Source organism: Aythya marila (assembly GCF_965140915.1).
Source record: "Aythya marila genome assembly, chromosome: 29".
NCBI lineage: Eukaryota > Metazoa > Chordata > Aves > Anseriformes > Anatidae > Aythya > Aythya marila.
Window position 1 is genome coordinate 1312352 of NC_139070.1, and position 66400 is coordinate 1378751.

General features: G+C 51.0%; 3 protein-coding genes across 3 annotated transcripts; 2 read left to right on the forward strand and 1 right to left on the reverse strand.

The window, feature by feature from the left end:
- The first annotated feature begins 23399 nt into the window (after positions 1-23399).
- S100A11 (S100 calcium binding protein A11) lies at positions 23400-25559 on the forward strand. Its single transcript, XM_082781098.1, has 3 exons — positions 23400-23661; positions 24792-24941; positions 25193-25559. The coding sequence occupies exons 1-3, from the start codon at positions 23659-23661 to the stop codon at positions 25343-25345; spliced, it is 306 nt and encodes a 101-aa protein (XP_082637224.1). The 5' UTR covers positions 23400-23658; the 3' UTR covers positions 25346-25559.
- A 479-nt stretch (positions 25560-26038) lies between these two features.
- Positions 26039-46521, reverse strand: COPA (COPI coat complex subunit alpha). Its single transcript, XM_082780728.1, has 33 exons — positions 46392-46521; positions 45977-46090; positions 45490-45563; positions 45133-45213; positions 44774-44850; positions 44128-44237; positions 39980-40089; positions 39361-39460; positions 38652-38787; positions 38132-38214; positions 37871-38021; positions 37447-37513; positions 37265-37340; positions 35107-35189; positions 33997-34136; positions 33005-33090; positions 32432-32570; positions 31932-32094; positions 31680-31826; positions 31198-31387; positions 30986-31081; positions 30529-30617; positions 30171-30294; positions 29781-29870; positions 29587-29696; positions 29305-29382; positions 29051-29119; positions 28694-28830; positions 27933-28119; positions 27735-27845; positions 27353-27514; positions 27058-27252; positions 26039-26749 (listed from the first exon to the last, which is right to left on the reverse strand). The coding sequence occupies exons 1-33, from the start codon at positions 46429-46431 to the stop codon at positions 26690-26692; spliced, it is 3675 nt and encodes a 1224-aa protein (XP_082636854.1). The 5' UTR covers positions 46432-46521; the 3' UTR covers positions 26039-26689.
- A 74-nt stretch (positions 46522-46595) lies between these two features.
- NCSTN (nicastrin) lies at positions 46596-60058 on the forward strand (the record flags this gene model as incomplete). The annotated part of the gene is made up of 17 exons (XM_082781153.1): positions 46596-46719; positions 47297-47401; positions 48832-48955; positions 49462-49580; positions 50626-50771; positions 50958-51108; positions 51570-51679; positions 52507-52659; positions 54059-54163; positions 54350-54427; positions 54577-54746; positions 55988-56090; positions 56364-56459; positions 56951-57038; positions 57173-57324; positions 57641-57853; positions 59362-60058. The coding sequence occupies 17 exons, from the start codon at positions 46596-46598 to the stop codon at positions 59482-59484; spliced, it is 2160 nt and encodes a 719-aa protein (XP_082637279.1). The 3' UTR covers positions 59485-60058.
- Between the last annotated feature and the right edge of the window lie 6342 nt (positions 60059-66400).

Sequence of the window (66400 nt, forward strand, 5' to 3'; positions counted from 1 at the left end):
AGAACAGCATCAGAGCTGAAGTTAATGAGAAAGAGACAAATGAAGACAGGGGGATGACAGTGTAATTGGGCGCGAGATGCGGCACCCTGTTGATGGGGTGTCTCCTCTGCGAGGTGTGGGCCGTGACTTTCGACTGTATATAAGGCTGCTGAGAGCGGGGCCGCTCCAGATCGCGCTCCCAAGGCCGGCGCTTCTGCTCCTGCCCAGGTAAGCCTGGACAGACGCTGCTGGACTTTGCCACCACGCTCAAGCAAGAGCTTCTTCCTGGAGCTGAGCTCTTCGAGAGAAAAAATATGGAAAGGGGTTGGGAGTTACGCTGTTCTCTGGTTCATTAGAGACACCCTGCATTCACGGCTCTGCTCCAGAGAAAGCCAAGTGGGATTTATTTTTTTTCTTCTCTCTCTGCACCCCCAGCAGCTTGGCTCCTGCTGTCCCTCATCTCTGACCACTGCTTGCCCATCCTCGCACCCAACCATCTCCACGGCAAGCTTCATTTTTTTCAGGGATTTGCTTCCCTGCAAGTCCCTTCTTGCTCTCTCCTTTCCCTCTGTTCTTATTCTGTTTCATTTTATCTGTGTCCTTCTGGCTCATCCTCCTCTCTGCCTGTCCAGCTGCATTGTTCAGGTGTAATTTACCTGAAAACCAAGCAAACAGACAAAAGCCCCTTTTTGCCTGTGTTTCTCTTGCAGGCTGCCTCAACTTTGTGGGGAGATGGCCCAGCTCCAGGAAAACATCAATGGCATCATCGCTGTTTTCTACAACTATGCCAGAAGGGACGGTGACTGCAGCGCCCTGAGCAAGGGAGAGCTGAGGCAGCTCATCGAGCAGGAGTTTGCAGACGTGATAGTGGTGAGGATCCAGCAAGGCGAGCCATGGGGAGGGGACATGGGGGTTGGTTCTGCCCCAAGACTGCTCAAGTAATCCCACAGAGATGGTGCAAAGGGCTCACGGGCTTTGCTGATGCTGTTTGTCTCCTTGCAGAACCCCCGTGACCCCAACACTGTTGAGAAGGTGCTGCGCTTCTTGGATGAAGACAGCAATGGCAAGGTTGAGTTCAGTGAGTTTCTCAGCCTGATTTTCCGAGTGGCCAAGGCTTGCTACAGGCAGCTCCAGCAGTGTCAGGCACCAGAAGATGGACAGGAGACAACGGTGCAAGAGGAGGCAGGTGGGGTGCCAGAGCCGCGCGTGGCAGGGCCAGCGGCCCCCCAACAGCAGGACCCTGAGCAGCGGGTGAGCAATCAGGTGCAGGAGGGTGCAGCAACCAAGCAGGATCAGGACACCCAACATACCCAGAAGGCTGAGACACCAAAGAAGGACCAGAACACCAACCAGGATACCAAGAAGGGTGAGACACCAAAGAAGGAACAGGACACCAACCAAGATACCAAGAAGGGTGAGACACCAAAGAAGGAACAGGACACCAATCAGGATACCACCAAGAAGGGTGAGACACCAAAGAAAGACCAGAACACCAATCAGGATACCAAGAAGGGTGAGACACCAAAGAAAGACCAGAACACCAATCAGGATACCAAGAAGGGTGAGACACCAAAGAAAGACCAGGATACTCAGGACACCAAGAAGGGTGAGACACCGAAGAAGGAACAGGACACCAATCAGGACACCAAGAAGGGTGAGACACCGAAGAAGGAACAGGACACCAATCAGGACACCAAGAAGGGTGAGACACCAAAGAAAGACCAGAACACCAATCAGGATACCAAGAAGGGTGAGACACCGAAGAAGGGCCAGGACACCAACCAGGATACCAAGAAGGGTGAGACGCCAAAGAAGGGCCAGGACACCCATCAGGACGACAAGACTAAGGCACCAGAAAGGGATCCAAAGAGTGGTGAGACCCCAGAGCCAGACAGAAATACTCATAAAGCTGCAAAACAGAACCCAATAAGCCACCAGGCCCAAGAGACAAAGGCATCAAAGCTGGGTCCAAACCCCAATCACAGCCCAGAGAGAAAGCCAGCAGAGCAGAACCTGAGCTGTTCCTCTGAAACACCAGGGAAAGACACAAACAAGACCCAGGTCTGCAAGACCTCTTGGCAGGATCCCAACCCAGGTGAGACCCAGAAACTGCTGCCCCCAGGGTGGGGTGGGAACTCCCAGCCGGATCCCAAGCCCTGGGGAACACACGACAACCAGGCTCAACCTCCATTCCCCAAACCCAAGGTGCAGGACAACAGTGGGGATGAGGCTCAGCCTTTTCTGGGACAGCAGCAACAGGGCAGTCACGGCAAAGGACAACACCCTGTGGAGCAGCAGCACTTGCAGCCTCAGTGGCCACCACAGCAGTGAAGGCTGAAACCCTGTGCGATCAAGGCTGTCGCCCCCTGCAAGGTGGGACATTTTGTCCGATGCCACCCTGATTTTATATTCCTATTTGTTATGTCTTGTCCCACTCTTTATTAACCCTGGGCTACACACCCCTGGTTTGTATAGAATTATTTGTGGCTTGAGACCTTCTCTCTTATCCTGTATTAGACTGCCTCTGCCTGTGTAAGCAAAGCAATAAAACTGAAGGCAAAACAGCACGTGTCCCGGTGTTTTGCTGCAAGCGTGCCCTTGGCCCAGCTCTGAGCAGGCTGACATGGTGCAGAGGACCTGGGCGCCTGTCCCTTGCATGCCACACATCCACATTGCCCCAGGGTGGCTGCAGGGAGGCAGCGTGCCTCGGGGACAAGCAGCCTGAAGGAGCTACTGTTCACCTTTGCAATTTAGCTGAGGTGAACTGATCACTTCCCACGGGCAGGGATGTGACATCCTCGCGAGAGATGTCTTCAGAGAGGGTAGGTGTCTGGATTGATACAATGGCATGACCAGCCTCTGAACAGATCCCTTGCAGCATCCATCTGCTCTGGGTGTTGTTTGTGTCTGCTGTGAAAAGAATAAACAGCTGCTTAACACTCCATGGGAGGGATTTGTCCTATTTAACCTCATTTATTAATAATCTTAGAAGCAAGGGGAATGTGGAGTATGGGATGAAGATTAAAAAAAAAAAAAAAAAAAAAAAAAAAAAAAAAACACTTATTATCTAAAGAAGGTTACAAAAGAAGGAGTTGAGAAATACTAAACAACAGAAAAATATTATTCAGGTACATGCAGTCCCAGCAACACCTGGGAGGCCAGAGACAAAAAGCTGACACGCAAACCAAGCACACGTGGAGTGGAGCCAACCTCAAACTCAGGTGGCTTGGGGTACCGGGTCCTGGGCACTCATCCAGACGTGCATGTAGGAATGTGGATAACTCTGCGGGCACAAGCAGTCCGGTGAAGTCAGTGGGGATTATTAGGGGGTTCGGACGTGCTGGACCACCAGGCAGGTCTAGGACTCCGCATCCCGCAGGGAGGGTGATGCTCAGCCTGTTTTTCACCATACTATCTTTCACTTGTGACCTATCAGCCAAATCAGCAGACGATAAATGCACCCGCACCTCCTGCTCTGTGGCCGGTGACAAGCAGCACACAGAGACCTCACGAGGAAATAAAACGTCACTCCTCTGGGACACCCCAGAGTTTCACAATTTGCTGCACGCTGAATCAGAACTGAAAAACCAGCGTTTCAAAATGATCCCTAGAACACACGTTGCAAAAATGATTTGGCCTAAAAGTGCTGATGTCAAAGTTAAATGCATTAGACACAAAATACACCAGTCTGCTCTACCGCTGATAAAACACCTTAGCAAAAACAGGTTCTGACCTACCTTAATGACAGCTGTGGACATTGTCAAAACGAAATGAGACAGTCAAGACTTAAATTTCATCATCTATCCATCAAAACTCCCAATCCGTCTGATTCATTCCTTGAAACATTTTATTTTCCAGAAAACAAGAAAAAAAAACAAAAATATTTTCCTTCCAAAATAGATCTCAGCTGGAGGATTCTCAAATAGCTCTTTGCTATTTCTTAGCACTGGGTGAAGGTCTAAAACCTCCAGACCCAGCCAGCCCCCTGTCCATTTGCCCATCCATCAGCTGCTGCTTTTTGCAGTTTCAATAAAAAACTGACCTCCCAATTCAGCAGGCACTGAGCCCTGTTAGTGACAGGCTAATTATATACTCTATTGTGAATATCACTACTTTTGCCATCAGGAGTGTTGTATTTGAAGTTGGGGTGGACTTTTTTTTTTTTTTTTTTTTTTTTTTAGTTCATTTTAAGGAGGACATTACAGCCCAATGAAAATTATCCCACTGACACAAATACCTGTTTAAGATACCTGCAAGGCTGGGAGGTGTCAGAAGATAAAAGGTCTTTTATATGTCTCGTGGGGAGTCCGGTTCCACCTTGATTAAATGCAACAGAGGTTTGGCCACCCTATAGAAATGTTGACAGGGATGGGTGCAGAACTGGGTAGGAAAAAAGAGCCCACCCTGTTGGGTAACAGTTTTGAAAGACCAACTCGAGTCCCTGCTTTTGAGAGTGTCCTTGGGCAAAGCCAAGCCCTTAGAAACCCGGGGTGCTGGTGCTGCCCTGATGTACCTCTCCCAAAATCTGCCCAATGCCTCCTGACGTCCCCAGCGCCCGCAGGGGATTGCAAACTGTTATAGGACACCGTGCGTACAAGCTCCAGCCACACAGTAATGCTCTAATTTTAATAATAACTCCAATCTACCATAAAATTACAGTTTCCCAAGGGTATCATTATCCCACAGGTGGGGTATAATTTACACAAGTATAATTTAATCTTGAAAAAAAGCTCAAAAATGAAGTATGGTTAGCAACAATCCTCTGTGCGCACTTATATGAGTATCCCCAAGCTGTTACCAGCACTAATTAATTAGGCTCCTACACCCAGTATGATCTTACCTTACAGATGGGCCAGATCAGCAACTCACCCAAGGCTGCGTGACAGGTTCATGCTCCGGAGGCTCTCCGCAATGTCTCCAGCACGCTTGTCAAGGCAGCAGCCCAGCTCCAAAACCAAACGCAGGGGCCCAGGTGGCACGGCTGATGTCTCCCCTATTTGCTCCCTGCACAGGGAGAGTTCAGAATGAATAAAAGAATCTGTTGGTCTCGAATTAATTTACACGTAAAAGATTAAAAAAAAAAAAAAAAACAAGCAAGGATTGTAGAGATAATTACAGGAAAAGCTGCCTAGAGCAACCAGATGAAGCTTCGACATGAATTGACCTCCCAGCGAAAAGGTTTCTGCTTTCATTTTTAATTAAAGATCAAGCAAAGTGAAAATAAGTCATTCACAGAAGACAGTTAATATAAAAAATGTTTTATCACATTTTTTTTCAATGAAAAGTCACTGCTTATTTAATAGGCATTTTCTTGTAAATATATATATATATTGCAAACTTTACCATTTACAAATGTTTCGATTTGTTGGATTTTTTTGTTTGTTTGTTTCACCAAAAACCTGGATAATACAATAAAAAGGCTCCTTAATAAGAAGTTACCAAAAAAAAAAGGGATACTTTTCAGTACGTGCTACAAGGACACCACAAAAGCCTAGATCTCCTGGAGGGTTTGGGGATCTCTCTGCTGTGCACCTGCATTTCAACACGTTCTGAATGGTTAGGTCTTCATCTGTCCTTTCTCTATGAGCAAAGCACATGAAAAAAGGAAGCACAAATCACCTCTGGTGGTGCAGCACCAAGCTGGAGGGCCATGAAGATCCCCTCTGTCCCCAGGGTGCTTACAACAACTCTGCAAACGTCAGCACTTCTATCGATGTCCTCCAACTCCAGTACTGTTTTTATGGGTGTGTGTAATACATATATAAATGCATACCTATAAAAATGGGAATTCGTTAAAAATACACCCTTCCATTAATACATATATATATATGCTTCACAGCTATTCTAGATTGAAAAAAATCTGAAATACAATTACCTGTAAAATAACTTTACAGTCCGGATTAGGTGGAACCAGCTGATGCCTGAATTGCCACATGGCAACTACTATTTCTGGGTTAAAATGATAGGTAAGGGGATGATAAGTTAAATAACCCGTTTGAGGACATGAAGGTGCAGCTGGGCTTGGCCAAAGATGAATCAGGGCAACGTCCACAAGGGGTGGCTCCTTTCTGTTCCTCCGTCGGGGACCCTATAAAAGCACCCGGGTCCTCCGATCACTCCGCACGGCTTCACAGGAATCCCACTTGATCCCGTTGGTGATTTGGGTAAGTCATTCCTTCTGAAATGCATACTTTGCTGGGTGAAAATTAGTTATTTCTATAGGATTCATCTTGGGTGACAATGGCATTCCTGCTTCAATATTTTCCAGGAGCCTTTTGGGTTTATCTGCAATTAAGTGTTATTTTGTGCGATTTGGCCAGCTGCATGCTCTCCTTTGTTGATGTGGCAAGGTGGCTTTCCTCCAAACAGAAAAGAGAGTGGGAGCCAAATTTGGTGCCTTGCTTTGGTCTGCACTTATCTCCCAGTTGGGATGGACAGATTGCCCAAATTTTCAGTTTTCTACGGAAATGCCAAGAAACAGTGTTCCGTACACATAGGTGCGTGCACTCACTCCTACTTTGAGCTCATTATGGCGGCAGCAAGGCAGGCAGGGCACAGCTTCCCCAGCTGTGAGCTGAGATCCCAGCACTGATGTACCCGATAACAGGCTCAGGGATCCTGTGAGAAGGACAGAGGTGGCTTTTGAGGTTTCCAGTCACAAAACTCGATCAGGAGCAGTGCTTTCGGCCCAGCAGATCACAGTAAAATGAAATAAGTTTCTCTGACCTAGGTGATCTGACAGGTCCCTCTTGGCCAAAATCTAGTTGTCAAGGATTTAGTGGTGTAACGAAAGATTCATCAATTGATTTGCATTACTACTGGTCACAGGAGGACTGGCAAAAGGGCTTGTTTTACCTCTCTGTAGCACTCTAACTGCCTCTGCCCTAGCATGGTCCTGTCTCGGGCCATGCCAGCACTGTGTTAGACATCCTCGGACGTGCTCCAGAGTAGCTGCTGTGTCTTTGTGCCAAGCAGAGATAGAAGCATGGAGCCTGGCGACTGAATGCCTGGGTAGAGCCGACGGAGACTGGTTCTTGGGGTGTCTCTTGAGTCACCATCCCCAGTCCCCTCCCTGCGACCCACAAACACGGGCATCTTGCCATCCCATATCAAACATCATTCAAATACGTCAGCAGACAAGCTGGAGGACACTCCCCATCCCACCAAAACCCCTAAGCATTTGAATATCTTCCCAGCGCTCTGGTGAAGCCAAGCTCACCGTGGCAGAGGAGTGGACACAGAGCTCATGGCACCCAGCATCTCGTTAGCTGGCCCCAGCGATTTTTCCCCCGGTTCCCACTCTCAGAGGCAAGCTAAGCTCCCATCCTTAGGTCCGCTACTTTTCTTGCAGGCTTCGTGAATCTGCAGGAAGATGTCTCGCTTCTTAGACAGCGTTTCCATCATCATTAGCACTTTTTGCAAACATGCAAAGGAAGATGGAGACCAGTCCAAACTGAGTCGAAGGAGGATGAAAGAGTTCATCCAGAAGGAGTTTGCAGATGCCATAGCGGTGAGTGCTATGGGGAGGGCTCAAGGCTGAGACTGGATGTCAGGATCACAAAATGTCCTGGAGAGGGGGTAAATCATATGATCAGATCAAATAGGGATGGAGAGGCTTTTACCAAGGGTGAGCAGCAAATGTGTGCTTTTGCACTGTCCACGACAGTTCTTTTTTATCAATTTTGTAAAGAGTAAATGGGAAAAAAATTGAGAATGGACTGTGGGCTGGTGTGGTTACCTTCAAGTGGTGGAAGGAAATGTATCCAGTGGAGGAGTACAGCATCTCCCAAAAAGAGAGCTGGTTAGCTGTGGCCATCAGGAAAAAGGAGAAAAAAGACACAGAGGAGATGCGGAGCTATAAAAGAGAACCTGAGAGATGCAAAGAGAAAAGATGGCCATTATCCCCAGGTTTTCATTTCTCTGACAAGGAGCAGGAAGGCTAAAATCCCTTTTTTGTTTCCCTGTATGTGCTTTCCCTGCAGAACCCACATGACCCTCAGACGATTGACAAGATTCTGCAGTTTCTGGAGTGGGATGGGGATGGCGAAATAGATTTTAATGAGTTCCTGCTTTTGGTATTCAGAGTGGCTAAGGCCTGCTACTGGTACCTGCAGAAGGGACCATGCCTTCTGCAAAAAACAAAGCTGGTAACCAGTGGTAAGACACTGCAAGAGCCTGAAATTAAGAATAGAGGGAGCCATCGGCAGCTGCAGGAAGAGGAACCACAAACCTGTGAGACCAATCGCCATCCCCCCTGCAAACCTGAGCCACAGCAAGAAACCAGGATCCAGGAGCTTGAAACGCTAGAAGAGATGGAGAGTCATCACCAGCAACGCACCACACAGAGCAGAGATGATGCAAAACGAAGCACAAGGACAAGAGAGCTGATCCCTCAGGTACGTGAAAAGAGAAGCCAAGAGCCAAGTGACCAATGTAATAGACAGAGAAGACGTCAGCCACCTGAGCAGGACAGGCTAGAAGATTTACAACACCGCAAGTGCGGCAGCTCGAAGGCACGTCAACCATGGGTGGATGAGAGACAAAACCGAGAGGGGCCACAGACAGAAGAACTGGCAGACGTGAAGAGTCACAGACATCCCTGTGAACCAAAACCACTGCCAGACCAGTGGAGTGGCCACCAGCCACGTGAGCCAGCAATACCAGCATATGATCAAAGAAACCATGAGCCACAAAACCAACAAGCAGTGGCAAATGGAGGAAGAAGAAGCTGGCCACATGAACCAAAAGAAGCAGATAGGAGAAGTCACAGCTGGCCACGTAAGCACGAATTACTCACAGAGGAGAGAAGCCGCTACCACCTACGTGAGCTGGAACAAAAAGAACTTGAACAAAGCAGCCGCCAGCCATGTGAGCCTGAATGCCTGGATTCAGAAAGACCACATCAGTCATATATCGAGGAACCGCTAGAACTGGACAAAAGATACTTTGAGAAATGTGAGCAAAAAGAAACTGATTATGAAGAAAAAAAGGAACAAGAAGATGAGACTGAATACAGAGAAACTCAGAGATGCAGCTATCAAGACCAAAGGACGGAAGAACAACATGATTCAGAAAGAAAGGATCAGCAAAAGACACACCAACGAGCAGACTATGAAAAAGAACGTACTCTGCGACGAGAATATGAACAAGATGGAAGGAGACGCCGTGAAGCCGTGAGGTACGAAAGGACGCGCGAGACCACCGAGGTCTCCGCAGAAGCGGACGTGAAGGTCCACCGCGTGTCCCGGGAACTGCAGCCTCGTGACGAGGGAGAAAGGAGGGAGCGCTCCCGGGAGTGCGAGGAACCAGAGGACGAGACGAGGGCTTGCCGCGCACGAGACAGGGAAGAGCCCGTGCTGCGCGAGAGGAGGCTCGATCGCCAACGGGACCTGGAGGTGGAGGTCCACGAGCGCCGAAGCCGCCTCACTCGAGAGAGGGAAGAGCGAGGCGCCCCCACAGAAGAACGGGAGCCCCGCGATGGTCGTGAGTGTCGCACCCGGGAGCCCGAAGACGATGCCAGGAGACGCCGTGAAGCCGTGAGGTACGAAAGGACGCGCGAGACCACCGAGGTCTCTGCAGAAGTGGACGTGAAGGTCCACCGCGTGTCCTGGGAACTGCAGCCTCGTGACGAGGGAGAAAGGAGGGAGCGCTCCCGGGAGTGCGAGGAACCAGAGGACGAGACGAGGGCTTGCCGCGCACGAGACAGGGAAGAGCCCGTGCTGCGCGAGAGGAGGCTCGATCGCCAACGGGACCTGGAGGTGGAGGTCCACGAGCGCCGAAGCCGCCTCACTCGAGAGAGGGAAGAGCGAGGCGCCCCCACAGAAGAACGGGAGCCCCGCGATGGTCGTGAGTGTCGCACCCGGGAGCCCGAAGACGATGCCAGGAGACGCCGTGAAGCCGTGAGGTACGAAAGGACGCGCGAGACCACCGAGGTCTCCGCAGAAGCGGACGTGAAGGTCCACCGCGTGTCCCGGGAACTGCAGCCTCGTGACGAGGGAGAAAGGAGGGAGCGCTCCCGGGAGTGCGAGGAACCAGAGGACGAGACGAGGGCTTGCCGCGCACGAGACAGGGAAGAGCCCGTGCTGCGCGAGAGGAGGCTCGATCGCCAACGGGACCTGGAGGTGGAGGTCCACGAGCGCCGAAGCCGCCTCACTCGAGAGAGGGAAGAGCGAGGCGCCCCCACAGAAGAACGGGAGCCCCGCGATGGTCGTGAGTGTCGCACCCGGGAGCCCGAAGACGATGCCAGGAGACGCCGTGAAGCCGTGAGGTACGAAAGGACGCGCGAGACCACCGAGGTCTCCGCAGAAGCGGACGTGAAGGTCGACCGCGTGTCCCGGGAACTGCAGCCTCGTGACGAGGGAGAAAGGAGGGAGCGCTCCCGGGAGTGCGAGGAACCAGAGGACGAGATGAGGGCTTGCCGCGCACGAGACAGGGAAGAGCCCGTGCTGCGCGAGAGGAGGCTCGATCGCCAACGGGACCTGGAGGTGGAGGTCCACGAGCGCCGAAGCCGCCTCACTCGAGAGAGGGAACAGCGAGGCGCCCCCACAGAAGAACGGGAGCCCCGCGATGGTCGTGAGTGTCGCACCCGGGAGCCCGAAGACGATGCCAGGAGACGCCGTGAAGCCGTGAGGTACGAAAGGACGCGCGAGACCACCGAGGTCTCCGCAGAAGCGGACGTGAAGGTCCACCGCGTGTCCCGGGAACTGCAGCCTCGTGACGAGGGAGAAAGGAGGGAGCGCTCCCGGGAGTGCGAGGAACCAGAGGACGAGACGAGGGCTTGCCGCGCACGAGACAGGGAAGAGCCCGTGCTGCGCGAGAGGAGGCTCGATCGCCAACGGGACCTGGAGGTGGAGGTCCACGAGCGCCGAAGCCGCCTCACTCGAGAGAGGGAAGAGCGAGGCGCCCCCACAGAAGAACGGGAGCCCCGCGATGGTCGTGAGTGTCGCACCCGGGAGCCCGAAGACGATGCCAGGAGACGCCGTGAAGCCGTGAGGTACGAAAGGACGCGCGAGACCACCGAGGTCTCCGCAGAAGCGGACGTGAAGGTCCACCGCGTGTCCCGGGAACTGCAGCCTCGTGACGAGGGAGAAAGGAGGGAGCGCTCCCGGGAGTGCGAGGAACCAGAGGACGAGACGAGGGCTTGCCGCGCACGAGACAGGGAAGAGCCCGTGCTGCGCGAGAGGAGGCTCGATCGCCAACGGGACCTGGAGGTGGAGGTCCACGAGCGCCGAAGCCGCCTCACTCGAGAGAGGGAAGAGCGAGGCGCCCCCACAGAAGAACGGGAGCCCCGCGATGGTCGTGAGTGTCGCACCCGGGAGCCCGAAGACGATGCCAGGAGACGCCGTGAAGCCGTGAGGTACGAAAGGACGCGCGAGACCACCGAGGTCTCCGCAGAAGCGGACGTGAAGGTCGACCGCGTGTCCCGGGAACTGCAGCCTCGTGACGAGGGAGAAAGGAGGGAGCGCTCCCGGGAGTGCGAGGAACCAGAGGACGAGATGAGGGCTTGCCGCGCACGAGACAGGGAAGAGCCCGTGCTGCGCGAGAGGAGGCTCGATCGCCAACGGGACCTGGAGGTGGAGGTCCACGAGCGCCGAAGCCGCCTCACTCGAGAGAGGGAACAGCGAGGCGCCCCCACAGAAGAACGGGAGCCCCGCGATGGTCGTGAGTGTCGCACCCGGGAGCCCGAAGACGATGCCAGGAGACGCCGTGAAGCCGTGAGGTACGAAAGGACGCGCGAGACCACCGAGGTCTCCGCAGAAGCGGACGTGAAGGTCCACCGCGTGTCCCGGGAACTGCAGCCTCGTGACGAGGGAGAAAGGAGGGAGCGCTCCCGGGAGTGCGAGGAACCAGAGGACGAGACGAGGGCTTGCCGCGCACGAGACAGGGAAGAGCCCGTGCTGCGCGAGAGGAGGCTCGATCGCCAACGGGACCTGGAGGTGGAGGTCCACGAGCGCCGAAGCCGCCTCACTCGAGAGAGGGAAGAGCGAGGCGCCCCCACAGAAGAACGGGAGCCCCGCGATGGTCGTGAGTGTCGCACCCGGGAGCCCGAAGACGATGCCAGGAGACGCCGTGAAGCCGTGAGGTACGAAAGGACGCGCGAGACCACCGAGGTCTCCGCAGAAGCGGACGTGAAGGTCCACCGCGTGTCCCGGGAACTGCAGCCTCGTGACGAGGGAGAAAGGAGGGAGCGCTCCCGGGAGTGCGAGGAACCAGAGGACGAGACGAGGGCTTGCCGCGCACGAGACAGGGAAGAGCCCGTGCTGCGCGAGAGGAGGCTCGATCGCCAACGGGACCTGGAGGTGGAGGTCCACGAGCGCCGAAGCCGCCTCACTCGAGAGAGGGAAGAGCGAGGCGCCCCCACAGAAGAACGGGAGCCCCGCGATGGTCGTGAGTGTCGCACCCGGGAGCCCGAAGACGATGCCAGGAGACGCCGTGAAGCCGTGAGGTACGAAAGGACGCGCGAGACCACCGAGGTCTCCGCAGAAGCGGACGTGAAGGTCCACCGCGTGTCCCGGGAACTGCAGCCTCGTGACGAGGGAGAAAGGAGGGAGCGCTCCCGGGAGTGCGAGGAACCAGAGGACGAGACGAGGGCTTGCCGCGCACGAGACAGGGAAGAGCCCGTGCTGCGCGAGAGGAGGCTCGATCGCCAACGGGACCTGGAGGTGGAGGTCCACGAGCGCCGAAGCCGCCTCACTCGAGAGAGGGAAGAGCGAGGCGCCCCCACAGAAGAACGGGAGCCCCGCGATGGTCGTGAGTGTCGCACCCGGGAGCCCGAAGACGATGCCAGGAGACGCCGTGAAGCCGTGAGGTACGAAAGGACGCGCGAGACCACCGAGGTCTCCGCAGAAGCGGACGTGAAGGTCCACCGCGTGTCCCGGGAACTGCAGCCTCGTGACGAGGGAGAAAGGAGGGAGCGCTCCCGGGAGTGCGAGGAACCAGAGGACGAGACGAGGGCTTGCCGCGCACGAGACAGGGAAGAGCCCGTGCTGCGCGAGAGGAGGCTCGATCGCCAACGGGACCTGGAGGTGGAGGTCCACGAGCGCCGAAGCCGCCTCACTCGAGAGAGGGAAGAGCGAGGCGCCCCCACAGAAGAACGGGAGCCCCGCGATGGTCGTGAGTGTCGCACCCGGGAGCCCGAAGACGATGCCAGGAGACGCCGTGAAGCCGTGAGGTACGAAAGGACGCGCGAGACCACCGAGGTCTCCGCAGAAGCGGACGTGAAGGTCCACCGCGTGTCCCGGGAACTGCAGCCTCGTGACGAGGGAGAAAGGAGGGAGCGCTCCCGGGAGTGCGAGGAACCAGAGGACGAGACGAGGGCTTGCCGCGCACGAGACAGGGAAGAGCCCGTGCTGCGCGAGAGGAGGCTCGATCGCCAACGGGACCTGGAGGTGGAGGTCCACGAGCGCCGAAGCCGCCTCACTCGAGAGAGGGAAGAGCGAGGCGCCCCCACAGAAGAACGGGAGCCCCGCGATGGTCGTGAGTGTCGCACCCGGGAGCCCGAAGACGATGCCAGGAGACGCCGTGAAGCCGTGAGGTACGAAAGGACGCGCGAGACCACCGAGGTCTCCGCAGAAGCGGACGTGAAGGTCCACCGCGTGTCCCGGGAACTGCAGCCTCGTGACGAGGGAGAAAGGAGGGAGCGCTCCCGGGAGTGCGAGGAACCAGAGGACGAGACGAGGGCTTGCCGCGCACGAGACAGGGAAGAGCCCGTGCTGCGCGAGAGGAGGCTCGATCGCCAACGGGACCTGGAGGTGGAGGTCCACGAGCGCCGAAGCCGCCTCACTCGAGAGAGGGAAGAGCGAGGCGCCCCCACAGAAGAACGGGAGCCCCGCGATGGTCGTGAGTGTCGCACCCGGGAGCCCGAAGACGATGCCAGGAGACGCCGTGAAGCCGTGAGGTACGAAAGGACGCGCGAGACCACCGAGGTCTCCGCAGAAGCGGACGTGAAGGTCCACCGCGTGTCCCGGGAACTGCAGCCTCGTGACGAGGGAGAAAGGAGGGAGCGCTCCCGGGAGTGCGAGGAACCAGAGGACGAGACGAGGGCTTGCCGCGCACGAGACAGGGAAGAGCCCGTGCTGCGCGAGAGGAGGCTCGATCGCCAACGGGACCTGGAGGTGGAGGTCCACGAGCGCCGAAGCCGCCTCACTCGAGAGAGGGAAGAGCGAGGCGCCCCCACAGAAGAACGGGAGCCCCGCGATGGTCGTGAGTGTCGCACCCGGGAGCCCGAAGACGATGCCAGGAGACGCCGTGAAGCCGTGAGGTACGAAAGGACGCGCGAGACCACCGAGGTCTCCGCAGAAGCGGACGTGAAGGTCCACCGCGTGTCCCGGGAACTGCAGCCTCGTGACGAGGGAGAAAGGAGGGAGCGCTCCCGGGAGTGCGAGGAACCAGAGGACGAGACGAGGGCTTGCCGCGCACGAGACAGGGAAGAGCCCGTGCTGCGCGAGAGGAGGCTCGATCGCCAACGGGACCTGGAGGTGGAGGTCCACGAGCGCCGAAGCCGCCTCACTCGAGAGAGGGAAGAGCGAGGCGCCCCCACAGAAGAACGGGAGCCCCGCGATGGTCGTGAGTGTCGCACCCGGGAGCCCGAAGACGATGCCAGGAGACGCCGTGAAGCCGTGAGGTACGAAAGGACGCGCGAGACCACCGAGGTCTCCGCAGAAGCGGACGTGAAGGTCCACCGCGTGTCCCGGGAACTGCAGCCTCGTGACGAGGGAGAAAGGAGGGAGCGCTCCCGGGAGTGCGAGGAACCAGAGGACGAGACGAGGGCTTGCCGCGCACGAGACAGGGAAGAGCCCGTGCTGCGCGAGAGGAGGCTCGATCGCCAACGGGACCTGGAGGTGGAGGTCCACGAGCGCCGAAGCCGCCTCACTCGAGAGAGGGAAGAGCGAGGCGCCCCCACAGAAGAACGGGAGCCCCGCGATGGTCGTGAGTGTCGCACCCGGGAGCCCGAAGACGATGCCAGGAGACGCCGTGAAGCCGTGAGGTACGAAAGGACGCGCGAGACCACCGAGGTCTCCGCAGAAGCGGACGTGAAGGTCCACCGCGTGTCCCGGGAACTGCAGCCTCGTGACGAGGGAGAAAGGAGGGAGCGCTCCCGGGAGTGCGAGGAACCAGAGGACGAGACGAGGGCTTGCCGCGCACGAGACAGGGAAGAGCCCGTGCTGCGCGAAAGGAGGCTCGATCGCCAACGGGACCTGGAGGTGGAGGTCCACGAGCGCCGAAGCCGCCTCACTCGAGAGAGGGAAGAGCGAGGCGCCCCCACAGAAGAACGGGAGCCCCGCGATGGTCGTGAGTGTCGCACCCGGGAGCCCGAAGACGATGCCAGGAGACGCCGTGAAGCCGTGAGGTACGAAAGGACGCGCGAGACCACCGAGGTCTCCGCAGAAGCGGACGTGAAGGTCCACCGCGTGTCCCGGGAACTGCAGCCTCGTGACGAGGGAGAAAGGAGGGAGCGCTCCCGGGAGTGCGAGGAACCAGAGGACGAGACGAGGGCTTGCCGCGCACGAGACAGGGAAGAGCCCGTGCTGCGCGAGAGGAGGCTCGATCGCCAACGGGACCTGGAGGTGGAGGTCCACGAGCGCCGAAGCCGCCTCACTCGAGAGAGGGAAGAGCGAGGCGCCCCCACAGAAGAACGGGAGCCCCGCGATGGTCGTGAGTGTCGCACCCGGGAGCCCGAAGACGATGCCAGGAGACGCCGTGAAGCCGTGAGGTACGAAAGGACGCGCGAGACCACCGAGGTCTCCGCAGAAGCGGACGTGAAGGTCCACCGCGTGTCCCGGGAACTGCAGCCTCGTGACGAGGGAGAAAGGAGGGAGCGCTCCCGGGAGTGCGAGGAACCAGAGGACGAGACGAGGGCTTGCCGCGCACGAGACAGGGAAGAGCCCGTGCTGCGCGAGAGGAGGCTCGATCGCCAACGGGACCTGGAGGTGGAGGTCCACGAGCGCCGAAGCCGCCTCACTCGAGAGAGGGAAGAGCGAGGCGCCCCCACAGAAGAACGGGAGCCCCGCGATGGTCGTGAGTGTCGCACCCGGGAGCCCGAAGACGATGCCAGGAGACGCCGTGAAGCCGTGAGGTACGAAAGGACGCGCGAGACCACCGAGGTCTCCGCAGAAGCGGACGTGAAGGTCCACCGCGTGTCCCGGGAACTGCAGCCTCGTGACGAGGGAGAAAGGAGGGAGCGCTCCCGGGAGTGCGAGGAACCAGAGGACGAGACGAGGGCTTGCCGCGCACGAGACAGGGAAGAGCCCGTGCTGCGCGAGAGGAGGCTCGATCGCCAACGGGACCTGGAGGTGGAGGTCCACGAGCGCCGAAGCCGCCTCACTCGAGAGAGGGAAGAGCGAGGCGCCCCCACAGAAGAACGGGAGCCCCGCGATGGTCGTGAGTGTCGCACCCGGGAGCCCGAAGACGATGCCAGGAGACGCCGTGAAGCCGTGAGGTACGAAAGGACGCGCGAGACCACCGAGGTCTCCGCAGAAGCGGACGTGAAGGTCCACCGCGTGTCCCGGGAACTGCAGCCTCGTGACGAGGGAGAAAGGAGGGAGCGCTCCCGGGAGTGCGAGGAACCAGAGGACGAGACGAGGGCTTGCCGCGCACGAGACAGGGAAGAGCCCGTGCTGCGTGAGAGGAGGCTCGATCGCCAACGGGACCTGGAGGTGGAGGTCCACGAGCGCCGAAGCCGCCTCACTCGAGAGAGGGAAGAGCGAGGCGCCCCCACAGAAGAACGGGAGCCCCGCGATGGTCGTGAGTGTCGCACCCGGGAGCCCGAAGACGATGCCAGGAGACGCCGTGAAGCCGTGAGGTACGAAAGGACGCGCGAGACCACCGAGGTCTCCGCAGAAGCGGACGTGAAGGTCCACCGCGTGTCCCGGGAACTGCAGCCTCGTGACGAGGGAGAAAGGAGGGAGCGCTCCCGGGAGTGCGAGGAACCAGAGGACGAGACGAGGGCTTGCCGCGCACGAGACAGGGAAGAGCCCGTGCTGCGCGAGAGGAGGCTCGATCGCCAACGGGACCTGGAGGTGGAGGTCCACGAGCGCCGAAGCCGCCTCACTCGAGAGAGGGAAGAGCGAGGCGCCCCCACAGAAGAACGGGAGCCCCGCGATGGTCGTGAGTGTCGCACCCGGGAGCCCGAAGACGATGCCAGGAGACGCCGTGAAGCCGTGAGGTACGAAAGGACGCGCGAGACCACCGAGGTCTCCGCAGAAGCGGACGTGAAGGTCCACCGCGTGTCCCGGGAACTGCAGCCTCGTGACGAGGGAGAAAGGAGGGAGCGCTCCCGGGAGTGCGAGGAACCAGAGGACGAGACGAGGGCTTGCCGCGCACGAGACAGGGAAGAGCCCGTGCTGCGTGAGAGGAGGCTCGATCGCCAACGGGACCTGGAGGTGGAGGTCCACGAGCGCCGAAGCCGCCTCACTCGAGAGAGGGAAGAGCGAGGCGCCCCCACAGAAGAACGGGAGCCCCGCGATGGTCGTGAGTGTCGCACCCGGGAGCCCGAAGACGATGCCAGGAGACGCCGTGAAGCCGTGAGGTACGAAAGGACACGCGAGACCACCGAGGTCTCCGCAGAAGCGGACGTGAAGGTCCACCGCGTGTCCCGGGAACTGCAGCCTCGTGACGAGGGAGAAAGGAGGGAGCGCTCCCGGGAGTGCGAGGAACCAGAGGACGAGACGAGGGCTTGCCGCGCACGAGACAGGGAAGAGCCCGTGCTGCGCGAGAGGAGGCTCGATCGCCAACGGGACCTGGAGGTGGAGGTCCACGAGCGCCGAAGCCGCCTCACTCGAGAGAGGGAAGAGCGAGGCGCCCCCACAGAAGAACGGGAGCCCCGCGATGGTCGTGAGTGTCGCACCCGGGAGCCCGAAGACGATGCCAGGAGACGCCGTGAAGCCGTGAGGTACGAAAGGACGCGCGAGACCACCGAGGTCTCCGCAGAAGCGGACGTGAAGGTCCACCGCGTGTCCCGGGAACTGCAGCCTCGTGACGAGGGAGAAAGGAGGGAGCGCTCCCGGGAGTGCGAGGAACCAGAGGACGAGATGAGGGCTTGCCGCGCACGAGACAGGGAAGAGCCCGTGCTGCGCGAGAGGAGGCTCGATCGCCAACGGGACCTGGAGGTGGAGGTCCACGAGCGCCGAAGCCGCCTCACTCGAGAGAGGGAAGAGCGAGGCGCCCCCACAGAAGAACGGGAGCCCCGCGATGGTCGTGAGTGTCGCACCCGGGAGCCCGAAGACGATGCCAGGAGACGCCGTGAAGCCGTGAGGTACGAAAGGACGCGCGAGACCACCGAGGTCTCCGCAGAAGCGGACGTGAAGGTCCACCGCGTGTCCCGGGAACTGCAGCCTCGTGACGAGGGAGAAAGGAGGGAGCGCTCCCGGGAGTGCGAGGAACCAGAGGACGAGATGAGGGCTTGCCGCGCACGAGACAGGGAAGAGCCCGTGCTGCGCGAGAGGAGGCTCGATCGCCAACGGGACCTGGAGGTGGAGGTCCACGAGCGCCGAAGCCGCCTCACTCGAGAGAGGGAAGAGCGAGGCGCCCCCACAGAAGAACGGGAGCCCCGCGATGGTCGTGAGTGTCGCACCCGGGAGCCCGAAGACGATGCCAGGAGACGCCGTGAAGCCGTGAGGTACGAAAGGACGCGCGAGACCACCGAGGTCTCCGCAGAAGCGGACGTGAAGGTCCACCGCGTGTCCCGGGAACTGCAGCCTCGTGACGAGGGAGAAAGGAGGGAGCGCTCCCGGGAGTGCGAGGAACCAGAGGACGAGACGAGGGCTTGCCGCGCACGAGACAGGGAAGAGCCCGTGCTGCGCGAGAGGAGGCTTGATCGCCAACGGGACCTGGAGGTGGAGGTCCACGAGCGCCGAAGCCGCCTCACTCGAGAGAGGGAAGAGCGAGGCGCCCCCACAGAAGAACGGGAGCCCCGCGATGGTCGTGAGTGTCGCACCCGGGAGCCCGAAGACGATGCCAGGAGACGCCGTGAAGCCGTGAGGTACGAAAGGACGCGCGAGACCACCGAGGTCTCCGCAGAAGCGGACGTGAAGGTCCACCGCGTGTCCCGGGAACTGCAGCCTCGTGACGAGGGAGAAAGGAGGGAGCGCTCCCGGGAGTGCGAGGAACCAGAGGACGAGACGAGGGCTTGCCGCGCACGAGACAGGGAAGAGCCCGTGCTGCGCGAGAGGAGGCTCGATCGCCAACGGGACCTGGAGGTGGAGGTCCACGAGCGCCGAAGCCGCCTCACTCGAGAGAGGGAAGAGCGAGGCGCCCCCACAGAAGAACGGGAGCCCCGCGATGGTCGTGAGTGTCGCACCCGGGAGCCCGAAGACGATGCCAGGAGACGCCGTGAAGCCGTGAGGTACGAAAGGACGCGCGAGACCACCGAGGTCTCCGCAGAAGCGGACGTGAAGGTCCACCGCGTGTCCCGGGAACTGCAGCCTCGTGACGAGGGAGAAAGGAGGGAGCGCTCCCGGGAGTGCGAGGAACCAGAGGACGAGACGAGGGCTTGCCGCGCACGAGACAGGGAAGAGCCCGTGCTGCGTGAGAGGAGGCTCGATCGCCAACGGGACCTGGAGGTGGAGGTCCACGAGCGCCGAAGCCGCCTCACTCGAGAAAGGGAAGAGCGAGGCGCCCCCACAGAAGAACGGGAGCCCCGTAGAGAGGAGGAAAGGACAAGCCTCTACCAAACAGTTGATGTTGATAGTCGAGACCTATGTCTCCCAGGGGAAATTTCATCTGTTACTGATATGAGGGTCCGTTATATGCCTTCTGACCCTGACATACAGCCAGAGCTTCAGGTGCTCCCTGGTCCCTGTGATCCTCAGACTATTGCATACCTGATCCATGTAATCCAGAACCTGAATGATCCCAATGCTACCACTTATGAGATTGTCTGTCACCAGCCCAACAACCTGGAGCAGCCTGTCTATGTGAGAAAATGCTACGTTTCATCCCAAGCACCAGCTGTGCCATGCAAAGAGAGCAGCGCCCAGAATGCAGAATCCTGTAAGGACAATGGCAAAACACGCGAGGTTGAAGAGCCACAGCGCAAGGATGTGTGTAGGATTAAATCAGGTATGGATGAGCATCAAAAACAGCAGCTGTCAGCTTCCAGCTCCCAGGAAAACTCAGGGGAGCTTGATGAGCCTCGGAAAGGTGATTTGAAAGACAGGTCTGCAGTAGGGGTGAAGGTAGTATCTCAGCAGGCTTCTGCCCCTGAATCGGATGGCGTCAAGAGTGATACTCACCAGGTTGAGCCCAGGGAGGACAGGAGAGACCACCAGTGTCCCAGAATTCCCGATGAGGAAGAAAAGAAGTATCAGTGCCAGGGTGATGGATCAAAAGCCAACAGGGAGAAGGTCCCACAGGAGTCTGAATCCAGCTGCCAGGAGAGCAAAGACAGGGAGACCAAGAGCTGCCTGCCTCTATCACAGGGTCCAGAGCCACAGAAAGCTCATGAGCCAGGCCAGCAAGCTGTAGAAGAGCAATGTCCCGAACCACTCCAAAGGGACGAAGTTGACTGCTGCCAAGAGGATGAAGAGCTTCCCCCACCAGAGAGGAGCTGCCAGCCACAAGAGGAGGAAAGCATCAAGAAGAGCCCACAGCAAGCTAGCCGTGACCAGCCTCAACAGGAAGAGGAATCCCATCCTTGTACCAAGCAGAGCCAGGGCACCCCCGGCCCTGTAGCTTCACATAAGGCAACGAGCCAACCTGCTAGGGATGAGGCCAAGACATCTTAAGGGGTCATCACCTCTGTGGCATTGATGAGGTTTCTCTGAGCCTCTTTGAGGATCACATCTGCTCTCTGCTTTCAGCTTAGGATGTCACCGCGCAGTGGCACAGAAGTGCTCAATACAAAGGGTTAACAGGGGGCTCTGTGAGGTGTCAAGTGGCTTTGGGGGGTTTCCAGCTAACACATCCTCAGCAACCAGGGAAGGCAGAGAGCTATGCCAGGATCTGCAGCTCCTGCCTTCCTGCATCATGTCTATCAACCCCAATGCAGTATTTAGTCACTTTTCCGCTCTAATTGGATTCCTTGGGTCTCTCAGTCCTTTGTGTCCCTGTCATCTCTTTTACCCTGGGGCATGACAGTTCTGCGTCTCAGTGCACTCACATCTCCCTAGCCCCATGGCTGGCTCTCCTGCTTGTTAGCTTCCACTGTGCAATAAAAAAAAAAAATAAAAATCATCCCAGGAGCTTAACCATACTCTTTCTGGGGCCTGAAAAGTATTGAGACTGGGATAAACACCTTTTTAGGCCCTTGGCTTTTGGTTACACCTTTCTGCTCTCCTGGAAACTGAGCAGAATCCCAGTTCCAGCATCATGGAGGCTTTGAAGCATCTGAGTCCTGCTGTGGTTACTGAAGGGTAATGGTGGTGGTGGGTGTGGGGGTCATTCTCTACTTCACAATGATGTATTGCATGAAAAATCACAATAAATAGCTGATGACTGCACTGACTGCTGCCATCCTTCATCCTTCCTTCTAATTTCTACAAGGGCTTCAGCCCACTGGGAGGGTGTCCCAGTTCAGATCACCCATTCCTCCTGATTCTAGGCACTTAATCCAGATAGGGGCTGCTGAAAATTACAACAACCCCCCCTACTATATGTCTTGGAGCCCATATACTTCTAACCTTGTGGTCCTCACTATAGATCTGCATAATTCCAGGGGCTCCCGGTGTACACTATGATCCCAGATCCATGCAGGGATGGGCAGGTAGAAGCCATCCAGGTGCAGTTTCCCACCCTCAGGTATCCACTTGCCTTTTCCCCTGGATTGCCCCACAAGCAGGCCCATTCATGGGTCCTCAGGCAGTAGAGAGGTAGCGGCACAGCATGCAAAATGCTCCAGATCCCACATACAGTGCACTTAGCCATGGATGGAGACATCCTTAACCCCGCCCTGGAGAAAGCCTGATTTAATTCTCTTTCCTTTCTCTCGAGCAAGAGAGAATCAATTCTCTCAGCAGCAGATGGGGCTGCAGTTTTGCAAGAAGAGTGAAAAGCGAGGATAACCCCAGCAGTGGCTGGGACTTGCCCCTAGGTGTAACCAGTGCTCTCTGGCTGGTGCTGGGCTCGCCAGGAGGAACAAGGGCAGCTCAGGTCCACCAGAGCCTGATGCAGCACTCAGGCCTTCACTCTTGGCCAGCCACAGCCATTTTCCTGGCATGGTTTGGACATGGTGCTAGGGGTACTGAGAGGGGTCTGTCCCAGCTGGGGCAGACGGATGCGCTGGCACTGCTCTCTGCCACCCCTCTCTCATGCACGTGACCGGTGACAAACATATGGCAGCACAGATGGTGCATCTGCAAACGGTGCCAGTGCCTTGATCGCAAACACACAGAGCAACAGCAAGAAATAGAAATCTCCACAAATCCCACACCGCAGCCAGGCTGGGGCCAGGCCACAGCCCCTCCGGGATTTGCTTTTGCAAAGGGGGAAATAAAAGCTAGGGGGAGATAAAAGCTGGGCGGAGGAGCGAGCGCTGCCGCAGCGCTCAGGAAGCACAAAGAGGAGGCTGCAAACCGCAGGTGGAAGTGAAGACCAAAGAGCAGAAGCCTTCCTGCCCTCAGCTCCCCGCATCAGAAAATCTTTTTGATTCATTTGCAATGAACTGTTTATGAGATTTAGGGTAGCGGTGGAGAAGATATTTTTCCCCAATACACAGATAAAAATATGGGAAGGGAACTGGGGAAAGAAAGGAAGGAAATGAGATTGAGGATGGTTGCCCCCCAACCTGTCCACTCCACGCCTCCCCCTTCCTCTCCCCAAAGCTTTTGGGTGAAATCGGGGCCAGGGCGGGCGGCTCCGTATCCACACCGAGTGCCAAGGACGTCACCACACTGCGGTTGCAGTGGCAAGGCAAGGCTGACGTGTCTCAGCAGCCTCCCTGTTGCCGCAGGATGAGGAGCGGCAGGGTAGGGCCGGGGGGGCGGACAAGGACACCCCTGGGGCAGAGGCACCCAGCAGGACAGTTTCTGCCCCCGTAGCCCCCAGCTGGGAGTGAGGTGGGCCCAAAACTTTGCCTTTGGGTGTCTCCTGTCCCTCTTCTGCCTCTCCCTGTCTTCAGCCCTCCAGTGGCACAGGGACTGAGGCTGCTTGGGACAAATCCTACCTGCAGCAGGACCCAAAGGGGCTGCCTTCAACCCTAGAGAGCAGCTGCCCCCTTTTTACAACAGGTTGAGCTTGTAACGCGTTATTGGCAAATAAAAACAGGTTATTGGCAAAGCTCTCCTGGTGGTGAGCACAGGAAGGGGCAGGGACACAGGGGGGGCTGCCCTCGGGGGTGCCCAAAGGTCGCTGGAGGAAGAGGAAGGCCCAATGGTAGTGTGGGGAGCAGTGAGGCAGCCGCAGGGCTCAGCCCTGAGAAGACTTGGTTAAGAAAAAAAAAATGCATAGGGACGAGTAGACAAAACTAAGGAGAAAAAAAAAAAAAAAAAAAAAAAAACGGACAAAAGAGAAAATACAAGCACAAAAAAATAAAATGCAGGAGGGAAGAGGATGGAGGAGGGGCCCAAGCTGAGGTGGGGACCGCAGGCACGTCGGGATCTGCCGTTAGAGCCGCCGATTGCCCAACGTGGCCCAGGGGGCTGAGCCGGGGCTGGGCGCTGGCAGGGCGGTGGCGGACGAAGCTCACACCCGTCTCGATTCTACCTCGAACCGTACCGCGGTCCCACTGAGCCCCGAGACTCAGCCATGGTGAGTGAGCACGACCCCGGCCCAGGGGGAGAGGGCGTTGGAGCGTTTCCCTCAGGGAAGAGGCCCCGAGCTGGAAGCGAGACGTGTCTTGGCACTGGGAAGAGGGAACGGGGCCAAGGGCTGAGCTCAGCCTCCTCGGGAAAGGGGGGTTGGAAGGGGGCTCAGAGTGGGAGAGCAAAGGGTCCCCGTGGCTGCAGGGAAACAGCAAGGGGATATTTGCCCCCTATTTCTCTCCTCCCCCCACCCCCCAGTCCCTTCCCTCCCCTCGCCTTCCTCTTTCCAGTGCTGCTGCTGCTGCCCAGCGCTGGGCTCAGGGCTGTGGCTTGGCCTCCACCCAGCTCACAGCACCAGGGTGGGGGGCTCAGGGAGACCAGGAGATGAAAAAATGAGGTTCAGGAAGGAAGCAACTCAGTGCCACTTTAACCAAAAAAGGCTGAATTCAGCCTCAGGCGGGGCAGGATGTGGCAGGGAGTCCCCAGGATGCTGAGGTTAGGGAGGGAAGGGCAGACTCCACCCAGCCCTGCCTGCGAGGTCCCTTTTCCCAAAATTTGGAGCCCTGGGGAGGGGAAAGAGCCCCATGTCCCTGGTGTTCCCTCGCTTTTAGGGCCTGGCTGGCCCTGCTGAAGGCTCATCAGGAGCCACCCCAGCTCCCCCAGCCCAGGCAGCAGTTTGGGGAGCCAACTCCGCTGCTGCTCTGCTCACATTTTTCTCTGGTGACTCAGAGTTTCTCCTCTGGCCAGACAGGGCAGGGGGAGGGAAAGGGAGGTTTATCTTCCAATTAAGCCATGTTGGAGAATGCTGAGTAAACCAGAGGGAGCAGCCCTCCTCCCTCGACTGCTGGTGTCTCCCCAGGGAATTTTCCATGCTCCCAAGGCATCCAGGTGCTTCCCAAACCACTCCCTGCCCCTCCCCTGGGTCCCTCCTCACCGAAGAGCTGTGCAGGTCACCAAGAAAAGGAATACCAAGGAAAAATGCACCTAGACAGATGGGGCGCAGCAGGCTCCCTAAAGGGGACGGCAGGAGGTCTCCCTCAGCCCAGCCTCCCTCTGGAAGCTGTTGCTGCTCTTCTGCGAGCACAGAGCTCGCTGCAAGCACCAGCCTGAACTTTTGCTTTTGCTCCACTCCTGCAGTCCAAGGTGTCCCCCACCGAGACCGAACGCTGCATCGAGTCCCTGCTGGCCGTCTTCCAACGGTACGCAGGACGTGAAGGGGACAACTTAAAGCTCTCCAAGAGGGAGTTCCTGGCTTTCATGAACACTGAGCTGGCATCCTTCACAAAGGTGAGTGAAATCCAGGCCAGGAGTCCTCCAGCCACATGAGCATGGGAGGGGGCAGGGGAAAAGACCTCACTTCTACCAGAAGCCAGAGCACACCTGATTGGAGTTGCCCCAGCTGGATTCTGCTTCCCTCTGCCAAACCCTTGCTGCTAGTGATGAACTCAGCAGCTGCAGGCTTGTACCTGGGTGTGTACAGCAAAGGACACCTTTGCCTCGAGGCAGGCATTGATCCCAATCTCTTTGATTTTTTGCAGAATCAGAGGGACCCAGCTGTCCTGGACAGGATGATGAAGAAACTCGATTTGAACAGTGATGGGCAGCTGGATTTCCAGGAGTTCTTGAACCTCATTGGAGGCATCGCAGTGGCCTGCCATGATGCCCTGCTTGTTCAGGCCCCTAACCATTAGTCCCAGCAACTTTCATCTGCCCCCCAACTACCAACATTCCTTGAACAAAACCCATGCAAAACTGGAAGGAACGCCATTAAGAGTGGGAGGAACCTGCTTTGGCAAGGGAGTTGGACCCGATGATCTTTCAAGGTCCCTTCCAATCCCTACAGTTCTGTGATTCTGTGATTCCCACTCCCCCTTTTTATGAATAAAATAAAGGTTTAAAATCCTAGCTTATGGCATGGTTTTATTTTAGAGGAAGAACTAGACAACTAGGGAGCAACAAGGGAGCAGGAACTCTAGGGTTTCTGCTTCTCCACTGGTGCAAGAATGTATGTTCAACTTGTCACTGTTGGAAACTACAATCTGCCTGATTCTGAAGACCCTCCAGGCTGCTAAGTAACACACGGAAAGCCACAGTAATACCAAACAGTACAACTACACATGGGAAAGTAAGGACAGGAGCCTTACCAGTGAGGACACTTTGAGCATAGGCAACAGCAGTTCCACATTAATAATTAGCAGAAGCAGCCCCTGCTGGCATGATTCATTATTTCAGTACTGTGGCCTCCATTTTCTGGAAACTTCAGAACTCTTCAGATCTGGCAGCTTAACAGCACAAATGAGTGGGAGGTGGGACATGAAAAGAGGAAATGTAATGTGGTATCTACTGTAAATCAGTAAGAACAACTAAGCTGCAGAACAGGAAGATCCAGACAGTCAATTTACTTTATTCGTGTTAGAGGCAGATTATGTTGAGAAATGCTACTAGGACAACAAAACAGTCAACACTAGCACTTGGTTGCCTAGCTGCTCTCCAGTCACTTCTGAGGGCAGCAGGGTTGCCCTGAGCAGGGACAGGCCCTGCCTCGGTACTGGTTCCAGATCGTGCCACCCTCTTTTGAGACCCAGGTTTGACTCCTCCTGCTGCCCAGGTTGCAGCAGGATCTTTGAGTGCTTCTTTTAGGAGCCCAACACTGAAGGACATGAGAGGCAGTCCTTGCCTCTTGAGCAGTTTCTATTGAGCGCACTCTACTATACCAAGGTCTCAGCAAGAACCACACTTTATCCTCGTGAAAAAAAAGCCTGGAATCTATGGTACACAAAACATCACATCAGCTGGATCAGATGTGAAAACAGGATTCCAAGTTAGAAAGAGGATCCCTACTTCAAAGCAGCAGAGAGGCGCGCTACAGCATTCCTGGGTGGGGAAGAGCAGTTAAGACACAGCACAGGCATAGCTACGGTGAGGTGAAGAGATAACTAGAAGCTGGAATGGTGGGAGGTGAAAGTTTCCATGCTGTACTGTCAAACGGGACCATTTCCCTCTGATCCCACACCTCCCTGGGATAGGCACATGCCCTAGCGGAACTGGAGTGGGCTGATCCGCAGCCCAATGACATCCTTGCCGATCTCTGTCACCTGAGGAATAAAAGGGAGATAATTAACGTTCAAAAGTAACAAAACAGCCCGACCCTGTATGTTGCCTTGAGAGCCTAGATGGTTCTGAAGAACACACATTGCCAATCGCTGCAATGTCAGTCCCTGAAGGGGATTTTTAAGCTACACTGTATTTCACAATTCCCAAACTGCTCCACCCCAAATGCCAAGTTCCCTGCCACTGACCCAAAACCCACGCTGACTCAAGTTAGGGAGCACAAGGGGGAAGCTGCTGGAATCCTCTCTAGCAGAAAACATCACAGACTGGGTTGCACCAGAGACTCCCTTACTGTTGTGACACGGCAGATCTGCCCCTGGAACTCAGGGCAGTAGCAGGCTCCACTAAGGGGACACTTCTCCACGGGCTTGCCACGATAGATGGGTCGGTAAGAGGCAGCACAGATGTCAAAGGGGTTGTGCATGTCATAGTTAAGCTGGTAGGTGTCAGTGGGATTCTTCTCACATGCTGACAAGATCTTGCGGGTCTGCAAAAAGCAACCACATCAACCAGAGGTACAGCTAGGAAGCAGTCCAAATAGGATCTGCCACAGCAAATATTTCTGGCAATGCACCTCACAGACATACCTGCTGGGCCACCTCAGGCTTCGGACCCAGCTCTAGTAGCCGACGAGCAAAAGTAGCAGCTGTCTTGAAGTTTTTGAGTTTGAAGAACAGGTTAAGTGCAGTGCGCAGTACCAAGATCATGTGGACAGGCTGCAGGTTGGAGTGGGTGAAATAGGCAGCCATCTGCAGCGGGGACAAGGAGGAAAAGTGAGGATACAATCATTACCAAGGACGTGAGAACCTGGATGCCCTGAAAATGCTCCAAGAAACACACCGACCCCTTCCAGGTAATCACTGCCACATCTGCTTCGAAGGCAGGAAATAGAATTCAGGATTCCTGATGCTTTTTTAAACCCACAGGCTTCTCCCAGGCACCCAGCGAGGAAATTCAGAGTTACTGTACCTCACAGACTCGCTTCTGGTGCTCCAGGGTCTCCTTAGGCAACTTCTTCCGCTCAATCTCCATTGAGAGTCCTACAATATACTCCCGACAAATGGCTATCAGCTGCTGGGCCTTTGAGAGAGAAAGATGGAGTCAAGCATTTGGCCTCCTGCCCCAGGAGCACGCAGACAATATGGACAAAAGAGATCTGCCCCTCACCTCAGCAATCTCCTGCTTGTTGTCCACCACCAGCAAGGGCACACTGAGCAAGATGGAGCGGAACTTCTCCACAGCCTCCTCAAACTTGCCAGCTGTAGTGAGCTGGTAGCACAGCTGCAAGCGCTGGATCAGGTCATTAAGCTTCAGTCCCACAGCAGGGAGAGCATTCTTCAAGCCAGCTTCTTTCCTGGGGGCAGAGAGGGGATGGGAATGCAAGCAGGACTAATACAGGGGCCAGCAAGAACACACCTGCATTACACAGTCAGCTCAGCTGCAAATATCAGCAACATTTTGACCCAGGGCCATGCTGTTTTTCTTGGCCATTAGCTTAGCATAAAAGGCACCTGTGCTTCCATTAGTTGTCACATTCAATGCCCAGCTCTCTTTTCATTAACACACTAGAAAAATCTGGCTCATTCTTCTACAGCAGTTTCCAGCCACCACTAAAAATACACATCTGTGCTTCTCTAGACATCCCAAGGTTTGGACTAGCTTTGTCAGAGGCAGAGCATTAGTGATAGAAAACACAACATCCTGACTGCCTCACTCTGTTTTCACCAAAAAAAAAGAAAATAAAAATAGCTCTTCAACATCTTAACATCTAACCATCAGCAGAAAAACCCCACTAAAGAGGGAACACACTTCCTATTAACATCCAGCAAACAGGAAGGCTTCTCCCTTCAGAACAGAGAGTGAAAGACACAGGGAGGTACATGGCACCAGGAGAACAGCACAGAAGAGGAACTAACCCAGTTGCTTACCAGTTGCGATGTGGGTATCCATACATGGTAGGGAGACATGGCAGGGCTTGGTAGGTCGTACGGCCACGGGCATAGGTCTGCAGGAACAGCTGCTTGTAGGGTCCAAAGTTTGTTACTCCTACCTGGTCATGGAGGAGCTGGAAAGAATACATTGATGTGCTGAGTAAAAGCTGTCCAGGGCCATACAGAAGCTGCAATCATCACTTAGGATCACAGAACCTCTTACTTTACATCCAGAGAAAGCAATGCATAAAATGATTCACAGTAGAACACAAAACAAAGCTTCAGATTGGATCAGAAATAAAAATACTTGGGACAGGGGCATTTTTTCCCCCACGAATTCCAAGTATAACTTACTCTCATGGCTGTCTCAAAGGAGCCTGCCAGAATGTGGTCAACAGGAAGCTGTGAATTGTTACACCACACCTACAAGATGGGAAAAAACATACAAGAGGAGTTGTGCATGTGCACACATTTTTCTGATCTTACCCTCATCACCCCACGTTCCCGTGTTGTGCTCACAGATGAATTTTAGTAAGGTCTAAACCTGAAAAAAGCACCAAAACAGAAAGAAAACAGAAAGCTGAAAAATCAAAGATGTGTGCTGTTACCTGAGCTGGGCTGGTGCCCTTGGTGGGTGGCACGAAGAATCCATCCTCTGCTCCTCCTGCTGGACCAGCAGGAACATCCTGGGGGAAGACACAGAGCAGCAATTAGCGTGCAAGCTTCCAGCACCCAGATCATATCAGAGGTAGCCAAGCCTCTGATGAAGCCCATAATGCTTTTCCCCCCTCCCCAGCCCACCATGACTTGTCATTGCTTTCCTAAGTAACTAAAACTGGGCTAAAAGTGAGAAGTCTCCCAAAAGCATCATCGTCTCAACAGCCCCTTACCAGTTCAGGGGGAAGATCCAAATCTTCTTCAACTTCCCATCCACCTCCTTCTTCCTGCCCTTTACCTAGACCTTCCTCTCCAAAGCCTTCTCCAGCATCCACAAAGCCATCTGCATGGGAAGGGGGAAAAACAGTTAGAGCTCCTACACAGGCACATATTCACTTCTGTAAGAAACACTCTTTAATTTACCCACCTTCATCCAGCTGCAATTCTGCATCTTCTCCCCAGCCTTCAGTGCCAACATTGTCAATATCAATGTCAGCAGCTAAGGCACCCCCTTTGCCTAAAAAAGAAGGACAGGATTATTTGTTTATTCATCTCTGAGTTCGACAGGTGTTAAGAAAATAATTAAGTTAGGCCAGCATTCTCCCCTCCAATTACCAAACCCTATCTTGTGTTAAAAGAACAAAGATTTTTAGAAGATTTGCCAAGGATGGTGTAAATACCAAGCTGCAGTCCAGCCCCTACTAGTAACACACAGCAAATCTGGGGTTTAACAGCAACAGACCAGGAGCCATGGGAACAAACATCTCCTGTTCTGCATATCCCAACTTAATGTGACCTTCTAAGTATAAAACAATACCTTTGCTAGCAATTGTTCCTTCAAAGAACCCCTTGGAAACAGTCAGCAATGGCCAGTTGGTATCCAGAGGCATGACAGGAGCAGGAGGCTGCAGCAGTTTTGCATTGGGATCAATGTCTGGAATCTGAGCAGAAAGGAGCAAAAAAACAGCTAAAGGCCATATAAGGAAAATCCCGTTCTTTGACCTACCCACCTCCATGTAACACAGTCTCAAGGTTTTGTTAAGTAGTGACAGAAAAGGAACACGGTGTCTCCCTCTCAGAAAGGGGCTGTCATGCCAGTCACACTAACACCGTGTCCCACTGCCATCTTCTTCCCAAAACTGTAAGGTTCTTGTTCTGAAGCATTAGTCACTAACCGTTTCCTTTTCAGGATCAAAGGTCTCCTTCAGGTTTTCAGCTTCCTCATCCAGACCATGAGTTGCAGCCGTGAGATAGGCCAGGGACTCTGAAATTAAGTATAACAAACATGAGTGTGTGTTCTTTGTATTATGCAGAAAGAAAACCTCTCATACCAACAAGCATGACCACACTGTCAAAAGGAAAGATTAGCAGCATGCATGTACTAAGGTGTAAAATTACACTTCTAGGGGCATCACTGGATTTAGGACTAGTTTGAGCAAGTGACTGACCACCTGAATATGCTCCAAGGTTGTTTCACATCTCCTGGATTGTATTGTGACTCTTGCATTACTTTCTCTGTCCATCTCTCCGTAAGAGATTATGCTCATCTCTCTTCAGAAATTACCATTCACCCCCAAAACCTCTCCAGCTGCTCCTCAGCCCCGAGAAACACATTAGACTGACATTACTCACTTTGCCCACAGTTCTTCAGGATCCTCACTCTCTCTGCCACATCTCCTAGATACAAGGCATTCTGGTAGTGGCCACTCATATCCTTACGGATCTCAGCTAGACAGAAACAGAAAAAAAAAAGTCACAAAGAAGTCAGAGAAATGTCCTTCTCTGGGATGCTGCTCATTCCCTCTAGGAGCTCAGCACATCTTAATTCATTCTTCTGCACTCACCTATCTTCATCATCTTCCGAAGCTTCTCCAGATTGCCAGTGATAAGATAGAGAAAGGAGAGCCTATCAAAGTTCTTGGTGCGCTGGTAGCACATCTCCACAATCTGATGATTTCCCTGCAGTAATGCCACTTCTCCCAGTTTCTCCCAGCAATTCTTGTCATCCAGAGCCTTGGCTGCTTCCAGAGCAATCTAACAAGACAATTGATGCGGTTACAAGGTCAGATCTGAAAAGAAATGCTCAACACACAAGACTTGAGCTTGATTCTCTGCCCCACCAAAAATACTATGAGGGTTTGCAGAAGCAGTTTTCTCTACAGGCTTCTGTTAATAACGCCCTTGATGAAAAGCTGGAGATTACAAAGTTCGCTGCACTAAATCATGCCTCCACGAGGGCCCGCACACACTTTAGTAGGGCAGCTATCATCCCCAAAGTGACAACCCAAAAGACATGCCCTTCTCCCAACACCATCTGCCACCTCACCTCAATGTTGCCACACTCCAGTGCCAGGCTGAAACGGGTCTTCTCGTCTTTGACAAAGTGCAGGGCCACCTCAGGGTAGCCCTTTTTCTGCAGGTAGGCAATGATGGACTGGCCCACAAGCTTAGCATTCCTCACCATGTGCAGCACCTGCAAAGAAAAGGCCCAGGCAGTGAAGCTGACACCACTCACAAGGAACGTTCTTGAACACTCAGGCCACGGCCAAGAAATAGCGCAGAGTTTCTCATGCCTCACCTCATCATACTTTCTGTTAATCAATGCCAGCTTGAATTTGAACTCTGTGGGATCAATGGTGAGGACCCTGGGGCGGCATTCTCTGTCCAGGCAGTACACGTTGTTCCCCTTCACACGGGTAACATAGATAGGAAGGTCCAGGGTGCGGATGATTCCATGATCCCTATGCCAACACACAGCACATGTTCACACCATGTCTGTATGGCCACATCCCCTACCACAAAGGAGGCTCACTATGCTGTTTTAGCCCTCAAGCCCCAGTCAGACGAATAGAGCAGACACCCAAGCCAGCAATAAAACACCAATGCATAGGGTAAGCAACCAAACATGAGCCAGGAGCATCTATTTAGCTCTAACTGCCCTGGGGACCATCCGTACTGTAAAAGTGGAGTTGCACCAGCACTAACTTTGGCATCTGCCAAACAAACAACAAAATAAAAACCCTGGTAGTCTGCACAAGGGCAGCCAGTTCAAGGACTCTGTTTAACTCTCAGACTTACCCTGTGGTGACAGCATATTTGATGTGGTTGCTGGTGGTATAGATGAAAACACCACTTTCATCCCAGGCACCGCTCTTGACACGGATGTTTTCGTGGATGTTACACAGGGATTCCAGCTTTCTGTTGCAGATCATGATGGCTGGAGACAAAAGCAGAAAGAAGGAGGATCAGGTAACTCTACTCTTAAATATCTGATTCTGACTTAAAGTTTCTCTCTTCCACAGTCCCAGAAATAGGGACCATATTCAGATTTGGACATTGAGAAGATGATAGTAACCACAACAAAATTGTCACCATCTGCCTTTTTTTTTTTTTTTTTTAAAGACAGAATAGCTGATCCTTTTTGAAGAATATAGCAAATCATCTGTTCTATAAGCTTGCAGAAAGGTTTTACTGAAGAGAAAAAGAAGCAGGGCTCGCACTGTGAATCCGTCTGCAGCTGCACCTTCACCACTAGACACAGCACTAAGCAGTTACTCTAGCAGATCATGAACACAGGAACACGCTCCCAGCCAAGGAAGGACCTGGTGTGCACTGGGATCCAGGTGAAACACTGCAGCCGCCCCTGCTTACCATGTTTGGCCAGCAGAGCTACATGGGACATGTCAGCCGACCAGATGACGTATTTCACCTTGGAGATCTTCACCGAGGCCAGAGTCCTGGAAAAGGACAGCACTGACGTTAGAGTTGAACAATATGCCTCCACAGCAAGCTCTATAATCAACTACCAGTTTCCAATACACCGAGCACAATTTGCAGATGCTCTGAATCCTCTTTATGCATTTCTGAAGCTACAAAATCATGCAACAAAATTCAGTGTCTCTCTAGTTCAACAAAACAAAGCTTTCTCCATGCCTGTGCAATAACAAACACATTTGGGGTGACAACTGACTTGAAAAATATGGAGATGATTAAAGATGGCTTTAACAGAACAAAGGAAATAAGGTATTTACAGGTAACGTTTGCTTTAATAAATTTATCCATAACTTTCCCAACAATACTAGAAAGGCAAAGACATAGAGATAAGGAAATGAAACTCCAGACAAATTCTGGGACATAAGCGATCAAGACACACTGCATTGATCTGCTGCTAATCCAGAACCTTCTCAAGCTGACAATGATGGCCAAGAGCACCAGCTACTTGTCTTTCTTTGTGGCTAGCAACACATAACCAGTACCAACGTGCTATAACGTTCCAATTTAAGAGCATTTTGAACAGATATAAAACCTAAGGGACAAGGCATCAGGCAAGCTTAGCTCGACTGAGTATGGGGTTTTTGATTTCTTTCCACTTTTATAGTACCCGATTCTGTAGTCAGAATTTATAAGGATATGGCACACATCTCCCTGTGATCAATGGCACAATGCCTGCAGCATAAACTGCACCTTGGCTATGTTTACACTCTGCTCTCCCTAACAGTTGTTAGCCGTGGTTTGGATCAGTCTGACGCAGCCTGCAGCTGATGCTGAATTCTGGAGTGCATTAATAGCTATTACTTGTCCCTAGAGGGCACACGCCAACAGGATTACAATATTAAAACTTCCCCCAGCAGACTGGATCTTACCGCTTCTGCTGCACGTCAAAGAGGGTGATGGAGTCTGCATCTCTCAGTAACAGGTTCCCTGTGCCAGCATAGAAAATCTCATCACAGTTCGGCACCTGCACCTTCTTCGTGATCTCATTCTTCAAGTTTTTGATTAGGATCTGCCATTTGATGAGAGGAAAACAAAACACAGCAACACAGGCAGTCAGATAGAATATACAAAGAAATTTAGGATTGTTTTAGCTCAGAATTTTTGTATAGCTGAACCTCAAGAGCCCAAATTAAATACAAAGCCTTTCACAAGACAGGATCAGACATTATCCTTCTGGAAAATCCAACAACTTAAGTTTACCAGGGCACAGACACAGGAGTGTGAGCTTTCCCTTTAGCCCCACTGCTGTTGTTGTCAGCTAGCTCATATAATTTTCAAGTGCTCTCTACATTGAGCATATGAACAAAGTAAGTATGAAGGGAAGGAGGGTGGGCGAACACAGGGTAAATAAAGGAGATGAGGAAGTTGAAAAGGGAGAAATGCAAAGAGAGGAAGGGAAGGCAGAGAGGAGTAACAAAACACTTAGAAGAAGCTTTAATATACTAGGCAAAAAAAAATACTGAATCAGATACAAAATAAATAGATAAATATTCTGCATTGGGCAAAGCATAAGACTTATTTCCCTTTCTGCCAAGTAAACTGAAGTGGGAAGAACTTTCCATGACTTACTTTCCCCTTTCTTTCTCCTATTTCACTCCACAAGTGAGATCAAAGACCTTTATAAAAACTAACCTGCTTTTTCAGCATTTTCTCATTACTTGCATGCTATGAAAGCAACCCGGGTGACTTCACAGTCCTGTTCTGGTCAGCTGTCATTTCTGAGCTCACCTGCAGTAGCAAGCTTCCAGCAACTGAGACAGCATTTACCGTAAGTTAAATAATATTTCAGCTCACTACATTTTCATTGTATTATACTTCTTCATGTGTATCTGCAGCTCACTTTCTATTGAGAATGCCTTGCCAGTCTACGTGGATCTCCAATAATTCTGTTAACCCAATCTCCCACTATTCCATTTGCATGTTTCCAAATGACAATATACCCCGTTAAAAAGATGACCCTATTAAGCCTGTCCCCTTACCGAGTGCATTCGATCCAGGACTGCAAAGCGGTTACGAGCTACCCACACAGCTGTTAGCCCGGAGGAACGTTTCCCTTCAGGGGCTAGGGAGAGAAAGACGCAGGCAGTGAATAAAACCTCTGGCAGGCTCTTATGGCAACACATTAGTCAGTCTTGTTTGATCCCATCTTGGCTGTTGTAGCTGCTTCCTACTAATTCATGTTTAACCTGAGGCTATTCGCAAGACTCATTTCCTCCCCCAATGTCCTTTCAGATCGCAGCGTGGCCAGCGCCAGCCCTTCTCTCCAGCCAAGGCACAAGACAAGTGGCTGTCTGTACCGCCAACGCCACTGCTTGGCGCTGAAGCAGGCCATCCTGGGCGACAGCACAGTCTGTCAAGCTAACGAGCAGAGCCTTGCTGGCCAAACAAACCAAGCAGCGAGGGTCCCGGCTTCAATGTAAGCCCCCCTCCCTCTCCCCCCTGCAAACTGACATAACGAGCTGGAGGAGAAAGGCTGCACTCTGAGCAGCACGCAGCTGTTCTCTCAGTTTTAAAATGCTAATACAAACACAGCGCTCTGCGTGTCAGACACACATAAAGAACCACGCCGCAGGATTTTTCAGATGCAGAGAAGGTTTTGAAACAGGAGAAGGGAACAAACAAGCGAGGTGAGTGTTGCTACTGTTTTGGTAAAACAAAATTTCTCCTTCTTTAGTTCCCAATCCCCTTTCTCTCTGGTCCTCCTGGTGCTCAACACAAATGTTTTTGCAGACCCACCCACAAGACTTCGGACTCTTTTAAAAGCACAGTACTGTTTGTGGCAGATCTACAGCCGAACAAATGACTTAAACCTGACTGCCTCAGCTCTCAGTTACTACCCTACACAAGAAAGACTGGTCTAAATTCAATTTCCAGCTCTGCTTAGGGTTTTCTGATGGCAACTTCACCTGTTTTTCTGAATCACCACAAAGCAGTATTTTTACTGGCTTTAGATCTTTAACAGTGGCTGTGCCTCACTCAGAAAACGACTGATATTTTTACCCAAAAGATGATTAAAGGGTGATAAGGAAGTTTAGCTTCCCTTGTAGGTCAGGTAAATAAACTGAAGGGCACAAGGATGAAAAATCCAATGCACGTGTTAAATATCTACATTACAGACCAGGGAAATCATGAGAACTCTGCATACACAGCAGTTTGTTAAAGAAAATATTTATCAGCTAGTAGAATTACGTGCTGTTCTTGAAAACACATTAAAGGTGCTTAGTTTTCATGAGGCCTTGACACCTTCTCCAGAATAGGATAAAACCTCTTCTGGAATAAACCCTTTTCTTTCTAAAAGGGTGACAAGCCAGGTGTCCCCAGACAAGTCAGCTTTGAATGAGTCAGTCAAAATTAATATTTATAATATCCTCGGTAGCATTTCATTTATATAAAGTTACCAAAAAGCTCCCTTTCTCTCTCTCTCCAAATATACCTGCTGACTGTACTCAGCAAAGAAACGTTCCCTTCATTAGATCTGCAGAAATCAATAGATGTGAGAACAAGTGAGCTGGATTCCAGTCTAACACATTCATCACTCCCACTCATTTCGAAATCTTTACTGCCATGACGACAGAGGCAGGAGAAACCAGCTGGAGTTTCAGATCCCAAATGGAATTCACAGTTAGGAGAAAGAATTTTCTTTTCCTAAATCATGTTTTGACTTGTAAATTGCACAAAACTGATCTGGAATTTGCCGAGAGGAAGAATGAGCACTGGCACCCTGGCACTGTCACTTTTACAGCCACTTTTCAGAGTATAAAACCTCTTCGAACAAAACGTATCTGGTTAAAATCCATCTCTGTTGACAAGCCAGGAATGCTGCCTGCTGTGTCGAAAGGGAAAATGGAAAGTTACTAATAACAAAATTATAAAATATATATTTGTAGCAGTAAAAGTTTGGGATGAACATGAATTTTTCAAGTCAGTGTTGTGTGATATAGTAAGCAGGAAGCCTGCCAAATGATGTGTGCTGCAGGGACATTGGGAAACATGAAGAAAAAAAAATCCAATGGGAGGCTTACAAAAATGAAGCTTTTCTTATATATAATACACACACAGTTGGAGAGAGGAGGAGGAGGAGACAGCTATACAACAACAAACACTCAGAGGAATAATGTGAAATAAGAAAGTGCCTACCATCCGGATTTTGGGAATCTGCATCCTTGGGAATGGTGTATAGATCATAAGTACTGTTCTCCAAGTTGCTGGCTCTCTGCACGAAGACGGGAGGAAAATTTTCAAGGTAGGATTTCAGAGAACAGCCATTCACAGCTTCGTGAAATGTTCTTTAGCACATTACATAGCAAAACTTGACTTACTGTGCAGAGAAGGACAGCGTTCTCAGCTGGGTTGTACGACATGTTGAACACAGGGAACTTGGAACCGCTGAAGAAAAGTCATAAATAAAAGAAAGTTACAGTGAAACAAGATCATTTCTAACAGTCATCTTCATGGTTTTGTTTTGTTTTTTGTTTTGTTTTGTTTTTTAATAAACAGAGTGCCAAAAAAAAGCTGTTTTGATGAATTTCCCGAACCACCTGGAAACACTGTAAGAACACCAGCATTTTATAAACAAAAGCTGGCATTTCAGTCTGAATTACTGCAAACTTAAAGCTAGTTACAAAAAAAAAAGTTACATCTATGCAGAATGTGACAATCTGACCTATCTGTAAGCGAGGAACTAACAAGGGATTAAAGATACTAGCAATGCCTTTCATAATACGCTAAGCACTCATCTCTTACCTTCGCAGCTGCATGACAGCAACATCTTTGGAACTGTTAAAATCAAGCTGGCGGAGGAAACGGTCCTTCACATAATACAGCATGTTCCCGTGCACAGCATAAGCAGGCCGCTCACGCTCCAATTTGAATACAATCATGCCACCGTCATGGCCTGGGAAAAGGCATACAAGAATTCAGACCTGAATTGAATCCTGTGGGTTTTCTTATTATGGAGATACCAAGCCCAAGCCCTTCAATGCTTTTTTTTGTTTTGTTTTTTACCTGCAGCAAAGAGGTTGAGGTTGGGATGAGCTGCCAACACCCAAAAGCGATCGTGATCACGGCGAAAGGTCTGAACACCCGTGCTAAACATGCAACATAAGAAATAAGGAATGTAAACAAAATGGAAACTCTGCTGTATGCTCCAGGTCCCCAAATAAAGATCCCAAACTTCAGACTGATCTCTAGCATTCAGCATGAGGAGATCACACAGTTCAAAACACTGTATTCATAACTTTCTGTCAAATAATATAGTCTCATATAAAATATTTGCAGCAGCAACTTCACTAGACAAGTCAGTCTTCTTCCACTTGCCTTCAGACAATTATAAGCCTTGCCCATAACGTGCGTCTCAAAGGGACAGCAAATATGAAAAACATTTATTTCTCAGTAATTATCAAACGCTAGAACTAATGTTTTTAACAAGTTCTGGTATTTAGTTTCTCTAAGAATAACTGTAGGCCTCTCCCATGTGTAAGAGCTTCCACAATAAGGTTGAGGCGGACGCCTGACACGCACTAACCGTTTCGACATATCCCAGACACGGATGCTTTTGTCTTCTGAATTGCTGAGGATCAGTTCCTGTCGGGGGTGGAAGACAGCACACGAGACATTGTTGTAATGTCCTCGGCAAGTGTCAACCTCCCAGGCCTTGGATTCTAACCAGAAGTGGAAAAGAAAGCAGAAAATAATGCTTAAATGGGTTAAGCTATTCCACATGAGAAATGTAGCAAACACCTTAATGAAGTGGGCTCTATCAGGCTATTACTAAACCATTCCCTGCAATTTATTTTTGTGACGTTTAACTGCTAGCACAGTTGTTGGATTTTCCTGAGAAACAGATAAACCAGATTTCCAAAAAGGTGCAAAGAATTTTATATAGCTTAGCTGGACTGAGCTGGCAAAAGGGCATCCATTCCTGGTGAAGTGCTTCTCATTCTAGAATCATCTCCCTTTCTTATTTCATTGACACATAATCAAAAAACTTTTCTGTTCCTACAAACCTCTGCTCAGAAGTGCATGCAAATCAAAAGAAGCTAGAAGTGTGTGCTAGGGAACTGAGCCCTCTTCAGATTGAAAAAGCCAATGCTGTTTGGGATTATTTACCACTGCGTCCTACATACATGCTTGCAAAATGTAAATTACCTTCAGGTTCAGCCTACAAATGTTCAAACAAATTTCAATTCTTTACACCCTTCTTCCCAAGGGTTCCCCCTCGAGAATCCACTTACCATTCATCCGCCAGATCTTCACTTGTCGATCATCAGCTCCTGACACAATAAGCGGCATTGTGGGATGGAAGGCAGCCCAGTTCACCCCACGATCGTGGCCCTACAAGGCAAAAAGAAAACAGTCACTTGAAGCAGGTTACTGACTGAATGTAATGAGCAAAGGAAAAATGAAGTGACAAGACTGCAGACAGGCTTGCCAAGATGCAGCTCTCGCTATTTTCTGCATGCCATGCTGCTCATACCAAATGCTTAGACAGACTTTGCCCACGGTAATGAGCTTTGCAGATACCATCCTTCACCAGCAGAGCAGGCACCACTTCCCAGCTTTAACAAGCCATTACAGAATGCTGCTTCCAGTAACACAAGGCAATAATAATGTCTGCTATTTAATGGAGCTTTTAGCCATACAGAGAGAACGGTACTCGTTAGGTTTCAGTGCAAACATCTCCAGATTTCAATTTACAAAATTCTTGGAGCACATAACTCCGCTGAGCTGAGGCTGGTATTTTAACTCTTTTTCATCTGCTATTTTTCTGGTCTTTTAGAGAGTCATTTGGGTCACAAGGATTTCATTAAACAAACTTGAAAATGTTGTAGAGCACACACACTGACACTGTACCTCAAGAACGTGCTTCACAACTGCATCTGTTGTCCCAAACAAATCCACCCCTGTTATTCCCCTGACATCCGATTCCACAGCTCCAGGGGACAGGTTCTTCTTCCTTAGGCCTTGAAGGACAAAGGGGAAGGAGAAATAGGGTGGAGGAAGCAAAAATTATGTTGATCAAAGCAATGTTCCTTATCCAGAAACAAGTTGAGTGCTATCCCATGTTGTTTATATACATCTTCAGGTGGAAAGTGAGAACTTGAAAGAGTGAAAGAGGGTGAGAAATATCCAGGACTCCCTTCCACTTCCTCCAAAAGCACCAGCTCAGATTAGACATACCAAAAAGGAAAGTCTGCAATGCAGTACACCACTCAAAGGATCACCTCAGCTCACTGGGACACAGACAGTGGCACTTCAGCAAAGGACTGAGGCATTCTGATTTCTCTTCCTCTCATTCCTCCTTCACTGAATTGAGCTTGCAGCTTTCAGGGGACTTTTCAACCATGCCACTCTGCCCAAATCCATAATCCTGAGGTCATCAGTCTGCCTGGGCACAGGATATTTTGGGGAGCTAAAACTATAGCAGAAAAAGCCTGTTCTTGATTCTGAAGAACATTAAGTTTTCCATATTAAAACAGACCTACTTCAAGCCATTCCTCATTAAAATTCAACGTAACACCGTATGGAAAGAAATGAAAAGAGCCTCTCATCTGCCAGTGCACAGTGAAAGACTGTACATAAAATGCTAAAACAAAACTTAGAAAATACCCTTTTAGATTCAAAAGTACTTGGCCTCAAAAAGCTACCATGGAGCTTATAGAGTAAGAAAAATCTGTCTAGGATAAATGCAGAATTGCACTGCTATGGAGACCAACAGAGAGGGAAGTACAAGAAGAGAATAAATGATACAGAAGGCAAAAATTATTTTCTAATTGCAATTCTGATTCCCACACTCCTCATAGATTAGCAGCTCAACCTCTCAACAAACCCTTCTCCGAAGTTAGGCTGATGAAACGACCACAACAAGCAGCACAGCACGAACGCTCAGCACACTGAGCTCAGCACACTGAGGGAGGTGCACACACAGATGGTCCGAGTAACGATGATGAACACGAATGGCTGAGTGGAAACTTCTACAAAGCTGGCACAAACCACCCCAGAAAGGAGGAATAAAACATATATAACCCAGAGAAGGCGAGTGAAGAAACGTAGGATTTTCAGAAGAGAAAATACTTGAGCCTTTGACAAGCCAGTGAAACAGGACTGGAACACAAGTGGAAAATTTCTGGCATAACTGCACAAATCTAAGGAAAGGCAGAACACTCACAGAACACAGCAGCTTCCTGTGTTGCTCTGGGGAGGGAGCAGGGACAGAGAGGGAACTTGTAGCAGAAAGGCAGATATTAGGCACTCTAAGGACAGCTGTTTAGAAGAACAAAAAAAAAAACTGAAGAGCAGACTCGGGTGGACATGCACACAAGCACTCAGAAGAGCAGGTATTACAACAACCAGAGGAAAAGGGGCAACATACTAGTGGTGAATTACACGTTGTAAGTTAGGAGAGAAGGAGAAAGAGACCAGGGAAGCATCAGGACACTCCTGGCACCCAATTTCTGAAACACATGGCTGATGTGTTAGGGACAGCACTGACCTACAGACAGATGGCCCTTTACAAATTCTTTTCTTCTATCATCTTCCTTACAATTCAGGCCTTATACCTGAGGTCAGTAACGCACCCAAGGTGGAAACTAAAGAGGGCTCTTGGGTACTGACTACACCCTTGCTGGGCTTAGGTTCATTCTGGCCCCTCCAATCCACACACATTCAGTGGACAAGCAGAGAAGTGAAGTGGGGGCTGAAGTTGTACCAATGGTTTCGCCAGCCATCACCACAAATGCACGTAAGGTGGCGCTCAAGGAGAGGCACTCCAGGTCTACAGGTGCCACCTGGGGACTTTCAGCAGAGATCCTCCCAGTCCCAGCAGCACCAGCCCAAACCCTGAGGTGATCCTCTAGCACGTCACCCAGATCAACTAAACAGAGTCCTGACAGAACAAGGGAATTTTTTGCCAAGCGACAGACATCAGTTATTTGGCAACCAAGAGGAAGGTTAAACAGGAGTTGGTGCGTGGTGTTAAAGCGCAGACAGAAAGCACTCCGATCAGAGTAAGACCACTAGCATCCTCCTCACTGGTTAATACTTAAAAAGAAACAAGAGAAAGAAAAACAGATTATTTTGTAGATTTTGTAGGTTAATATCAGCCACATGAGCAATGATTTCATTCCACAGCACAGGTGAACAGTACAGTACAAATGTTCATGCATTTTAATATACAAACAAGCTTATTCTGACTGCATTCACACTCTCTCTCAGCAGATTAGCAGGAAATAGACCCTTCCACCTCCACCTTATTTGTTTTACATTGAAGGTCATTTATCAGCAGGTTTCAAACCAAAGAACAGTGAATTTGTGGGAGTTCAGAACTACAAGTCAGTCTTCACCCTGGTCTGGTCTGGGTCATGCTCCTCATCCCTCACACTCTGCCACAGCTGCCATCAAAGCTGAGTTTTGGGAGGAAGAATGTGGAATACGACCTTTAAATTCATTTAACTGGGGGCATCAAAGAGCCAGTACTAAAAACCCCAAAGCCTGATGAAAAATAATCCCACTGATGTCAGCAGAAGCTGCAAGTTATAAGCAGCACTCAGAAATGGAGTTAAAGCTCAACATCACATGATGCTCTCTCTGATTAGGATTATATGGATAACAGGAATCAGACAAAATGTGGAAATAACCATTTCCAGCAGGCTGCTAGAGCCAGAACAGAGTCCTGCTGAGGACAGAAGTCATTTTGGGGAAAAAACTTTTTGGGGGGAGGAAAAAAAAAAAAAAGTACTATTTTCAATCTGTTTAACATCTACCCGTGTCTTTCTCCACACACTAATATTCCTGCAGTGTCGTGTCTGACTGGAGCGACAGCTGAGTCAATAATTCAGCATGTCTCTAAAACCCCTCATCACATATCAACTGAGAGAAAAAAAAAAAAAAAAGCCCTGTACCATCTCCAAACCAATTTGGCAGCTGGAACTCTGCTGAGAGAGAACGTTTGTGGGTGAATGCAGCAGCAACGCTTCCTAGCAGAATAGCTGTTAAACTCCCCGTGCTGGCAGTACAGAGAGGGGGACAGGTTTTAAATAACCAGGATATCCTGTCCCCAGCCCCTACTGTTGACACAGCTGGCCGTGTCTGAGCGTGTACTACAAATAATGCAGCATGCCCAACCAAAACTGCAATGGCGAGAGCGGCAGGGCCATGGTCTGCCTCTAGAATAGTTTAAGCTGTGACACCACCAGTACTGCCTCCCACCAGTCCCTTCTCCACCTATTTTCTTGGCTTTTAGCTTTTCATTTATGGATCCTACGTGATTCCATTGAATCACCTCGTGGCCTTAGGCATAACCTCAGAAACAGCTAAGATATCAGCAAAGGACTTTGGACTTCTGACTTGCAACTCCTGCTCTGATCCCCAGGCCACGCCTTGCTTTATAAAAGACAAGCAGACTGGACGATGAACAAATTCCTAATGTTATCTTCCTGTCATGATCCACAATTAAACCACCAAAAAGATCCCCTGCCCATTGCGCAATGAGTAGAGAGGCCTTTTTATCTTTATCTCTGAACAAATGACTTACTGCTGCCTCCAACAGATTTTGAAAGAGATAAAGGTGACCCAGAAAGTTTTAGAATTTTCCTACAGGTCTTGCACGTTGGCAAAGCTGATCAGCTGACAGCACCGTGTCCATTCTGACAGCAATACTTGTTACCTATGTTGACTATAAAATCCAACTCTTAAAGAGTTTTTTGGGGCTGCACAAACCTAAAGCTGACATCTACTGTTGTAGAAGGCTGCTTCAAGCATAAAGTTGGACTAGATGAGCCCCAGAAGTCCCTTTCAGCCAACAATCTACAGCTTCTTGAAAAATGAGGGGACTAGATCCCTGCCAAACCTCTAACGTTCTTCCTGAGGCTCCCAGAGCTGACAGGCTACTCTTTCTGCTCTCAGATCAGAACCAACTTTTTTCCTGCCTCGTTTGGCTTTCAGCAATTGCAGTTTTGAAGTGGGCTTTGCCACCGGACACCCCCTTGATCTGGGCAGCTCACCAGAAATATCCCAAACGCGCACAGTCTGATCCAAGCTGGCTGACACTACCAGGTCCTCAGAGGGGTGAAACTGGGCACACATCACATAGTGGTTGTGTCCTGTCAGCACACTACAACAAAAAGGACAGAAAACACCATTTAAACATAAGATATATTAGCACACGCTCTGATTTGCACCAACAGCAATGAGCTCAGTCTCAGAAGGGACAAAGAGGAATATGGCTGATAATACTTGGAAGGGAAATTCAAGAAAGGAAGGGAAATTCTCTTCAAGAATTATCACAGCTGCTGAACACAGCTGCTCTCAATAAGAATATTCACGGGCTGGCTTGCTGATAACAATAACTTCATAGGTATCAACACTGCTGCATCTTTTAACTTCAAAAAACGTTCAACCAACCAACACAGGAAATTACAAACGTGCTTAGTAGGATCAATATAAGTGAGCAAAAGTCATAACTGACAGAAATCTTCATTTCTAGTCTGTTTGTGGGTTTTTTTTGTTTGTTTGTTTGTTTTTGTCAGTTCTGGTCTTTCAACTATGCGCATTTTGAAATATCAATATCATCTTCCACTTGAAAACAACAAATGAGGATAGCTCGCACCCAAGCCCTACAGTTATTTTTAAAGCATCCACTGATTTTACCAGACGCAAGTTCTGGACTGCCAGTTCCAAACTCGAATGGTCTGATCATCAGAAGCACTCAAAATCCACGGATATTCCTAAAAAGACAAAGTAGTTTGCATATGAAATGATACACACCCCCACATTCCCTCCATCACGTGTTTTTCAATTGCCACAAAATTACCCTCTTTTATTTTATTTTATTTAAGATCTAGGGAGCAGAATTTTTGCCTCTTACACCTCCTAAAAGGACCACGTCTGTACTTTTTGCTTTAGCAGAGCTTCCTTAGCAAAGATTCCAAGCCAAGGAAGCAAAAGAGATTTCCACTCATGCAGGAGGAACACAGGCACACATCGGGGTGAGTATTAGAGGAGCTTACGTGGTGGAAGAAGGTGGTGCGGATGTAATCCAGGTGTCCCAGCAGAGTGAAAAGGCAGCGGCGCAGTTTGTAATTCCACACCTGAGCAACACAAAAGCAGCACAATGAGGGTACGTGCCCCATCCAGCTGGATTTCTTTGTGCTTTCTCACAATAGGCTAAAGATTTTAGTCTTCTAGGTCACCTACAAGCCTCTCTCTCTTCCAGTTTAAGATATTTCTAATGCAAGCCATAAAAAGTCTTCAACTTGCTGCAATTACCACTCATTCCTCTGAAACATCAGCATCATAATTCCGAAAAAAATCCCTCCCCGGGTAATGCCTTTTAGAGAACAATGGTAAAAGGAGTAAAAGGTTACCTTTATTTTGTAGTCATCGCCTCCAGAAACAAACAGGGGCTGCTGTTTGTGGAAATCAATCCCTCGAACGGGTCCTATGAATAGGAAGAGAAGGTTGGACAAGGCAGGACAACCGACAGCTGGAACAGTCCCTTACATCCTACAAAGAGGAAATTGTGCAGTCCCCATTACATTTTTTACTACAGAGAAATTAAAAGGTTCAAAGCAACAAGAAACCACCTTAGAGAATGGTATCCCACTCCTAAATGCCTTCCTTTTCATCGGCATGCTTACAGAAAAACGTTGCAAAGCACCCAAACCCTTTGCACTTACACCTACAAATTTATTTTTGCACCAGAAACAAACATCGCCCCCCTTTATTTGTGTGAAAGCAGTGCTCACAAAGCACTGAGCTGGCCGCAGGGTATGACACCCACCGCCTGCAGCCCCACAGAGCCGCTCAGCCCTGCTCCTGCCCCGCACACCGCCCCCCTCGCCCCCCACTGACCGTCATGCTCGTCAAACTTGTCGATGAGGGTGCACATCCGATAGTCCCACAGCTGGATGACGCCATTGTGCAGGCTGGTGAGGATCCAGGGCCGCTTCGGGTGGAAGCTGAGCCCTGCCGAGGCACGGAGAGAAGGGATGAAGGGACCAGACAGTGACAGGGCACCCAGCACACCCCCAGGAGCCCCCTCGGGACCGCCCCCAACCCCAGGAGCTCTCCCCCCCCCTCAGGACTCCCCTCAGGACCCCCCTCAGGACCCCCAAGCAGGCCCAGGAGCCCCCCTCAGGAGCCCCCCGGGACTCCCCTCACAACCTCCCCCCCAGGACCCCCCAGAGGATCCCCGGAGCTCCCCGCGCGACCCAGACCCATGACTCCCAGACCCCCTCTGGGTCCCCCGAGCCCCCCCGGCCGCCACCTTTCACCCGGGCCGATTTGGTCTCGAACTTGGTCAGCATCGCGCCCCCTCCACCGGCCGCCTCCTCCGCCCCGACCCCTCCACGTCGGCGTCCCGGAAGCGGCCTCGGCTTCCGCTTCCGCCCCGCCGACCAACGAGACGCAGTCCTCCCGGCGGCATAGAGCGGCTTCCGGCCGCGCCGCAGGAAGCGGAAGAGCCGGGAAGATGGCGGCGGTGGAGGCGGGGAGGGCTCGGAGCAGGCGGGGGATGGCGGCCGCTGCGGGGAGCCCTCGGCTGCCGGCCTGGTGCGGGGCGCTGCGGGGGCTGCTTCTCGCCGTGCTGGCGGCGGGTGAGGCTGCTGGGGAGACGGGGCCGAGCTGGGCTGAGCCGGGTCGGGTGCCCCCCCCCCCGGATCTGGGGTCCCCCCTCCCCCAAAGGGCTTTGGGGTTCCCGCTCCCCCCTCCCAGGTTTTGGGGTCCCCCCCGCGTCTCCATGTCCGGGATCTGGGGTCTCGTCCGTCCTCCTATTCCCTCCCCGGGATATAGGGTCCTATCCGCCTCCATCGTTTCTCCCCCCCCACTGGGGATTTGGGGTTCCCTCTACCCCCTGTCGTGTTCCCCTCCCCCCTAGGATCCGGGGTGACCCCTCGGGTCGTGTCACCCTCCTGCCCCCCCCCAAGGATCTGAGGTCCCTCTCCTTCCCCCTCCCACCCCAAGGATCTGACTCCCTGCCTAGAATCTGGGGTTTAGCCCCTGCCCTGGAATCTGGGGTCCCCCCCCAGGAGATGGGGCCCTGGCAGCCCCCAGCCGTCCCCTCCAAGCTGGGCAGGGCTGCATCTCCCCCCCTTTAGCTGGGGGGAGCACTTGGATGTGTTGGGGTCCCCCGGTTTGCACCTCGCTGACGTTGGGCTTTGTCTTCTTCCCCAGGCTCCTGCCACGGGAACTCTGTGGAGAGGAAGATCTACATCCCCCTCAACAAGACGGCGCCGTGCGTTCGCCTCCTGAACGCCACTCACCAGATCGGCTGCCAGTGTGAGTACAGCCACAGAGCCCCAAAGCTGCTCCCGGGGGGCGGGTGTGCACTGAGGAACAGGGTACAACGCTGCTGAGCTGCCTTGTTCAGCACCATCTGTGTTCCTCACACTGCTTGCTGTCTTTTCCAGTCCTACTCCAGTAATGCTGACCTGGTTCAGCTAAATTGAGGGGTAGAGACCTTAGGAAGTCTGTGTTTCCTCACCCTGGAAAACCCAGGGCTAGGCAGAGCAACATTTTCAGCACATGCAGGTGGTCGTGTGCAGGGTAAAGCCAGTTCACCCCATAGGCTGCTCCTTGCCAAGCCAGCACCCCAGGTAGGAGGCAAAGCTGTGAGCCCTGACAAATTTACAGCCTCCTAGAGAAACAGGCAGGGAGTGAAGTACTGACAAAGTGCCACATGAAGGGCCTGGAGGGTTTGGTTTAGCTGCTTGCACAGTGCTTGTTACCTTTGTCTGGGTTTTGTGCTGTGAAGATGCAGGAGGTAGGGCTGCTTGGCTGCTGAGAACAAGGAGGAAGATGAGGGAGCCCAATTCAAACCGCACTCCTTACAGAAAGGGCAACCTCTGAGTCAGGGATTTGTTAATTTGTGATTGAGTTTTGTTTCCTTAGCGAGCCACTCCCTGCAGCAGAGGCTGTCAGCTGCCACTGCAGGGCAGCACAGCTGCACTCAGTCCGCCTGATAGCACAGGGTGTGGGCTCCCTGGCTCTTCTGCCCTCTGATGTGAGCCTGGTGGTAGTGCAGACACCAGCACCCAATCCTGTCCCAGTGCTGTCCCAGCCGTGGGCAGTGAGTAGCAACAACTGTTTTCCCTAGCTGTGGGGGTTGTTTTTATCAGTAGAGACTTAAGAGAGGGCTTTGTTTTCTTGGGATGGGGTGAAATGACAGGCAGATGGACCTGCCAGGCTGCTAGTCCCCTGTGCTGCCTTCTCTGTCACCTCATGCTCCTCTGGGCCTCAAGTGGAGCTGTCTTTGAGCTCTCCATTTTGGAATATGCAACCTTTGATGATGGTCAGCACAAAGCTGCTTCCGTGACTGTAGTCCTCAACTTGGGTCCTGTCTTCTCTGCACGATTTTCTGTCTCTGGGCCTCCGTTTCCTCCTGGGTCATGCCTGATTTCCTCCGGTCACAGGAGACTTGTAATGCTTAGATAGCTGAAGTTCCTTCAGTGCTTTAGTGGGCTTAAACAAAAGATGCTTTCAAGGCTTGGGTGCTTATTTCTGTTACTTCTTGAACTGTGCTGTTCACTTTTGTTTTTTTTTTCTAAAAACCGTTCTGTCCTATTCCAGCGAAATGGTGCCACTTTACCATATTGCTTCCTCCCAGCCTCTTCTGACAGCTCTCTTAGCCATGCAGCCCTCCTGTTTTGGGGTTGTTGGGGTGTGAAGGGGTCACGGTGAGACACCAAGGGCGCTTTCTCTTTCTGCAGCCTCCATCAGCGGGGACACGGGAGTGATCCACGTGGTTGAGAAGGAGGAGGACCTCAACTGGGTGCTTGCTGATGGCCCGCACCCACCCTACATGATACTGCTGGACGGGAACCTTTTCAACAGGTCAGTCATCAGCACTTATCTTCCCCAGGAGTGCCCAGAAGACCAATTCTGGGACAAGCAATCTAATTTTTCAAGTGAGAGATGGCAAAATCGTCCCTGACTGCACTGCTCTGAAGCACAATGAGGGTGGAACGTGTATGTTTTCGTGGTGTTTTACTGCCTGGAATTATTTATTCATAAATAGATAGTTTGGTTGTGAGAAGAGCTCTTCTGCACTGTGTATTTTCTTACACCACGTTCATTGCTGTAGCTGTGCCTGTAGTTTATTAAACAAAGTGGCTAACGTTTGTCGCATCTCCTGGGCAGAGCAGGAAAGAAGTGGTTGAAATTTTCTGTTTGTCGCCGTCTTATGTGCTTCAGAGAAGATGAGCAGAAGATGAATCAATGCATTGATTATTCTGATCATAAGCATAACCACGTGCTCGTGTAGTATGTCAGCAGTGGCATTTCATGGATTGTAACCCTGCGTTAGCGAATTCACAATTTCATTCCTTTCTCTGTTCCAGGAAGGTGCTGATGCAGCTGAAGGGAACCTCCCGAGTGTCAGGCCTTGCCGTGTCCATTGCCAAACCTAACCCTCCCCAGGGGTTCTCTCCTGGTTTGAAGTGCCCCAATGACGGGTTTGGTAAGGAAATGTGAAGTCTTTTTTCTTGCTGGGAGGAGGAGGAGTTCCTTTACGTTGTAAGGTCAAAGCAGGGATTGTAGAGGCCACGTGAAATTGTAGCTTCACTTTTGTGTCAAAATTGTGCCCAAGATAACATGCTCGATAATTCCTTTTGAAGTAACTGGTCTGATCTGGAACCTCATCAGTTCCAAGCAAGGGCTGGGACTGATGTTTGAGGGAAGACTGTTGGATAAGCTGGCTAAAACAGTGTTAAGTCACTAAGTGTTGAGCCTGGCCAAGGTTTGCTGCAACATCTTTTTCTTTCAGGTGTGAAACTTGTACTTTTTCCACACCTGCTCATTCCATTTCTGTAGATTGCATGGAGCATGTGTTAACCTCTCTCTTAGGGCCAGTTACTTTTTTCAATCCATTCTGCCTCCATGGATTCCCCAGGAGGTTTCAGTTAGGTTTTCATTTCGCTGTTTTTTCATGCAGCGAGTTTACTATCTTTCAATTTCTGGGGAGAAACTACCTTCTGTGGTTTGCACAAAACTTCCTTCTCAGCCGTGAAGGATGCCGTGTAAACTCCTGAGATACGATTGGTGTGCTGGCATTTGTTGTCTCTCTGCCTTCGTGTTGTTTGCACAGTATCTAGGTGTTAAAACAATTGGCACATTATGGATGCCTTAGGGGTACTTCCAGCACATGATGAGTTCAGAAAATGCCGGTTTGTATGGTCCTCCTTTTGAAGTATAATGTTTCTCTGTGTGCCTCCTCCGCTCTCTCAGCATGTGATAAATGCTCTCTGAGTGCTCCTGCCAGCCTCCTGGCATGTGATGGCTTCGAGCATGCACGTTTCTTACTCTCCCTGCGTGGCACAGTGCTCAGTCTCTGCCACTCTGCCGCATGCAGTGACCAGCTCCATCTCTAAGCTTTGTCAGCTGGTTCCCTAGCCCATAATGGTGCTCATTCAGTATTTGCTGCTATTTTCTCAGCAGGCCCTACCTTTCCTGCAGGCTGTTACTCTCTCACAGGCTCAGATTTGCCCATTTCTTTCTGTTTCCAGGTGTCTATTCCAAAGATTATGGCCCTCAATATGCGCACTGCAATACGACTGTGTGGAATCCTCTGGGGAGTGGGATTTCATATGAGGATTTTGACTTCCCTATTTTTCTACTTGAAGATGCCAACGAGACTCAAGTTATTAAGCAGGTACTTAACTTCCTCAACGAGTGGGAGAGGGGAACTGCCACCCAGCTCAGGAAGGGGGGCAGAAGTTGAGGTAACTCAGCTTAGAAGTCAAAATCTACAGTAAAAACTTCTGGTCCAATTTTATAGGCAACTCACCACGCTATTAGAAAAACGCTAAGTTTTGTGGTAATTTTTATTTCTGTCCAGTGTTATCAAGACCATAATGTCCCTCGTGATGGATCTGGCCCTGAGTACCCTCTATGTGCCATGCAGCTTTTTTCCCACATGCATGCTGTCACCAGCACTGTTACATGCATGAGACGCAACTCCATCCAAAACACGTTCAGCATTAACCCAGGTGAGCAGATTCGTCTCTCCTTGTCTTGATAAGTCTGGTGGTAAAAATCCTAGAGAAATACAGTTTTGCAAAAGAGAAAAAATTATAAAGTATCCTCAAAGGCTTGCTTCCTGGCTGAGCCTTTTCAAAATAAACAATTCAAGTGGGAAGGAATTTGGGGGTATGTTTGCCATCAGTTTGGAAAATATGTAGAGATGCTGGCTGAGAAAGACACCTACAACCTGCTACATAGATCATTGAGAATGGCTCTGATATCACTACTGCAATAGGCTGTGTGTACCTGAATCGAAATCCTGGTCCTGGTGAATGTTTTGTTGGTGATTTCACTGGAGCCAAGACTTTCCCACAGCTGGGCTGCTCTTGTGATAGTGCCACTGGTGAGCTTCAGCTGACCAGAGGGATCATTTCTCACTTATCTCTGCTGTAGTCTCAACTCAAGCAATGTTGCTTCTGCTTCCTAGAGACCGTATGTGATCCGCTTCTTGATTACAATGTGTGGAGCACCTTGCAACCTATCAATTCCTCTGGAAAAGTCGATCGTGAGAAGGAAGTTATCATTGTCGCTACACGAGTAGGTATCTCCTTAATATTGCTTTGCAGAGAGGGTGGCTGGAAGGATTCTGGGAAGATATGAGTTTTGGGTCTTATGAGAATATACTCCCCTTACATATTTTAATTTCTTCCCATGTTCCAGACCTTTTAGATCTGACTGGCTATCGTGTTTCTAGGAGCCTTTTAGTTAGTGGGTTTGCATATTGTTTCAATAAAAGGACATGTGGGTTTTGTTTCTGTCTGTATCCCTATGTGAGACTTTTTTCAGCATTTCTTTCGGTGATGGGAAGTCTTTACGGAACCAGACGAGTAGAAATAATTATGGTGTCTGACATGCTTTCCTAAAATACTTCACGTGCTTGAAACATGTTGAAGAGGGAGAGAGAGCATGGTTTGCTTGTCTATATTGATGGGAGAGACTGAATCACATGGAAATTTTGGTGTGTGTCAAGCAGTGAGTCAGTGTCAGAGCTGAGAAAGAAATTTACTTCCCTGTCTAGCAGTCTGTTTTACAGTCACTTTCCACCCTTCAGAGATACAAGTTCAAAACTCCTTTTTGTCACCAGCATGGAGGCACACGCTGCATGTTGGTGCTAACAGTGAAACTGCAGCACACCTGATAGCATTAGTTTTCAGGTCAGGGCTGAAGGGTGTTGGCAGTGCTCTGAGACCTCAGGACTACAGAAATTACTCATTTGGTATCTGAAGTTCCATTAGGCACGGTGCTTTGGTTCTTCCCTTATCAGTAGGGTGAGTGGGATAAGAGGAGTGACAGATTTGCTTTCCTGTTACAGTATTTGTCTGTCTGTTCGCAGAATTCTTAATGCCTGCTGTTCATGCTTGCAGATTGACAGCCATTCCTTCTTCTGGAACATTGCACCCGGGGCAGAGAGTGCCGTCTCCTCTTTTGTGACCCACTTGGCTGCTGCTGAAGCTCTTCATAAAGCGTCAGATGTTCATTTGCTACAAAGAAATGTAATGTTCACCTTCTTCCAAGGGGTAAGAGCAGCAGCATCACTCCACCGTTTGGCTTGTTCCTAGATAGCAAATCAGCCCTTGGCTGCCTGCAAATGAACTTTTTCCTAGTCTTTGTGCAGTCGTTTATCTGCATCCCCACACCATAGTTCTCTCTGCTCCCCCAGTGAGAACAGGATCTTAATTGCACTGGGATAACAACAGCAGATGGGGCTTCCAGTGGGGCAGTTCTGCCCCACGGTTCATTCTGGTCGAATAACTCAAACTTTGCTTTCCCTCCTGTCTCTTCCCAAGGTTCCTCTCTATCTGTCTGTTCTCTGCCTCCCCCATTCAGGATGAATTGCAATGGCTAGGCTTTAAATCCTGAAATGAAGCCCAGAAAAAGCTAGATTAAAAATATATGTGTTGACAGCAGCGAAATGTAGTTCATTTCTGAGAGCCCAGCACTGGAGCTGGCAGCTGTGGAAAAGCAGAACAAGCTTGTGGAGGAGGGACTGATGGCCAACAGCTGATGTTCCCCTGAAGGCATCTACATTGATGGCTTCTTTTGTGCAGCTTTGTGAAACTGGCTCCCACAGCCCCATGCTGTGGCCATGTGATTCCCTTCATTCACCCTCCCCAGCACATACATCCCTAGTCAGAATTTCCCTGGGGAGGCAAACATACAGCACGATGGAATGGACATTCTCTGTCGTGCTCCCAGGATGGAGGAGGAGTGATAAGACTTGGCTGTAAATTAGTCAAGAGGAAAGTCTGGTGGCTGGCTGACTTCACTGTCCTTTTCTGTCACGGAAATTCTCTTCTTCAGGGCATCTATTCATGCCTAAGCAAAGCTCAGCCTCTTGCAATTCTGTTGACAGACTCGTTTCTGTCATCTTGCCTTCAATCCCACTTTTTCCAGAGAAACTGATATCCCTCCTTTCGGGAGAGATTCATGTATTTAATTCCTGGAATGGAGGATTGCCCTCTTCCCTGACCTCCTATTCTGCTCTCCCAAAAACAAAGAGGAAGGCGTGTGCCAGAGTGGAGGGTGGAGTAACGTCCCTCTGCTGTTACTTGCAGTACCTTGCGAGTTGTAGGTACTTGCATAAGCTCACTTTGTCTCTGTGCCCTTCTTGCTTGTGGCATCTAATAGCTGTCCCCTGAGTTTTTGCTGTTTGCCTTCCTTTTTGTCCTTTGCCACATCCCTGCTTCCAATACCTTTGTCCCTGGGTCCAGGCACAATGTAATATTTCCTTTGGTGTGTGCAAGGCTACGCAGACCTTCAGAAATACTTGGTGCAGTAGCTGGCCCTTGAATTCTGTTTTCTTTTTTTTTTTTTTTTTTTTTTTTCCACCTCAGCTTCTCAAATAGTGCTGCTGTTTGTGCCAGGCAGCTATCCATGTGCTCTTCATGTGTGATTTATTTTTTTTTTCTGTTGCAGGAGACCTTTGATTATATTGGCAGTTCACGAATGGTGTATGATATGGAAAAAGACAAGTTTCCTCTCCGTTTGGACAACATACATTCATTTGTGGAGTTGAATCAGGTGAGAGAGAAGTTAGGGGACCTTTTAATTCCTTATTTTTCTGTGATAATTTAGCTGTAGTTTTCCTAGCCAGCCTTCTGCTACTTCTGTTGTTTTTTCCCTCATCTGGACTTCCCTGCTCCAGAAGATTCCGTGATGTCCTAGGATGTGCTTAAGATGGCGTTTTGTTTTGTTTTTCCCTTGCAGGTGGCTCTAAGGAATGGCTCCGTTTTATGGATGCATACAGACCCCGTCTCTTGGATGAATGAATCTGTCCAAACACAGGTGATTGAAAGCAATCTGTAGTTGCTCACCTACCCAAAATGCTGTGGGATCTTTGGCATGCTACAAATGATCAGGATGTTAAACTACCCAGAGAAATTGCACATTCAAAAGAAGAGCGGAACAGTGCTGTTTTCTCTTCTCGTTTCCAGGTTAGAAACCTGCTCGATATTCTGAGTAATAGCAGCGTGGGAGCAAATGTAACTTTGCAGGAAGCTGGATATTCGCAGCCTCTTCCCCCATCTTCCTTCCAGCGCTTCCTTCGGGCCCGGCACATCCCCGGAGTGGTCCTAACTGACCACCAGGCTGCCTTCCAGAACAGGTACTCCTCCGAGGTGGACAGCACAGGCTGGCCCTTGGCCAAAGGCAGCAGAGCCAGCAGAGGGCAGCCCGAGCTCCTGCAACGCCTCTGCCAGGAGCGTGCTGCCGAACATACATGTAGAGCAGCAGTCCGGGGGGAGTGGAGGAGCAAACGTGTGCCATGTAATTGAACAAGCACAACATAATTATTCTGACAACCGAAAGAAATCCAGTTTTGTACAGAAAATGTTCCCCACAGCTGGCTGGGAGCCAGAGGTGAGCAAATGGCAACTGAGCGTGCCTAAGCCTCATCTGTTCTTCCAGAAGCTAGCTGCTTTTTTTTTTTTTTTTTTTAATATAGCTTTCTATTTGTGATGGCAGAAAGCCCCAGGCATTGGAAAAGGGCACTTTGATTCACCCCACATGACCCTAATACAGCATGTTCCTTGGGGATCTCCTGTTCCTCTTCAATTTTGGAAATGGGGATGTGGGGTAGAGGACAGACATCCCCTTTTCACTTTCTCTTCTTGCCTCCCCGCTTCATCCAAACTCTTCAGATTATCTCCTTGCCTTCATCTTCTACCTTTCCTTACTGTTACTGAGAATCTGTGGCATAATAAAGGGGAAGTAGCCTCCCTTTTTTCCCTTTCAGCTCTGTCTGTGCTGCTTTGAAGGTGCAGGAACAGCTGAGGTGAAGGAAAGCACACCTCCTGGGTGCGTGACGATCTTCAGACTGGGGGGATCAGTCCCACATTGTCTAGGAATATCAGATGCGTAGCCCATGCAGTGGGCTTTCAGCCCAATTCCCAGTGCAGCTGTGTGTGGTACAGACACTTGGGTGTAAATCTCTCGTAGAGTTCACTTGGAATTCTTCACTGCCTTCAAGATAAGGCATTAATAAAATCCACTAGCATGATGTGCGTTAAAAGCTCTCTTCCCATGAGACCTTCTGCACGGGCTGTCCTTGCCTCAGTTTCTCTACCCATTTAATAGATTGGGCAGTTGCCCACTGGAAAGCTAATCACAGCTTGTAAATTGCTTGGAGATCCTCAGATGGGAGAAGCTGTGGAAGGGCCAAGTTAATTATAAAGCCTCATTAAATGGTTTAAGGAGCGTGTGGCAGGGCAGTGCTTTGGCAGGGCTATATCTCTGCTCCCAGGAGACTGCTCCCACTGTTTGCTTTAGGCACACTCTGAATTGAATTCCATGCCCTGTGGTTTCTTTCTGCCCCTCCCCAACCTCTGTTTGCCTTCTTCTTTTCAGATACTACCAGAGCATGTACGACACTCCAGAGAACATCCGGATGCAATACCCTGAGGGGCTTAGCCCTGAGGAGACCTTGGAGTATGTCACAGACACAGCCAAGGTTCCTACTCTGCATTTTCTTTAGCTGCTGTATCTGGGATGGGTGGGGCTTTGGGTGGGGACAGATCACAAGGGGGATCACGGGGAGAGGGGGAAAGCTGTTTTCAAAGAAGACAGAAAGAAATGAGAGTACTTCGTACAGTTACAACGGCAAAAGGCACTCAGATGCTAGCACGATGCAAGCATTTCAATGGACGTGTAGGTTCTGGCGTGCTCTTCCTTGTTTTGCTGTGTCTGCCTATCTTGATTAACACCGAGCGCTCTTCCTTTACAGTCCCTGGCAGAAGTTGCCACAGTGGTCGCCCGTGCTCTCTACCGGCTTGCAGGGGGAGCCAACAACACCTCTGCTATTCAAGCAGATCCAAAAACGGTACGAGCAGATGGAATTGAGTCCCTGGCATCTATGATGAGCCCTCACGTACTTCCCTTCTGTCTCTGTTTATATGTGTTTACACAGCATGCTGTCCTGTCTGTTTCCATGAGGGCTTTGCCTCTCCCCCTTTCTCCCATTCCCCACCACGGCTGAATGAAAAACTTTTCACCTTTCTCTAGTTCCTTGCCTCTCAGTCTCAAGTCAGACATTAAGCTCCGTGAGCCTTCTACAAGCAGAGCTCCTTTATCCTTGTTTCACAAAGCAGAAGAGGAAATAGGTGAAATGGCAATCGGTGCCACAGGGATCAGCTAAGGAGTCAACAGATCTGGAATCAAACCCAGCTTTCACAGCTCAGCCCTGTATTATATAAAGTTGTGACTCCTTTCCTGTGCTCTTGGTTCTTGGAGTGGAAATAATTTTGAGAGGTGTAGCTATTAAGATGCTTTGCTCTCTCCTCTTTGTATAAACCAGTTTCCATCTCTTTCCAGGTTACTCGAATGCTGTATGGGTTTCTGATTAAAATGAACAATTCCTGGTTTCAGTCCATCATTAAGCCTGACCTTAAAGGGATTCTTGGTAAGAGCAACACAGGGAAGAACATGGGGATGGGTTTGACCCCGTATGTTACCTGGCAGCTTTCTAAAGCTCCTCAGTAACGCTGTCTGCTTCTGGCAATCTCCCCGTCAATCCCATTTCTCTGACTCTTCCAGGTGATGTTCCCCAGCACTACGTCGCTGTTTCCAGCCCTGTGAACACCACTTACCTTGTGCAGTATGTTCTGGCCAACCTCACGGGCACTGTTGTTAACCTCACCAAGGAAGAGTGTTTGAACCCTGATAAAGCACCAAACACTGAGAAAGAAGTAAGTGCTGTCAGAGTGGGGTGGGACAAGAACACATCTGTTGTCTGGTTTGCTGGTTTTCTGCCTTTGAGGGAAGGTAGTTAGGAATGCTTTCCACTTCCCATAATCACACGTAGGAGAATTCATTCAACTCCTTCAATAAGGAAGCATTTTGAAGCCCAAGGGCAGAGGACTATGTGAAAGGATCCCCTTGCAGTGAGAACCCTCTGTAACACCCTCTATGTCTTTCCAACAAGAGGCAAGATTCCAGAACAAGGGCATAGTCTGGTTATTTGCTAGTGCTCTGCTGGTTCTTACTGCCCTGTTTTCATTGCAGCTGTATGATTATGCCTGGGTGCAGGGTTCTCTGGACCCTAACTCGACAACTCGAGTCCCCTACTGTGTTCGGTCAACTGTTCACCTAACCAAAGCGCTCTCTCCTGCCTTTGAGCTGAGGCAATGGGGATCTACAGAGTATTCCACATGGACAGAGAGTCGGTGGAAGGAGATCCGCGCCCGGATATTTCTGGTAGCCAGCAAGGAGCTAGAGGTGAGTTTGTGCTTGTGTGAAAAAGAAAGAGGGGAAAAAAATGTGACTAGGCCAAATCCAAAGGTCTTCGAACAACATCTGACAGCTGGAGAAACAGTTCAGTTTGTTAGATCGTGTGCCCTTATCGTAGGTGAGCTTCCCAGCTAAGAAGCCAGGCTCTGGGCCTTGCAAATGGGACAACCCAGAGTGTATCACTGGTGATAACCCTGCCACCTCCAGCCAGTTGGGGGGTAATAACCTAGTCACTGAGGCTGAGACAGAACAGAATAATCAAGAATCCCATGAGCAGGCTGAGGTCTGTGAATAAAAGATTCAAGTAATGGGATTCTCAGTCCTCTCCCCATGTACAGGAGGCCAGACCAGTGAATCAGCCTTGCTGCTGTTTGAATCCCCTCTTGCCAGAACAAAAACAACCTTTGTAAAAGCCTTCACAAGTGAGAACTGTGTTGGTTCAGTGTCTCAGATTCAAAGCAGCCTTTAGCTGGGTGTGATGCAGCTGAAGTGCCAGCAAAACACGTGTTAAGTGTGCGGTCCCTTTGGGCCTGGCTGCCCTCTGGTTAGCTGTTAATGATGTTGTGTGCCCTGCCAGGACATCTCCGGAGCGCACAGCCTTCTTGTCATCATTTCCAACAGTAAACCACCCAAAGGCCATGCAAGCCCAGGCAATTGTTGCATCTTTCTGATGGTTATTTGCACTACAAGTAACTTATTTGTGTGGCACTGGACCTTTGTAGCTCTGTCAGGCAAGCATAGCGTCCTGCCTGTGTCTCTTGCCCTGTGTCACAACCTGGTGGGTAGTGGTAACTTTGAGATGCACATTTTGAGCCCAGCCATCCTTGAAGTGCTGATGGAAAATGTGTAGAGGGAGCTGGAGCAGCACAGGAGTGCCTGGCCAGTGGATGGAGGCTCTTCTGTGATAACCAGGGGAAACTGGAAACAGTAATCCTACGTGCAAGAAGGGTTGACAGCAAGGAACCCGATGAGGCCTTAGACTGGTCAGGCACTTAAGCTCTGGGAAACACGATGAGCAGGAGGTAATCTCAGTTATGCAAAGGTTATTGACAGATGTTGATTCTGCCAGGAGCTGTGCTTGTTGAAGGCATTTACAGTTCCTTACTCGGGGATATGACAATTCATTCAGGAGTAGCCAAAGCATCTAAATTTGTCTAAGTTTGCTAAAATTCTTTGCAAACTATGTGGACTACTCCAGTGACTTTGACACGTGATATATTCTCTGTTATCAGTCATAGCTTTCTTGCCTTTTCTCTAAACATTTGTGTGCACTATTGATAACTGCAGAGAAAGCTGATTTGATCCTGCTTGGCAGTCACTGTTCCTTTTGTCTAAGACTGTAAGGTCCTCAGGGTTTGTTTTTATTTTACTGTGCATAGTGCCTCAGGAGTGAGAGCTGGTCTCTGTGACAGGGACCCCGCTGGGTACAAATTCTGTGAGATGCTGCAGGTCTGTCTTTGTTATGACAATGCTAAGTATTTCTCGTCCCTTCCTAGATAATCACTTTGGTTGTGGGCATTGCCATTCTGGTCTTCTCCCTCCTCGCCACACATTTTATCAACGCCAAAGCGGATGTACTTTTTAGCATCCCTCGGGACCCTGGGGCTGTGGCTTACTGAAGATGCTCTCAGGGTTTGAGAAGTCTTAGTCCTTGGATTGCAATTGTCGAAGACGAAACTACACTGGAATGCCCCTCTCCCTGGGCAGGGACACAAATGGTTTGCTCCAGAGCTTCCACGCCTGGGTTCTGGGGACTGAGCCCCAACACGTAAGAGACTTTCCCAGAAAACTGTGCCGACCAAGCCCAAAAGAAATCGTGACTGAGAAGTTCCCAAAGCCTTTTGTTTTTAATTTGTCCTTACATCTGAGCAACTTGAGATGATTGGTCCTGAGTGCCACCGAGACGACAACGTGATGGATATGTTCCCTGAAGGAGGGCAAGGGTGGAAAGGGTAAAGGTGTTTTCTCTGGGATATGTGTGGACCAGCAGATTTCCGTGGTGTCTGATAGCACGGGTTGCCTGTTCATGTCCAACAGTTGCTGTGAATCTGTGTATATACTACAATGCAGGGAGGGCAAGGTGTGTTTAACAGATGATTAGATGTAAAATGTCCTTTTTTTAATGGTGCAATATTTTCTGGGTTTTGTATATATATAAATAGTTCCGTTTAATTAAAAAAATCTCCGCTTACAAATTAACCCATTGCCTGCATTGTGTTCAGTTGCTGCCAAAACGACCAAAACTGCTGGGTGTTGCAATGTGTTGGGAGGAACAGCATTTGTCTGATTTGGTTTTTGACTCAAAATTCTTTCTACAACTGGATGAACGAAAGCCACGGTGCCCTCTGGCAGGACAGGGAGTTAACTCACCACTGCTCAGACCGTAAGCTCTCCAAGGCAGGGATGGCTGGACACTCCATACGGTGCCTTGATCTTGATTGATCTCTAGGTGCTGGTATAATAAATATCTTTTCTAAATTGCATGCTCACACACTGTTCCCTTTGATGCTATTGCTTAGCACGCAGCAAGACTGGGCTCTGAGGGCCAGCAGTCACGACTGACCAGGCTCTCAGATATTCCCAGTTGTTCCTTTTATATGAAAATTCACCTGTTCTTCGGCAGTCTCGATTCAGAGATGCGATAGTGCTGTTGTCCAAAGCAAGGAGCTCAAAAACAGGTAGAGAGGATTAATCACAGAAATCAGAGCTGACTAGCACTAAAGCAGGCATCATTTTCCCTTCCCTAGAGGACCATGATGCCTTATTGTGTTTAAGTCTTTTCTCAACTAGACATAAACTCTGGAGTTTTAAAGTAATTCAGACCTTGTACTTTCGGTGCTTCCCTGAGGGGAGACTTTTTCCACTTGCTAATACATCTTACTATCAGGAAACTGTTCCTGATACTTGGTGGAATGCTTCTGTGCCTGATTTATTTTCATTTCTTCTAGCAATGCCGAAGAAACTCATATCTCAGTTTAAACGGAGGTATCTTTTCTTTATAAGAAGGATTTTCATGGCCTCTAACTCCTAATCTTTGGGCAGAAAAATATCAGTTCCCTCAAATTATCCAAGTAGGCTATTTCTGTGCTTGAAAGTGCTTTGGGTGAGATAGAGGACCACAAAACAACACGTGATCTGACAATTTTTTGAAATATGTTTTTCGCTTCATAAGGTAAGTTTGTTTTATTTTCTTCATGAATCAAAATGCAAATGCGTAGTTGTGGGTGTAGCAGAGCCATGTGAAGAGGCGGTGGGCTCAGAGATGGCTAATCAGCAACGTGGGTCTATATACACAAGGTTCTTGATAATTTTAAAATTATAAATGCTTCTTTAACATACTTCCCTCTCCTTTCAAATCTAGATTCTGTGCTTGCGGCTTTTTTTTTTTCTACTGAAGGCTTCTGGTTGGAATTATTATTTATTTTTTTCCCTCTCCTTGCTCATTTTCCCCGTACAAACAGAAATAAACCCTTCTACCACTCCCAGCCCCATTTTCCACTCCCAGCTTTTTGTTCAGAGCTGCTCTCTGGCGAGGCGAACAAACAGCTGCCTCCGTTGTCTGTGCCTACGCCGCTCCTCGGATGGCCAACAGGTCTCCCCTGTGGACAGTGCAATGAGCAACCCTCCTATCAGTGGCTGACAAGAGGAAGGGAGAAGCAAGGGGGCTAGGCTGGCAGGCGCTGCAGCAGAGACACATTTTCCCTACCGCTGCCAATGCTGGAGAACACCAAAAGTCTTCGCTTGACTGTCAGCCCAAAATTTACCCTGAGCTGGGGATTTGCGTGTCCTTCAAACTCCTGGTGCCAGCAGTGTCGCTGAGCGGAGGGGTAGAAGGAGAGGCAGTAGCCATCAGTGTTTCCAGCCCTCCTCATTGTGTTTTGCCATGGTCAGTAAATTCATTTCGCTCAGCTGGCTTTTGATGATCAGGCTTGCGCTGCTCGGATCTGAGCCTTCCCTCCTCTGGGGAATTGGGCCTGAGTGTAGGATGAAAGGGGGTGGGGAAGAAATAGGATTGCTGGATTCATCTGGGAAGTAAAATAGCTACAAGAGTGAGTCACTCTCCCCGTGTTTCTCTTCCCTGTCCTTCCCCTCACAGTGCCCATTCTCATTGGTGACACAAAGTCAGCTCCTGCCCTGTTTGACAGGGGCGAGGGGATGCTCTTGAGACCTCGAGGTGAACAGTACTTGAAACACAAAGATGTTTTGTTGAAGTAGAGCTAATGTTGGTGAAAGGAGCTGCTTTGTGCATCGTGGAGAATGAAATCGCATTTTATACAGAAACAGCACCATGCAAAAAGGTCTTATGTTCACCTGCATCCCTCTCCAGATCATAAATGGGGCAAAGCCGGGAGGAACTGGGATCTCTGACCTATTCAGTCATTTATTCTCACTCCTGATCTTCAAACAAAGAGCTGACAGTGGATTTGGGAGTGCTCATTCCCCTCCGCTGGGACCGGGAAGGCCTTTGCTGCTTTTGTGTATGGCTACTAAACCGCTGCCCCTTAGGGAATTGCTGTCTGCTGGTTTAAGCCCGGAGATGGTGTCTCAGCCCTGAAAAGGTTCACTCTTAAGCCATCCCTTCCATGCCTTCAGTCTGAGCGCAGTTATCCGCAGTAGATGCATTTTCTCACTTAAAAAATGAAACAGCCCTGGCCCCCTGTTTTTATCTTCCTTTATAAGGTACGGTAGCAGCCTTTGGGGCTGGGTTGCCCATCGCTAGTTCCTCCTGCCCGCCCTGATGTAACAGCAGCTGTCCTCAGCTGCACGAGCCTTAAAGTTGATAACTCCCCTGATACGCTTTTCTCCATCACTCCAGAGATTATGTGCATTAATTAGAGCATCCCTAATGCTAATAAGCAACGGGGAATAAGTGTTTCCTCAGGACGTGGAAAGTAGTTGGAGTGTTGCCTTAAATGTAGATTTTTCTTTGCAATAGCAACGAAATTACTGAGTTTTGAGGTGCAACTGCGTGCGTTTTGACGGGTGCTGAATGAGGTGGAGTCTTGGTGGCAGCCTTTTCCAGGCAGTGATGGCAGAAGAACCATCCTTTCCCCCATCCTTTCCCTCTCCCCCTTTCGTGCTGGCTGCTGTGCTTCAGATGGCTGCACAAGGCGACAGCACAAAGCTGGCGGTGTGGCCTTCTTTGAGGTAGGCTGATGCAAGCAGGATAATTCCCCTTGTTCAAAGCCTGCTTTCTGTGATAATTAGATAAGTTTGCATGAGAAATTATGCAAAGCATATGGAAAGCAAGCAACTTGTCTGGTCATCTTTTGAAGCGAAGACTTTGAGCTGCCTCTTGGTCTAGGGAAGGGAGCAAACACCGTGTGTCTGATGTAGCTGGTCCAGGAGGACATAGTCCGGTGGGGAAATGATTCACAGGAACACTCCAGAAATAGCTGTTTTCTGGCTTTGACAGACTTCTTCTAGCAAATGACTTACGATACTCTCCCAGCTGACTAGCAGAGCCAGCAGAGGGGACAAAAGCTCACTCCGGTGCAGCTGCTGCATACCAATCAAGTTCAGGTACTGGGGAAAATGCTTTCTTCTGCCTCTCAGACTTCGGTTTGTTGCTCCAAAGCACGAGGACTTGACTTTCTTCCAGTACTACATTTTGAGGTTGTTTTACATCATTCCTGGTCTGACCTGTTCTTCCTGATGCTTTTAGATGCTGGGTAGCTTTGAGTTCTGTCCAAGCACTTGGCATCCTTGGCATTTTTTAGGCACTGAGTTCAGCAGGTCGCTTATTCTGCTGGTTTAGTGGGATGGGGAGTCTGCAAACTCGCTCCTTTGCTCAACGCTTGACCAAAGGAACAGGAGAAAAAGGAGAAAGCAGCTGAGCAGCCCAAGAGCAAACTCACCCTCAAGGGATGGAGCCTGGGAGAAGCAAGTTCTGCGGCCTTCTGCCAGGGGAAAAAGAAGTGATGCAACTTCTAGCAAGTGTTGCCGAATTGCTCTTCAAAATAAACAGGCTGACGCCGGTGAGGGCTGGGGCAGCTGCTCCCAGGGGCAATCGCCTGTCTGCACCTTGCGCTCTTCTGCTGAAGGTGAGGGCTGCAGCTCTGTGCCTCTTCCCATCTCTCCTCCCTGCATCCAGCCCTGCTGGGCCTGGTGGTGGCAGGACAGCCCTGGAGAAGACAGAGGACAATGGAACCAGCTCTCCTGTTGTGCTTGGAGAGCAGCAATTTGCTGCCCGTCATTTTGCTACGAAGCGCTGAGCCAGGAACAGAAACACAGGCAGCTCTGCCTCACTTTTCTCCTGCCAGTCCTCGACTGTCCTCCAAAATCTACTTCGTCCCTTTGTCTTGCCCAGCTCAGAAGTCCTGTCCGTACTGATATCCCCACACGCACTCTCCATGCAACTCCAACGCTGCCTCTGGTACTGAGATTGGTCAATAATCCAGGCAGCAATCTGAAGGAGCTCTCCCCACACCACCTCCAGCTACATCAAAGCCCAGACTGGGTTTTTTTTGGGCAGCCCCTCGCTCCTCTTGCTGAGGAGGGCAGCTGGCACATGCTGTCTCTGCCGCAGAGCCCCCAGGCATCTTGCTGAGACACTCCCCCACCACGCACACACACAATTTGCAAGCATCAATTTCCTCTCCTCTCTCCCTACGCAACTCTACCAGGGATTTCTGCACAAAAAGAAGATGCCACTGACTCTCTTGACCTCTGAACTCAGCTGCCTCCCAGGAGGCAGAGGGCTGGGGCTGAGCCCAGAGAGGAGGGTTTGCAGCTGCCCTTGTGCCCGGAGGGGGGAGACATATGGGGGTGACAGTCAATGAGACAAGGAGAAAGGAGAGGAAATGTGTGTTTTCTTAGCGCCCGGCCTCCCAGCTCCTGGGAACTTTATGGCTCTGGAATATTAAGAGGCAGGAAAGTTAATTAATACCCAGAACAAAGCCAGGGCTGCTTGGCTTCTGGAAGAAGGAAGTAGTGGAGACAGGAAGAAAAAAAATTGGTGTCTTCCCATATAAATTTTCTACGTTTTATCAGCAACTAAAATAGAGATGAAGCTGATATGAGGATGAAGGGTATGATTTTGGGGACCAAAGAAAGAGGCTTTCTGACAAAGGGCAGGAAAGTTTGCTCTGGTGGGAGATGAGCGAGCTGTAGGAACCGCTACCGCTGCCTTATTCAAGCTGGGGACTGAACCTGGGACTTTGCAGAGAACTGTTCATGGTATCGTTCTCTCCATCACTTCTCCAGGAAGTCACCATTTCTCTTACTTGAGCTGAAACTTCTGCTCTCCACATTGCATCCTTCCTCTCCAGGCTGCCCAGCTTCTGCTGCCTCGCCTCTTCCCAGCGCTGGAGCCCAGCATCTGCGCTTTGGGCACCAGCGGCTGCTGCTGGCCGGCATCAAGCTCCCCGCAGATGGCCCTGCTGGGGATGTCATTCCCCTCTTTGCTTGCCCGTGATGGCCAGCATTTGCAGTGGGGTTGGGTTCAGCTCCCAGTTCAGCTATTGCCAGCTTTGACACCTTGCTCAGCATTTAGAGATACCGAGGCATTGTTCTATGCACAGCTTTGAGGTATATTTGGGCAGCCAGACTCTGTTTTCACAAGTGGTAGTGGCTTAGGTGGGGACCAGTGAAGGGAGAGTGGTTAGCCTTAACACCCAGATAAATAGGTAGAGAAAATCTGCCACCCACTTGCTTTGTGAACAAGTTCTACCTCTCTGCCTGACTTTGAAGTTGCTCCAGATCTCTCTGGGGTGGGCCTGAGCCCATCCTTTGCCTACACAGACTGGTCCGTGGACCACTAAAGGGGCTGTGGATGTAACAGAGCCTTTATGTGATGCTGCTACTGTCTAAAGGACACATCTGGAACTGCTAAGGAATCATTTCATACAAGAAGCCAACCTGGGAAAGTGTTTGCTTGGACAAAAATAAGCAGGTGGGAAATGCAAACGAGAACCCTCTGTCTGCACATCCCTCACCCCTTCGTGCAAGGATCACGGGGTGCGGTATGGTGATGGTGGGGGCTGCCTGTCCTTGCCCAGGACACTCAGATGTGGTGGTGGAGGCAGGTGTGCAGCATGATCTGGCTCTAAAGCTCGAGGAAACTGATGCAAAGAGACTGCACGGTCTTTTTTCTTGAGTCTATGAAAGCTGTAAGAGAACCCAGGGGTCCTGTGTCGCTGCCTCGTGTTCTATCCAGCAGCCTGCAGTGACTCTCCAGGGCTTCTGCTGCCACAGTGGTTGACAACTGCTTTCTGTGTTGTACCCACGAGCAGCAGTGAGTCCAGCTGAAGGAGTGAAGGCAGCTTAGCTCAGGACAACCATCACAGCAAGCAGAGGTCGTTGGCTGGTGCCCAGCAGGCATCTGAGTCTAACATGTGTTTAAAATCGGGGTCTGAATGCTACAAATAGCAGTGCCGTTATTGCCAGGCTGGATCATGCCCAGGGTCCATATCTGCTGTTGTCCTTGTCTCTGACAGAGACCAGCAACTGCTGCTCCTGGGAAAGGCACAAAAGCACCTGGAGTGACCTCGCATCCCAGCTCCCAACCGTGCAAGACCTGGGCACCTGATCCCC

What these genes read in the sequence shown, in the direction of transcription:
- S100A11 (XM_082781098.1), top strand. An exon ending in AGCTGGCATCCTTCACAAAG is followed by an intron (nt 24,942 to 25,192) that starts GTGAGTGAAATC and finishes GATTTTTTGCAG; the next exon opens with AATCAGAGGGACCCAGCTGT.
- COPA (XM_082780728.1), bottom strand. Translation starts at nt 46,431, where the DNA reads ATGCTGACCAAGTTCGAGACCAAATCGGCCCGGGTGAAAG. An exon ending in GCGCGTTTGGGATATTTCTG is followed by an intron (nt 40,090 to 44,127) that starts GTGAGCTGCCCA and finishes TTGTCCTTCAAG; the next exon opens with GCCTAAGGAAGAAGAACCTG. An exon ending in ACGCTGTCCTTCTCTGCACA is followed by an intron (nt 37,341 to 37,446) that starts GTAAGTCAAGTT and finishes GTCTTCGTGCAG; the next exon opens with AGAGCCAGCAACTTGGAGAA.